This window comes from Marmota flaviventris, chromosome 4, assembly GCF_047511675.1.
Source record: "Marmota flaviventris isolate mMarFla1 chromosome 4, mMarFla1.hap1, whole genome shotgun sequence".
Taxonomy (NCBI): domain Eukaryota; kingdom Metazoa; phylum Chordata; class Mammalia; order Rodentia; family Sciuridae; genus Marmota; species Marmota flaviventris.
Genome location: NC_092501.1, coordinates 13,903,701 through 13,964,648, shown reverse-complemented (window position 1 = coordinate 13,964,648; position 60,948 = coordinate 13,903,701). Strand labels below are relative to the sequence as shown.

At 32.8% G+C, this 60,948-nt stretch overlaps 1 protein-coding gene across 1 annotated transcript; it reads left to right on the top strand.

The window, feature by feature from the left end:
- Positions 1-496: 496 nt before the first annotated feature.
- On the top strand, positions 497-49,962 carry Ccdc172 (coiled-coil domain containing 172). The gene is made up of 8 exons (XM_027929878.2): positions 497-575; positions 786-871; positions 19,937-20,053; positions 21,491-21,656; positions 33,096-33,197; positions 33,542-33,644; positions 48,351-48,438; positions 49,927-49,962. Exons 1-8 carry the CDS (start codon positions 497-499, stop codon positions 49,960-49,962), a joined length of 777 nt encoding a protein of 258 aa, XP_027785679.1.
- The last annotated feature ends 10,986 nt before the right edge of the window (positions 49,963-60,948 follow it).

The following is a 60,948-nucleotide window of genomic DNA, read 5'->3' as shown; positions in this document are numbered from 1 at the left end:
ACCCTGACTGTCTAAGGGGCCCGACCAGCCACCATAGTTTGAAGTTCTCGCGAGACCAGAACGAGAGCTCTGGACACAGCCCACCCGAAGGTTTCCCGCCCTAGCAATGTTGGCAGGTGCCATTTTGCCAAGAGTCTGAGAACTTTGAAGGTCTAGTACCAAAGAAATGAGGGCCCTGGGAGGAAAAGACTGGCCACAGGAAGGGCTGCTGCCCAGATGCGCTTGAGACTTGCTTGAGAGCGCGGGGTGGGGGACGGGAAGCTGGACATGCAAACTGCCAGCGGGGAAACGGAGGCCCGTGGGCGGCTCCCTCCTCTGGGCCTAGACTGTGGCCCGCGTGGGGCTGCGGCTTGGCGAGGGCAGGGACGCGAGTTGGAGGCAGGTCCAGCTGGAAACCGGCTAGAAGAAGCCGTCCTTATTGTCTTTCCAGGATCCTCAGACTCGGTTATAAAATATTCAGCAGCCAGAGAAGGATTCGCGGGAGCCCAGGCCCGAGATGAGCCTGGAGTCCCTGTTTCAGCACATCATCTTCAGCGAGCATCAGGCTGAGGAGAGTCGTCGGGTGATGCGAGAAGGTCGGGTGTTTTTGCCCTTTGCTCAGAGCTTTTTGTCTTCTCCAACTGGGAGCTTGGAGAACGTAAAAAGCCTATGGTAGTGACCAGGGCCCTTAGGGGAATCTGTCCTTCTCCTCGAGGGAAAGACAGCTGGAAAGGGGCCTACCAAATGCTCCTGGAATGGGGACTTAAGAAAGATTGATGAGTCTAAAGATTTCATTTCTATTGCAGTAAGGTCAGAAATAACCAGATGTCGTGAAAAAATTAAGAAAGCAACGGAGGAGATGAATGAAGAGAAAATCAAATTGGAATCTAAGGTATTGACGTGGACAGCATGCTAATTATCACTTGATAAAGCTGGATTGGGGGCAGGGATATTTCACTATCTAACAAACTTGTCCTTCAACTAGGAATCTCTCGACTTTCTGTGTCAGTTTGCTGTCATCCAGTAATATTTAAAGTTCTGAATCTGGTGATAACCTTTGGTTCTAATATGAGCTTGCCCAAAAGAAACCAGTTTAAGTAATGAAGAATTCATCTTTCACTTCATGGGATGATTAAGGTTTTAAAGGGGCACGGTATCTTTGGAAGAATAAGTAGTCAGTTTAGTATATAAATTTGGAATAATAAATAATTGAAGTGTGCTATGTCCATCTAATGGATTGAGCATAATTTTCACGAGTCTTCTTTTGTTTTTCAGTTCTTTGGGGGCATGTCTTTCATCCAAAAGTACACTGCTAGCATTTCTCTTTTTGCTGCAGCATTTGTAAAGTTCTGTTATTTTAAATTGGAGTGAGAGTCCAATGGTTCCTTGAAGGATTTTGAAGAGTGGATAAAGTTTTGGAGAGGCAGACAAAAGAAGTAGAGAAAACATCTCTTGAGTCTGCCTGAGTCCTATTGGGAGAGAAATCTAGTAAAAAGTAGAGGACTGCTATCTGGGAATAGGAGGAAACTCTTAACAAGTTCATAATCAGGGAGAGGTGATAAAAATGGTTTTGAGAGGATCTTTCTGAAGTCTGATTTGGCAGATGGGAATAGATTGTTAGGAAGCTGAAAATGTCATTTAAGTATGTTACAATGAAGCCTCTCTATGGGTCGAAGAAGATACTAATTCAAAAATATTTATTCAACACCTAATGATGAACTAAACAAACTGTGCAATGGGACATCTGAGCAAGTGTTTGCTTTACATATGTCTAGTCTAACTTATATTGTGAGGAATTTTCAGTTTTCTTTCTGGATAATATGATCCTAGAACCTTCTCCACTTGGTGAGCTTCAGCTTTTCTTTCCATATCCTGCTCAAACATCGCCTATAAAGCCCTCCCTGGACAATATGGTAAAATTCTATTAAATAACAATACATGCTTTTGTTTGTATCCCCCATTATTTTGTGAGAAATAGATTTAGAATTTTTTCCATGTTTTTTCTTATGTCCATTGCCTAGCATATAGTATACATTAGTGTGTTTAATGAATTAGTGAATACCAGTTGTGTGGTAGATAATAGGGAAAGTGCTGTGTTTTTGTTTAACTGACAACAATTATATCTATTTATAGTTACCTTGTGATGTTTCTATACAGGTATACATTTTGTAATGCTCAAATCAGGATAAGCATGTCTATTCCTCAAATATTATCATTTGTTTGTAGTAAAAAGATTAAAAAATCATCTATAGAAAAGATACTCTGTACATTATCTTTTGAAATACACTATACACAGTTATCTATAATCACCCTTCTTTGCAATAGAATGCCAGGACTTATTTCTCCTAATTGTAACTAAGTACTGTTGACCACCATTTCTCCTTCCCTCTACCCCACCCCATTATGAGAGACCACCTCTAACTTAAAAATTCAGAACTATTATTTGGTGACATCCTACCTCCTATTTTGCCTATGAATAGATAAATTAGCTGTTACTAACAGTACTAAAAGCTGATGTGATGAGCAAAGCATAAACAGTGTTATTATGCTAGTTTTCTTTTCCTTGAAAAAGAATTAAGATACAACTTCTAAGTAACCAGAAGCTAATATAAATAATAGGCAAAGTATATATAACTAGGTCATGCATAGTTAATAGTGCATGTATAGGTGGGCACTGTTCTAGATACTTCACCTGTATTAACACCTTTAATCTTAACTAGAGTCCCTTGATGAGGCACCATCATTATCCCTCTTTTAAAGGCAAGGAAGTCAAAAGGTTAAATGTCTTATTCATGGTATATAGTTTAAAAACAAACTACTGTAATAAAAGTAACAGTTCAGTAATGACAACATATTTTATTAAAACAGATTTTTTTAGTTCATCTAAAAAATTTTTTTCTTCATGTCATATAATAATACATCTGAAGCTTTGCATTGGAGACAATATTTTTAAAAGGTCACCTATGTAAGTTTTTGTATAAAATGCATTTTTCCTAGATTGGCAAAGATATTGACCTGACAGATAACATTTTTTTTTAAAATAAAAGGTTTGTTTTTGTAACATTTTCTTTGTAAAAAAAATTTACTCTTTGTAATATTTTCTTTGTTAGGTACCTGTTTCCACCAAAAATGGAAATGTAAATTGTTCATATATATATATATTTGAAGAAAATGTTGAGTCAATTGTTTGTATTAGAGAGAAGACAGAGCACATCTCTAGCATTGTTTAGAAACATTTGCCAAAATTACTAATTAATATAGGCTCATAAATGTGCATTGCTTTTTAATTAGCTCATATACATGGATAATAATACAATTGAATCTAACTAATAAAATTAACATATAAGGGTCACAGTTCATACAACACTAATTTGTAATTGAAATAATTTGATTTATAATTATTGTCATGATGGTATGTGTGTGCATATAAAGATTTTAAAAGTGGAACTACAATTATAATATAAATGACTAATGGAAGAACTAAAGAAGTAATCATAAATTGATTTCTTGTTTCTTTTATTCTCAGAGTTAATTATATGCCTGCCAATAACAATGAAAACATTTATTTGAATATTTGACTTGGCATTTATTGACCCATTTGTCAAGTGGAAGCAACATAAAGAACATAATTTGGATAAGGCAGTGCTTGAGCTATTGTACAGTTATACATTCAGAAGATATTTGGGCATTTATTTTGGAGGTTGCTTATGGTCAAAAAATGTATTTAAGATGTACAGTATTCATTTTTTTCTGTTCTGTAAAACTCAGGTAGCATGTAATTAGAACTTGAATGATAGCATTTGCCTTTCAGGGCTCGATGAGTCCTTTAAAATATATGGTTGTGAAAGTCTCAGATTATATAGTATGATTACTTTGTGAATTGGACAGCTACAGTATGCCTGGTTAGGTTTGGTAATATGAAAACAGAAAGATGAGAACATGCCTTGGATTTACATTAATGCTTACCAATATGCCCAAAGCTTCCAATAGTCAAGGAAAGGTTTTATAGAATTAATACTAGAGCAAACCAAAATTAAGGACTCAGAGAACAATTGTAGTTTTTTTTTTTTTTTTACAAGCATCGAAAAAGAGTTTCTTCTATTTTAAAAAAAAGCCATATAATTTGGGCATTTTATTTTTGTAAACAAATTATATGAAACCTCAGATAATACCATAATCCCTTAAGCAGGAGTAAATGGAGGAAAATCTGAGGCTATTTTATGAATAATTTGTTTATTCTTTCAGTTTTAACTTATTGCATAAGTATAGCAATAATAAAATGTTTTATGAATTTTAAAGAGAAATTATATTGAAATAAAGAAGAAACTTAAGGTGATTTTGTTTACTTCTTTACTTCAAAATGTGCACATTTCTTTTTTTTAATTGGTTAAAGTAGGAGCCTTCCAGAACAGCAGGCAAAGTCATATCCTTTAGTACTCTGTTACCTAATTAGGGAAAGAACAAAATCTCAAATTACCATCATTTATAATATTGAAATGGAGTCTTATAATTAAAGTGTTTTTTTCCTTTCTAAATTTGTTTTATTGAAGAACAATTTACATCCTGCCTAAATTTAATTTTATTATTGAATAAAAGTTTCTTAAAGGTCACGTGCAGTTGCTCATGCATGTAATCCCAGCTAGTTGGAAGGTTGAGGCAGGAGGATGGCAAGGTTGAGACCAGCTTGGATGACTTAGACACTTTCTCAAAAAGTGAAAAAGGATTTGGATGTAGTGGTGGTGGTAGAGCACTCCTGAGTTCAATCCTCAGTGCTGCAAAAAAATTTTTTTTTCTTAAAAATATGAATGAAAGAAGGGCATTGTTTTTCCCCTCTAATTAACAACTTTTTTAAATGACATGAGTTATTTAATCTTGACTTTTGAAAATAAAATGGAAATTCTGTTTTTCAAAATTTAATACATTCCTATATTTCCATGAATTGTGACCAATAAATTTTTTAATGTTTTTATTAGTGTGTTATAGTTATACATAATAGTGAAGTTCATTTTGATATATTCATAAATGTATGTAATATAATTTGCTCCATTTCAATCCTCAGTACTTTACCTTTTCCTCCCCTCCTCCTTTTTTTAAAAATTCATTTATTTATTTTAATTAGTTATATGCAACAGTAAAATGCATTTTGATTCATTGTACACAATTGCAGCACAGCTTTTCATTTTTTAATTATACACAATGTAGCATTGTACCATATGCGCAGTCATATATATACCTAGGGTAATAATGTCCATCTCATTCCACCATCTTTCCTGCTCCCATACCTCCTCACCACCCCACTCTCCCCTTTGCCCAATCAAAGTTTGTTCATTTTTCCCATGCCCCCCCTCCCCATTATGGAGATGTTTTTTTTGGGATTGACTTACTTTGCTTAGTATGATATTCTCTAACTTTATCCATTTACCTGCAAATGCCATAATTTTATTCTCTTTTAATGCTGAGTAATATTCCATTGTGTATATATACAACAGTTTCATTATCCATTCATCTATTGAAGAGCATCTAGGCTGATTCTACAATTTAGCTATTATAAAATTGAGCTGTTATAAACACTGATGTGGCTGTGTCCCTGTAGTATGCTGTTTTTAAGTCCTTTGGTATAGACCGAGGAGTGGGATATCTGGGTCAAAAGGTGGTTCCATTCCAAGTTTTCTAAGGAATATCCATACTGCTTTCCAGATTGGCCGCACCAATTTGCATTCCCACCAGCAGTGTGGGTGTTCCATTTTCTTCACATTCTCGCCAACACATATTGTTGTTTGTGTTCTTCTTGATAACTGCCATTCTGACAGGAGATGAAATCTTAAAGTAGTTTTAATTTGCATTTCTCTAATTATTAGAGGCGGTGAACATTTTTTCATATATTTGTTGATTGATTATATATCTTCTTCTGAGCAGTGTCTGTGCAGCTCCTTAGCCCATTTGTTGATTGGGTTGTTTGTTTTTTTGGTGTTAGCTTTTTGAGTTCTTTATATATCCTTGAGATTAGTGCTCTATCTGACATGTCTAGGGCAAAAATTTGCTCCTAAAATGTAGGCTCTCTCTTCACCTCATTGTTTGTTTCTTTGACTGAGAAGAGGCTTTTTAGTTTGAATCCATCCCATTTATCAATTCTTGATTTTATTTCCTGTGCTTTAGGAGTCTTGTTAAGGAAGTCGGGGTCTAATATGACATGATGAAGATTTGGGCCTACTTTTCCTCTATTAGGCACAGGGTTTCTGGTCTAATTCCTAGGTCCTTGATCCACTTTGAGTTGAGTTTTATGCATGATGAGAGATAGGGGTTTAGTTTCATTTTGCTGCATATGGATTTCTAGTTTTCCCAGGATCATTTGTTGATGAGGCTATCTTTTCTCCAATGTATGTTTTGGGCACCTTTGTCTAGTATGCAATAACTGTATTTATGTGGCTTTGTCTCTGTGTTTTCTATTCTGTACCATTTGTCTACATGTCTATTTGGGAGCCAGTACCATGCTGTTTTTGTTACTATAGTGTTGTAATATAGTTTAAGGTCTGGTATTGCGATGCCTCATGCTATGGTAAACCCAAGGCCAACATCATTTTAAATGGAGAAAAATTGGAAGCATTCTCTCTAAAAACTGGAACAAGACAGCGATGCCTCTTTCAATATAATCTTGAAACTCTAGCCAGAGCAATTAGACAGATGAAAGAAATTAAAGTGATACAAATAGGAAAGGAAGAACTCAAACTAATCAGTATTTGCTGAGACCTGATTCTATACTTTGAGGATCCAAAAAAAACTTTACCAGAAAACTTCTAGAATTAATAAATGAATTCAGCAAAGTAGCAGGATATAAAATCAATACCCATAAATTAATACATTTCTGTACATCAGTGGTGAATCCTCTGAAAGAGAAATTAGGAAAACCACCCTATTCACAGTAGTCTCAAAAAGAAAAATAAACAAACAAAAAAACTTGGGGATCAACAAAAGAGGTGAAAGACCTCTACAATGAAAACTTCAGAAAATAATTGAACAAGACCTTAGAAGATAGAAAGATCTCCCATGCTCTTAGATAGGCAAAATTTATATTGTCAAAATAAAATGGCCATACTACCAAAAGTGCTAAACAGATTCAGTGCAATTCCAGTTAAAATCCCAACACCTTTCCTTATAGAAATAGAAAAAGCAATCATGAAATTCATTTGGAAAACATAGAGTCCTCTCCTTCATTTCCTCCTCCCTTCCCTCAATCCCCTTTTCTATTCTACTGGTCTTCCTTCTATTTATTTATTACATTTTTATTTGGTACATTATGTTACAGGTAAAATTGGAATTCATTGTAATATACTCATACATGCACATAGCATAATTCGGTCAGTTTCATTCCCTAGTTTCTCCCTTTTGTCATCCTCCTGCCTCCCTCTCTATCAACATCGATTACTCCACTTTTTCCTTTTATTTTCATGAGATTCCTTTTTTTATTATTCCTTATTTCTCTGTAGCTTCTGCATGTGAACCTTTGACGTTCTGAGTCTGGATTAGTTTACTTAGCATCATGTTCTCCGTTTCATCCATTTACCAGAAAATGGCATAATTTCATGCTTCTTTATGGCTGAATAAAACTCCATGTGTATGTGTACCACATTTTCTCCATCCATTTGTTTATTATTGATGGACACCTAGGCTGGTTCCATAATTTGGTTGTTGTGAATTTGCACCACCATAAACATTGGTTTGCATTTGTGACTGTAGTGTGCTGATTTTAGTTTGGAGGGATAAATACCAAGGAGTGGGATAGGTGCATCATATGGTGGTTCTATTTCTAGTTTTTTGAGGATCTCCATATTACTTTCCAAAGTGGTTGTACTAATTTTCACTACTACCAACAATGCATGAGTGTACCTTTTCCCCCATATCCTTGTCTGCAATTATTGTTACTTGTGTTCTTGATGATTGCCATTCTAATTGGAGTGAGATGAACTCTCAGTATAGTTTTGGTTTTCCTTGCTCTGATTGCTAAGGATGTTAACATTTTTTCATACATTTGTTGGCCAATTGTATTTCTTCACTTGAAAATGTCTGTTTAGATCATTTGCCCATTTATTGATTTTTTTGGTGTTAAATTTTTTGAATTTTTTAACATATTCTGGATATTAATCCCCTAATGGAAGAGTTGCAGGTAGAGATATTCTCCCATTCTTTAGGCTTTCTCTTCATACTCTTAATTGTTTCCTTTGCTGTACAGAAGCCTTTTAATTTGAGGCCATCTCACTTATTGACTCTGGGTTTTATTTCTTGAGCATTAGGAGTCTTATTAAGGAAGTTGGTGTCTGCACCAGAGTGTTGACCTTATGACTTTCTTCCTAGCATTTGCACTGTTTCTGGTCTAATTCAACATGACCAAGAAAATTTGGGGAATAGTCATACTTTATTGCTTATAATCTTTAAGTCTCCTTTACTGAATTCCTTTAAGCCACTTGACTTTAAAACATTGAAAGTACGTAGGGTGGTAAAAGGAGAATGGGATCCAGAGTACAAGGTAAGAATTGGCCTTAGACAAGAGGGGGGATGTCTTTTGTGTTTTAAAAACTAAAACTAAATAACTAAATTTTTACTATGGACCAGAGCTTATCCTAAGCAGTTTAAAGATTATCTCAATTTTTATAAGAAAACCCTGTGCAGTTGGCATTAAGAAAATTTAAAACTCAGAGAAATTAAGTTACTTGTTTGAGGTCACATAAGTGGTAAGTAATAGATCCAAGGTTTGAATTTGTACTGGTTGACTACCCTGTGAACTTGCCTTAACCCATTATACTGTAGTGTAAAAGGAGGAAAGAAGGAAAGATGAAAATAGATGAAGTGGAGGCTGAGGCTGGGCTCAGCAGTAGAGCACTTGCCTGGCATGTGTGAGGCACTGGGTTTGATTCTTAGCACTGTGCATGAATGAATAAAAAATAAAGGTCTCTCAACAACTACAAAAATATTTTTAAAAAAAGAAGAAAGTAGATGAAGAGAAGTTTGAAGACTCAGTGACAGGAAACTGAAGGCATGGTTCACTCAAAGTTGTCCTTTACTTCATTGTGTCAAATTTTCTGTGTCATGTGTGTTTAAAGAAGTTATTAATAGAAATGTGCCATTTCATTGTTGCTTTGCTTTACCAGTTGAGTACCCTTATGTAAGCAAGAGAATACTATTCTTTTGGAAAGATTTCCCTGTAATATGACTACTCATCACTAAAGATCAATTAGGTTGGGATGAATATATTGTCCTTTCTGTGGGAGGACTAAAAGTCACAGAAAGCACTTCTTTGAAAGGAGGCTCTTTTCAGCTTAGGATTATCTTGGTTGCAAGTAACAAAAATTCAGTTCAAAATGGCTTAAATAATCTAGGGAAATGAATTGATTTATGTAATTGAAGATCTAACTTTTGATTTGACAGTTTTGTAAGTTGTAAATGCATCAGGTTGCTTTTGACAGAAATCTGGCATGGTGGCTTTACAAAATAAGGGTTAATTTTTTTCTCATATAATGGGGAGTCTGAAGGTGTGCAATCCAGGGCCATTAAAGCTGCTCAAAGAAATCCTAAAAGACCCTAGCATTTTTTTTTTTGACCATCCGTAGCATGTGACTTTCTTCCTTAGAGTCACAAGTACTGTTCTAGTGCTAGGCATCATATCTGAATTCCAGCTGGAAAAAGAAGAAGGACTAAAATAAAAAGCTTCTCCTCAAACAGCCTTATATTGTTTTAGGGGAAGGGAATTCCTCCCCAGGGACTTAAGGCCTGTGTCTCAAAAATTAGGATTTTGCTATATAATCTACATTGGCAGTGGATTCTGGGAATGTATTTTTTAACTGAGTATATTATCGCACTGAGCAAAACAGGAATTTTATTACTAAAGTAGAATAATGTGCCCTTGTGAAATAATTTACTGCCAACTCCTAAGGTCACATGCCTTTTTTGTTCAAAACCAGAGAGAGAATGTTGTTTCCAGAAGCTTTCTTTGAAAAGCAAGAAAGTTTCTTCCTCAGACCCTCAACAGGTAACTTGTCTTTCCCATCTCATTTTTCACAAATTATGACTTGTGACTACCCTGTGAACCAGTAACTATGGTTTTCCAAATCCACTGGACTGTTGGAATGGTGCAGGTTTCTGGATTAACTAGTTACCAAGGAAAGGAGGAATGCATGTCAGGGAGGCCACCATGGTGTCTGCAAGCAAGTTTTCATCATTAAAGTCAGAGTGGTTGTGTAGAGAGTGCCTGTGGTCGGTTGAAGTATTTCAGGTTAATTATTGATTATGTTTTATCATTTACTCTTGGTATGATTTATGACATGACAGAATATAATGCAAGATTTCCCCCTGTACATTTTCCCCTCACTGAAGGAGTTATGCTCAAGTCTTTAAAAAGCCTTTCAAATTATAAAATGCACTTTAAATTCTTTTATTTTGAACAATAACTCAATTAATGGTAGTTTCAAATGCTTGGAAAAATCACTTGATTAAATGGGTAAAAGGGGAGGCAGAGACATTTAATGGACTTATTTATTATTCCCAGGAGTATGACCTCAGGGTTCCAAGTACTAGATGTCATTGTAAAAAAGTCACTTAATGATGACTTTAAAATAATTAATAAATCTCTAAAACATAATATTATTTTAAAAAACCTATAGAAGTTGCATAAGTTTGGTATCATTTAAAAATATGCAAGCAAAAACATATCTTGTAAGGGACATATAAATATAGTAAAAGTCTAATGACATGCATGGGGATGATAAATAGCCCATCAAGATAGTGATTATCTCTCTTAGTGGTGGAAGATAACTGTAATCAGGGAAGGGTATACAGGGCACTTAAGCTACATATAATGTGTTTTTTTTTCTTAAGCTCTGGGTGGGGACACAGCTGCTAGGTCACTTTACAAAATAAAAATACATTTGAGAAGCTACAAAGCAGACTAAAAATTACTACATAATTCTAAAACATTGTCTTTATCACAAAAGAAACCCTCTATTTATTAACAGTTACTCTTCTATGTCCCTGTCCCAACATTCAAAAATTAATACATTTTTTTTATCTCTGGGCATGTCATATAAATAGAATTATAATGTATGTGATCTTTAGTAACTGACTTATTTCACTTAGCATATTTTCAAAGTTATTTATGTTGTAGCATATTATCGATATCTTATTCCTTCTTATGGTTGAAACTATTTTACTGTATATGTAAACCACATTCTGTGTATCAGTTCATCAATTGAACATTTGGGTTATTCTCACTCTTTAGCTACTATGAACAGTGTTTTTAGCTGCTGTGAACACTTATGTTTAAGTGTTTGTCTGAACATACATTGTATTGCTAGGTCAAATGGTAACCCAAGTTAATGTTGTTTAGAAAATGCCAGACTGTTTCCAAAGTTGCTCCATTATTTTTCATTCTCATCAGCAGTATATGAGGGTTCCAGAGTCTCTGCATCCTTAACAACACTTATTTTCTGTTTTTTTTTTAAAGATATCTTAGTGGGTGTGAAGTGATATCTTATTGTGGATTGTATTTCCAGGTCCCTAATGACACTGCTATTGAACATCTTTTCATGTGCTTATGGGCCATTTGGCTCATATATTCTAAACATGAATTCTTTGATTAATGGTCATATTTATGATTACCATTATTTTATGGGGAGACCTGGCCTCTGAGAAGTAGAAGCCTCCCTTCATAATAAGTGAGCTGAAAGGACTACATTTCTAAATGAAGTGAAAAATATTATATATAGCATTTATTGGATGTCTTTTTCTCAACTTTATTTTCATGCTTATAAGAAAATCCAAAGAATATTTCATGGCTCTAGCAATTTAGAGCAAATAAATACTAGATAGCATTTCTGTTTGTAAGGTATTTATAAATCACAAAAGTTGTGTACTTCCTGGCTTGAATCCACAAAGTGGAAAATCCACTGCACTGTTTATAATTGTTAAATTTACCAGTGCCTCTGTTTCTTTATTTTTTAAGAGCTGTTCTTAACAAATTGTTTAGCCTGAAATGTTAGAAATGTTTTGAGCAGAAAAAAAATGTTTTCCTTTCCAGGAACTGATGGAACGATTCTTTAATTAAAGAACAGTAAATTTGTGGCTCAGTATGCAGAAAGCATGAGATTAAATTTTAGTTTGCTAGTCTCATAAAGCTGTATAGCACAAAAGAATGCCTTTTTTAAAAGTTTCCTTTGTGATTTATGATTTCTTAGAAAATCAATTAACTGTGATTTTCACTTCTAAATATCTCCAATCACACATTGGATAATCATTCATTCTACAAACATTCATTAAACAACCTCTAAATCGCACCATGAATAATTGGCAAATAAATTATATAACACCTTTCTTACTCTAGTAAGAGAATTGACATCAAGCAACTTCAACAATATAAAACTAACTGAACTCAAGATTTTTGAGGTTTTCATTTTTAAAAGTTTTAATTTTCTCTCTAACTCTATAAAGAAAGTCTTATCACATTTGTCATAAATAATTATCCAGAACTTGGAAATTGACAAAAGAGAGTGTCCTTCAAGTATCATATTGAGCATTATCCACTAGCCACCTGTTTTGGGATAATATGATTTTCTAAGGATGTGTAACTTTGTAAGAGGTTCTTTTGTTCTTGCATGTACCAACCATTCTTTTATGGCTTTTGCACTTGCTATTTCCTGTACCTGAAATATTTATTCCCTCAACTATTATTGTGTAATTTATACCCACTTTATTTAGGTCTCTCTTGGTAGAGTGTTATGGGTTGGGTCTGAAATGTCTTCCCAAAACTCATGTGTTGAAGGCTTGACCCTCAATGTATCAGTGTTCAGAGGTGGGGCCGTGGGAGGTAGATTGGATCATAAGGATTCTAATGTCATCAGTAGATTAATCCATTGAAACATTCTTAGATAAAAAGGATTTTGGGGAACTTTAGGAGGTAGGGCCAAGTTGTAGCAAATAAGTTACTACTTCCTGGCCACCATGAGGTAAGCAGGCTGCTCCACTGTGTATTCTCTACTATGATGTTTTGCCTTGCTACAGGCCCTGAAACAATGGAGCCAAGCGACCATAAACTGAAACCTCTCAAGCCATGAGATGTTTAATAAAACTAATTATTTTCTTCCTTTTAAGCTTTTTTTTAGGTATTTTGTTATAGCAGTGGAAAGTTGACTTATACAGTAGTGACCAGCTAACATCATAGTGCTAACATCACATGGGCCCCATGAAAATTTTGGTGGTTAGTTATCCTAGGTCTCTCCTTAGTTGCCACCTTAGAGCATTGTTTGTTTGTTTAAGTGTTTTCTCTGCTTCTTTCTTTCTTTTCTTTTCTTTTATTTATTTATATGTGGTGCTGAGGATCAAACCCAGGGCCTCACATGTGCTGGGTGAAGCCACAACCCCAGCCCAGAGCATTGGTTCTTTAAAGTGTAATCTTCAGATATGTAGGAGTCTCCAAGATACTTTCAGGGATTCTGTGAGGTTATACTGTTTTTATATTAGTGCAGAGACATCATTTTCCATTTTCATTGTGCTAATATGTACCTTGGTATTATAAAAGCAGTGGTGAATAAAACTGTTAGCACTTTGGCACAAAGTAAGGTAATGGCACCAAACTATACTAGTAGTCACTGTATTTTTCATTCACTCATTGTATTATGTACTCACACTAAGAAAATGAAAATTACTAGATTCACCTGTATGTTCTGCAGTTTCAGTTTTGTTATTTAATGTTCTCTGAAAGCTTAAATTATGTTGCTCCTCCCCCATTTCTGCCTTCCTTTGTATTTCATCTTGTTATATTTTATATTTATTATGTCTTTCTTGCACTTACTCTTTGAAATATTTTTAAATTGTTGATAAACTTTTATTTTATTCATTTATTTATATGCATTGCTGAGAATCAAACCCAGTGCCTCACACATGTGAGTCAAGAGCTCTACCACTGAGCCACAACCTCTGCCCCTTGCTCTTACTTTATATTGAATGTACCTTTGTTTGCATCCTCTTGATTAGCAAAAAAAGAAAAAGAAGGACATCCCACAGTAAAATTATGGAGGTATACTAATCTCTTTCTCTGAAAGAATTAGATAATTCTTTTTCTCTTCTGTTAAAGATTTTTCATAGGGTTTATGGTATTGTCTGTAAGATCAGTTCAGAACACTAAAGAAAGAAATTGAAGAAGTCCTCACAAGATGAAAAGATCTCCCATGTTCTTGGATAGGCAGAATTAATATTGTCAAGATCACTGTCTTACCAAAAGTACTATATAGATTGAAAACAATCCCTATTAAAATTCCAACGACATTTTTCATAGAAATAGAAAAAGCAGTCATGAAATTCATTTGGAAAAATAAAACCCCAAATAGCCAAAACAATCCTTGCAAGAAAAGTGATGCAGGAGGCATCACAATACCAGACCTTAAATTATGCTACACAGCTATAATAACAAAAATGGCATGGTATTGGCACCAAGCAGACATGAATGCCAATGGAACAGAATAGAAGACACAGAGACAAACCCACATAAATACAGTTATCTTTTACTAGACAAAGGCACCATAAACATACATTGGAGAAAATATAGCCTCTTCAACAAATGGTGCTGGAAAAACGAAAATCCATATAGTAGAATGAATTTGAATTTGTATCTCATCCTGCACAAATCAAGTGGATCAAGGACATAGGCAGAAACCCTACACCTACTAGAAGAAAAAGTAGGCCCAACTCTCCACCATGTCGGATTAGGAACTGACTTCCTCAATAAGACTCCTAAAGTCGGGGCCGGAGTTGTGGCTCCGTGTTAGAGCTCTTGGCTAGCATGCATGAGGCACTGAGTTCGATTGCTGGCACCACATAAAAATTAACAATAAAATAAAGGTATTGTGTCCATCTACAACTAAAAAACTTTAAAAAAAACTCCTAAAGTGCAAGAAGTAAAATCAAGAATCAATAAATGGAATGTTATCAAAACTGAAAATCTTCACAGCAAAGGAAATAATCAAGAACAAGAACATAAAGAGAGAGCCTACAGAATGGGAGAAAATCTTTACCACCGGCACCTTAGACAAAGCATTAATTTTCAGGATATACAAAGAACTGAAAAGACTTAACTCAGTTTATTTCACAAATAATCCAATCAATAAATGGGCTAAGGAACTGAACAAGCATTTCAAAGAAGACGAAATACAAATGGTCAGAAAACATGAAAAAAATGTTCAACATCTCTAGCAATTAGAGAAATGCAAGTCAAAACTACCCTGAGATTCCATCTCTCCCTGTCAGAATGGCAATTATCAAGAATACAAGCAACAATAAATGTGGGTAAGGATGTGGGGAAAGAGGTTCACTTATATATTACTGGTGGGACTGTAAATTGGTGCAATCACTCTGGAAAGCAGTATGGAGATTCCTTAGAAAACTTGGAATGGAACCATTTGGCCCTTTATATTTCACTCCTTGGTTTGCCACTTCAATGTTTATATCAGTTTATTTCACAATAGCCAAGCTATGGAACCAACCTAGATGCCCTACAACAGATGAATGGATAAAGAAAATGTGGTATATATAAACACAGTGGAATGTTCCCTCATAAATATGAATGAAATTATGGCATTTGCCAGTAAATGGATCAAACTGGAGAATACCATGCTAAGAGAAAGAAGCCAGTCCCCCAAATCCAAAGGCAGAGTCTCTGTTCCTGTTGATATATGGATGCTAACCCACAACAAGGGAGGGGAATATTAGAAGTTCACTGGATTGTAGACAAAGGAGAATGAGGGGAAGGGAGGTGGGACAGGAATAGGAAAGACAGTAAAATGAATTGAACATATCTTTCCTATCCTCACATATGAATACACAACCAGTGTAACTTCACGTCATATACAACCACAAAAATTGGATCCTAAATGGAATAAGTAGTACTTATTCTATATATGTATATGTATATATATATAATATTTGAAAAGATATTCTAATGTCTTGTATATCTAGAAAGAACAAACAAAAAAATTTAAAATATCAGCAATTCACACACACAAAAAGAAGTCTTTGCAAAGGCTGGAGGAAGGAATGTGTGAGCTGTTTGAGGAATAACAAAAAGGCTAGTGAGACTAGAAAGGAGTGAGTGAGAAGAAGACTAGTTGGAGACATGCTGGAAAGAAATGTATGTTTCTAATATGTTTAAAATTATCTTCTGTGGTACAATTTCCTAAGTACAGATCATGGGAAGACTAATAAACTATTGTAAGGACTAACATTTCCTAATATTGAATCTTTCTTTCTTACTATATTACTCTTACTATGTCATAGTGAGTTATTATTTAAGCATTACATCTATGGTTTAGAAAAACAAAACAATAACCCAAAACACTTAACATCTTCTATTTATATGATATTCATTGATGTACCCTAATGTTTAAAATGCCTTTTATCATGGTTGTAACAACCACATTTCTTTTCCTTAGTGTTATGATTTTAAGAATGTAAAATCCACACAACCCTTTTTGTGTTTTCTTATTTAAAGTAGTTATGCTATTGGGAAAAGCATTTAATCAGCAAAATGTCAATTCCTCAAGGCTGAGATTATTTTTAACAACAGCCACAATAAACAACAAAGAGTAGCTCTGTATTTTTGCTTACTTGGACCCAAACATTCATTTAAAATCCTCAGTCATTTTCAGTTTTCAAGTTCTTCTGTTAGAAAAACACCTCAAGGCACCCAGACTGAAGGAGTAGTGAAGAGTCACGAATCATGGCTTTGTTGAAAACTGACCTCCTTGACCAGATAAGTCAGCTCACTGGGAAAACTATAAGCTTTGTTTAAAAATCAGATTCCCAAGAGGAATAAAACAGGTAAAGGAAAAATATTGCTTAGAGAAGCAGAATTGACCAGAGAGTTGGCATTGCTATAAATTAAACTTTTCTAAAACAGCAATGTTTTCTGACAAAGCTTGGCCATTTGATTCTGGAATGCAACTTTAAGACTGAATGCAAATATTTCCTCTTCATTTCTAGTCAGAGGACAGAGGGAGATGAGAGAAATTTGTATTCTTGCCATTAGGAGCTTTCCACTATTTATATAGCTTATAGCCTCTTGGGATCTTTGGGTAACTTAGGAAATAGAATTAATAGTTTCTTAAGTTTCTACTTACCATAAAAGAAATAGTTCATCTATGATAATACTTCAATTTAAACCTGATTCAGAGAAATATGTTTAGAATTATTTTCTGTGGTACAATTTCCTATCTCTTCTTTACTGATCCTCCCCATCAAGGTCATAAGGAGAGGTTTTTGAGGATATTCGGTGAAATGAGTTCATCTTGATCTCATCAGTATATTCAGGGTTATATTTTTACTTATATTTAAATTGTACACATTGGTAGGTCTAGTTTTCAAACACAGGACAGAGAAAAACAAGAAGTTAGTTGGGTTAACAGAAAGAAAAAAAAGGAATTTAACAAATAGGTGATTATGAAAAGCTATTTTATTTCCGTAGAGTTAATAACTTGTCAAAGAGGAATGGAAAAGATACAAATGTTTTTGTCCCTTTAGTTCCACTAAAATTAGACCTTGTCTAACTTTACCACCTTAATCTACTGATGTCCTCAGTGTGTGAATCAGTAAATGGGAGGCATTTGTGGTACTTTCTCCTAATGACTTCATCTTTCCAAACTCTTGTCATTTTATTTTATGCTATACTTTTTTCCATACTTGCCAAGATATTTTTGTATTAAATGTTTTGATCATGATATATTTTAAAATTGTTACTGTAACTTCTAGTTTATTGACTCTTTAGGTCTTGATTGAGAGTCAAAAATGTAGAAGTAAAAGGTAAAGACAAATATAGAAAGTCAAAATGAAGAAAGATTAATAGTAAAAATAAATCCAAAGAAGCAGACAGGGCTTCAAAATGGATAATTAACAAAATTTTAGAGAAGAGGAAAGTTATAGATATACCATTCTTATTAATCTTTTGAATAGCTGTCTACTTTTTTAGTTTTTGGTATAGAGGTTTCATGTTTCAGGTTATGGTAAAATAATACAGTTAAATGCCAATATGTCATATAACTTTATTGTTTGATATTCTTCCCTTTTAAGAAAGGACAGGAGTGCAGTGGGAATTTTTAGCTCTTAGTGTTGATTGCTGAAACAAAGCTTCTTAATTTATGAGCTTGTAACAAAGTGTTTTTGAATTTGAATCATAGGTTTGCTTAAGTTTCATTTAAAATATACTCATTTGATTTGTAGTATTTTCTTCATTTTTAGGTTTTGACAGGTCTTTTATAACATCTGTCAGCAACAGAATTAGAATTCAAGAATATTAATTTTGAAAGGCATAGTTCTTCAAATACCTCAGTAGATTAAACCAGATTTTGTCTGTAGGCCAGTATTTGGTCTCTGAAGCATTTTCATGGGCAATCATAGTTACTATATATTCATGTATATAACATACATATGTAGTAATATATATATACACACACACATATACAGTTCATTCCAACTTTAAAAATATGCCATCTCCTGAGATATCGTATATAAATTGTGTGTGTGTGTTCTTATTTGTCCTTGTTTTCAATTTCTATATAATTTGATAGATTTAGTGTTTTCTAATTTTTGTCTTAGGTAAAATACTAAAATACCTCATTCTTCTTTCCCCAATTTTTAGAGTATTACCTTAATTCCTTTGATCATGTAAAGTGTTTCTGTCTAATCTATCTGATGTCTTTCTTAAAATAGGGTTGATGAGGATGATACAAAGTACTGTAGGTGTAGGCAGATTGCTGTGATCTAATATAAATGTAAGATCATATTTTCTATTTTATTTCAGCCACTTTTTTAAAAAAATGCTGATATTTCTAGACCTTTTAGCCATAATATTTCAAAATGTCTTTTCAGCTAACTCTTTGCCTCTGGACTAGACTATTCCTAGATTCTTTACTATTCAATGTCTTCTGGGACACAGGTTTCACAACCTGCATCTCACCTTGAGAAAGTTCTTATAACTAACATAAATCTTGCTTTCTGCAATTTAAGTTGAATTTATATCCTTTTTCTTTTCTCTGTAGAGATAGGAACAGCCCATCCAAAGTGATGCTTTCTTATGAGGGCCAATATTGAACACTATAGAAAAACTATTTTTAGTCCAGCATCTTTTTTAGCTTTTACATATCAAAACTCCCTGACTTTCATCTCAATATTTGTCTCAGGAGATGCCATTTTTAAAAGTCTAAATAAAATAATAGTTATATACCTAATATTAATGTTTAATGTATCTTTTTCTGCTTAGAACCAAATGAGGTACTAAATTAAAAAATGAGTTCCTATGGGAAACAGGGAATGGGAAGGAAAAAGGAGAAGGGAAAATCTGTAGATTGAATACCGAAAGGGATGCTTTTCAGATCGTACCACCTTAGCAGCATTGCTAATCAACTGTTGTAGGCTCTGAAAATAAAAATGTTCTTGAAAACTCTGCCAATAAAAGTTAAAATGAGTTCTCAAAATCTGAGGAATTTAACAGGTTTATGTTTTATTTTATGTAATTATAGTCATAGGATTTGGGTTTTATAAAGTTTATCTGTTGTATAAATGATTTATTCATCCATTATTAATTGTAAAAATAGAAACTTATTTTTTAAAACAAGAGTCTTGAAGTCAAATTTCATTGTGTATAGTCAAAAGCTTTAGTACCTAACCTTAGAACTGTGCTAGGTACAAAGAGGAAAAAGAAAACACATTCCCTGCCCTTGAGAAGTTAATGGTCTTATTGGGAGAAATGATTATAAACTTATAATTAATATAGTACTTATAAGATAGCATATGTATAGTAAGATGTTTAATGTGAATTTTATTTTGCAAAGATTAATACAGAAAATGTTTTATACTGTGTGCATCTATTCTATTAACATAGATACCCTAAAAATCTAATTGTTTCATTCTGATTTCTGTATTTTTGAAGGTTCAGCAGTTTTCTGAAAAATCCTTCCTCTTTCAGCTTTTGAAAACTCATGAAAATGCTTTAGAAAGACAGTGCAATGAAATCACAAACCAAAGGAGTGTGCTTCTCCAAACCTTTGTAAGTCTCCAACCACTTAGAAAAATCTGTTTCAATAACCTTGTCAAGAAGTATTTCCATATACTTAGGTGTACTTTTAGAAAATTATCTATATGCATATTGGCAGATAGTACTATTCAGATAAGTAAAAAGTACTATTCAGATAAGTAAAAAGTACTATTCAGATAAGTAAAAAGTATTAAGTGCTATTTAAAACCAATTGGTAGAGTAATATAGCTTGAAAGAGATCTATTGGCAGGGATGTAACAGAAATTATTTGCAATTGTAATAAGCCTAAAGGGAAGAGTACAACTGATTTGAATTGCTCAGGCTTTGAGACCTTGGTTTTAATGCTTTTGAAAGGTAGAAGTATTCATTTTTTAGGCACATTTATAGATGTGAGTGAAAGGATGGGTATTTTTATCTTTTTATCTTAAGTCTGAGGCAACAAACTGAAAAGTAGTTTTGAATGCCAGGATGCTTGGAGATGTGACTTGTGATTAGTTGACATTTTAAAGAAAATACATTTAAAGATATTAAAAGTACAGGTCAAAAGTCAGAACCAACTGATGTGATGGTTTTGAACAAGTCCAGAGTCTGAATGTGGCCCATAATTATTTGACATCTCTTAAGAGAAAATAAAAAATAAAATCCAAAAATGTTTAGATTCTAACATTGTCACAAAGTTTAAGTTTTTGTGTTTTCTGAAGTTTTGGTAATTCCTATTTTCTTACAATGTGTAAAATGTTATTTAGAGCTGCTTTTGAAATTAATATGTAATTTTTCTTTCATCAATCTACATTTTTAAAAGTTTCCTTGGCCAGATACCATGGTGCCTGGCTATAATCTCAGTAGTTTGTAGAGTGAGGCAGGAGAATCTCCAAGTTCAAAGCCAGTCTCAGCAACTTAGTGAGGCGCTAAGCAAGTGAGACTCTGTTTCAAAATAAAAAAAATAAAAAGAACTGGGGAGTGGCTTAGTGGTTCAGCACCCTTGGGTTCAATCCCTGGTACAAAAACAAAAACAAAAAAGTTTCTTTGGATGTTCTTATCTATTTCTTTGTCTTGTCTTCTTTTTATTTTCTGTAAGCAGTAATGCCTTTGAGTATAGATTTTTAGTTTTCAAGTTTAGTAATTATTTTGCCACCCAATTTTGTATTGTAGTGATAAAATAGCATGTGTGATGATAAGTTTAATTCATAAATAAACATTGGTATAATGATGAATGGTAGAATTTCTACTTAAGGATAAGTCTTTCATCTGAAGTTAGTTTGTTGTCATTGTTTAATAGTTTCAGTTTTTTAAACAGTATTACTAATGAAGTAAAGCCATTTATAGTAATACCAGAAATTATTATTCTTATAGTTTTGTTGTTAATAATTTTAGATGATTGTATTTTAAATCATTAAAGAAAAATATTGCAACCAACATCATATTTGATCTTTTATTTCTGTATTTCAGGAGGTTACAAAGAAAAGAGTGACAGAGGAGGAAGAAAAATTTATTAAGGAAATTACAGACTTCAATAATGAGTATGAAATAACAAAGAAAAGAGAGCTTCTGATGAAAGAAAATGTCAAGATTGAAATATCTGACTTAGAAAACCAGGCAAACGTTTTGAAATGGGGTATGAGTCCATATGATTGATTTATTTTTCTGGCATTATTTAAAATAGCTTATTTTGAATGAATGAATTTTTTAGAAATTTTGGCCTTTTCATAAGAAAATCAGGTTATCGTATAGTTATTTGCTTGTATTTTTATCTTAATTGTCCTAATGAATGTATTTCTTTTTTCTTTTTGGTACTGGGGATAGAACCTAAGGGTTCTTTATCACTGAGCTATATCCATAATCCTTTTCAGAAATATTTTTTCATTTTGAGATGGGGTCTCACTAAGTTGCTGAGTGCTTCACAAATTCTGAGACTGGCCTCAAACTTGTGATTCTCCTGCTTCAGCATCCAGAGTTGCTGGGATTGCTACCACTGTACCTGGCTGTGAATATTAGTTTTTTTAATTGTGAGAAGTATTAAATTCTTTTTAAAAAGTATTTATTTTTTAGTTGTTGTTGGACACAATAGAAAAAGACTAACATTATACAGAGACGAGTGGTGGGAGGGAAAGGGAGAGAGAAGGGAAACTGTGTGGAAATGGAAGGAGACCCTCATTGTTACACATAATTACATATAAGAGATGGTGAGGGGAAAGGGGGAAAAAAAACAAGGGAGAGAATTGAACAACAGCTGATGGGGTAGAGAGGGAAGATGGGAGGGAAGGGGAGGGGGGATAGTAGGGGATAGGAAAGGTAGCAGAATACAACAGTCACTAATATGGCATTATGGAAAAATGTGGATGTGTAACCGATGTGATTCTGCAACTTGTATATGGGGTAAAAATGGGAGTTCATAACCCACTTGAATCAAATGTATGAAAGATGATATGTCATGAGTTATGTAATGTTTTGAACAACCAATAAAAAAAAAGAGTTTAGGGAACCCTCTTTATTCTTTTCCAAGTGACTATCTAGTTAGTTGTTTAAACACTATTTCATAATTCATCTGTTTCCAACCAATTTTAAATTCTGTGTTTGTCATATATTAAATTCATATTACATATGTATGTGTATATATACACCTTTCTGTACTCTGTCTTCTCTATTTTGTTCTTTTTTTAAATGGTTTTTAAAATATTGACACAATATCTTTATTTTATTTATTTTTATGTGGTTCTGAGGATTGAACCCAGTGCCTTTATATGTGTGAGGCAAGTGCTCTGCCGCTGAGTTATAACCCCAGCCCCTCTATTTTGTTCTTAAATATTCTTTTTGGGGGCTGGGGATGTGGCTGAAGCGGTAGCACGCTCACCTGGCATACGTGCGGCCCGGGTTCGATCCTCAGCACCACATACAAACAAAGATGTTGTGTCTGCCGAAAACTGGAAAATAAATATTAAAAAAAAATTTTTAAAAATATTCTTTTTGGGGAGCACCAGGGATTGAATTTGGGAGCACTCAACCACTGAGCAACATTCCCAGCCCTATTTTATATTTTATTTGGAGACAGGGTCTCATGAGTTGCTTAGCGCCTCACTTTTGTTGAGGCTGGCTTTGATCTTGCAATCTTCCTGCCTCAGCCTCTGGAGCTGCTGGGATTACAGGCATGCACCACTGTGCCCAGCTGTTCTTAATTATTCTAGTGTCATCATTTGATTGAGTATCACTCTTACTGTTTTACATTATTGATTCTCCTGTGTTTATTTTCTTAGATAAAAGTTAGTGTTATATGTCAAGTTAAAAAAGATCTTTTATTTTCATTAAAATTGCATTTAAATTTTTAATAAACAGAGAGAAAGTTGATATGTTCCTAATTCTGAATCTTCCTACTCCCAAACAAAATATGTGTTTCAATGAAGTTTTCTATTTTTCTTGTTGCTATTTCTTTAGGTATCACTAAATATTATAAGTATAATCTCTTCCTCCATTATATTTTCTTATTGGTTGTTGTTTATTTATAGGTAAATACTTTTTTCCATAATTCTAATTTTCTTTTTTAAATGTAAATTTGTCTTATTTATATATGACAGCAGAATGCATTACAATTCTTATTACATATATAGAGCACAATTTTTCATATCTCTGGTTGTATACATTGTATATTCACACCAATTTGTGTCTTCATACATGTACTTTGGATAGTAATGATCATCACATTCCACCGTCATTAATTACCCCATGCCCCCTCCTTTCCCCTCCAACCCTTCTGCCCTATCTAGAGTTCATCTATTCCTCCCATACTCCTGCTCTCTATCCCACTATGAATCTGCCTCCTTATATCAAAGAAAACATTTGGCATTTGGTTTTTTTCACTTAGCATTATCTTCTCTAACTCCATTCATTTACTTGCAAATGCCATGATTTTATTCTCTTTTATTGCTGAGTAATATTTCAATGTGTATATATGCCACATTTTTTTAATCCATTTATCTATTGAAGGGCATCTAGGAATCACAGTTTAGCTATTGTGAATCATGATGCTATAAACATTGATGTGGCCGTGTCCCTGTAGTATGTCGTTTTTAAGTCCTTTGGGTATAAACTGAGGAGAGGGACAGCTGGGTCAAATGGTGGTTCCATTCCCAGTTTTCCAAGAAATCTCCATACTGCTTTCCATATTGGCTGCACCAATTTGCAGTCCCACCAGCAGTGCATGAGTGTACCTTTTCCTCCACATCCTCACCAACACTCATTGTTGTTTGTATGGATAATAGCTGCCATTCTGACTGGAGTGAGATGAAATCTTAGAGTGGTTTTAATTTGCATTTCTCTAATTGCTTGTGATGATGAACATTTTTTCATGTAATTGTTGATGGATTATACATCATCTTCTGAGAAGTGTCTCTTCAGGTCCTTGGCCCATTTGTTGATTGGGTTATTTGTTTTTTTTGGTGCTTAGCTTTTTGAGTTCTTTATATACCCTACTGATTAGTGCTCTATCTGATGTGTGAGGGGTAAAGATTTGCCCCCAAGATGTAGACTCCCTATTCACCTCACATATTGTTTCTTTTGCTGAGAAGAAGCTTTTTAGTTTGAATCCATCCCATTTATTGATTCTTGATTTTAATTCTTGTGCCACAGGAGTTTTATTAAGGAAGTTGGGGCCTAATTTCACATGATGGAGATTAGGGCCTATTTTTTCTTCTATTAAACACAGGGTCTCTGGTTGTGTTCCTAAGTCCTTGATCCATTTTGAGTTGAATTTTGTGCATGATGAGAGATAGGGGTTCAATTTCATTTTGTTGCATATGGATTTCCAGTTTTCCCAGCACCATTTGTTGAAGAGGCTATCTTTTCTCCAATGCATGTTCTTGGCACCTTTGTCTAATATAAGATAATTGTAGTTTTGTGGGTCAGTCTCTGTGTCCTCTATTCTGTACCATTGGTCTATCAGTCTGTTTTGTTGCCAATACCATGCTGTTTTTGTTGCTGTTCCTCTGTAGTATAGTTTAAGGTCTGGTATAGTGATGCCATCTGCTTCACTCTTACTGCTAAGGATTGCTTTAGCTGTTCTGGGTTCCATATTCTAAATTTCTAACAAGCTGTGTTAGCAAATTCTTTTATTGTTTGGACTTGATTTCACTGAATTCTTTATGTGTTATTATGTAAGTTTCAGCTAATGATAGCTTTGTTTTCCAATGCCTTTTAAATTTTAAAATCTAATTTCATTGATACCTTTAGGATACTGTTAAATACTAGTAATGATATTAGATACCTTTCTTTATTCCTGACTTTTATAGAAATGTGTCCAGAGTTTTGTTATTAATTATTATGTCAGACTGAAGATCTCTCTTCTTCCTCTCATTCTCCCTCTCCTTCATTCTTCACTCCTCTTTCTTTCTCCCAACTTCACCATTATGAGTAATGAAATGCTTTTCTTACTTTATTAATATAGTGAATTTTATGAATAAATAAAATTATTTATTTATTAGTCTTCTAGGAGACCACTGAATTCTATTCAATATTGTTTTAAGATTCTTTCATCAGTGTTTTTAATAGGGATTAATCTTTCTTGGTGTACATGATATATTGACTTCACAGAAGGAATGTGAATACTAGGAGCATCATTTCCTTCAAAGTTGGAAGTAATTCACCTGTGAAACCATTTCTCATGTCTTTTCTTTTTGGTAGTAGAGGTAGCAAAAGGAATTGTTCAGCTTTGAGCAGATATTAGAGCCTTTTCTTCCCTGGTCATTTGAGTCTCCATTTGTCTTCTTTCCTGTCAGTGTTTGCTCTTCCGTTCTCCCTCCTAATTTGTGCCACCACATCTGTTATTTCCTGACACTTGAATTCTTCCTTTCTTCCTTCTTCCCTTGGCTTCCTCCTCTGACCTTTCCACTGAGCCTTTAACCCTTAACTGTGATTAGTCAGCTAGAAACACTGGATATTAAATCTCCATTTTTAACTCTTCAGAGCTGTTTAATATTTTATACTTACTTAAGATTTGTTGTTTTTTCCCCTACAGCCACACTTCTTCCTTGATTCACTGTTTTTTAACTCAAGTTGGAGTCTGTACTCATACATTAAGGTTGTCAAAATATTAACATTCATATATTTTAAAATATATTGTTAGTAGTATACTATTGTATTGAGCCTCTTAAGACACCATTTAAAAGCATCATGATAAACATAATGAATCAAATTCCTCAACATGTTTTGCCATGCCTATACATTTCTGTCTCTCTCCACCTTCCAGCCTAAACTAGCAGTCTTTGTGTACACTAACCTCTTGTTTCTCAGATCATTCTATGCTTCTTCCTGCCTCAGGACCTTTGAATATGCTCTATTTGGAAGTCTTTCCTTATCTTTTATGTAGTTAACTCAGTCATTCTTCTGATCTCATATTAAATGTTACTTCCTCAGGAAATTCTCTGCCATTCCCCATTCCAGTCCCATATGTTGTGTCAGTTCCTCTGAATATATCCTCTCATAGGTCTCTTTTTCTTCAGAGCAGTGTAATTACATATTTGTATGCTTATTATATGCATGTTTATCTCCCCCACCAAAGTGTTTGTTGCCACAGGAGTAAGAAATATGTTTGGCTTATAATTGTATTTCTGAAAATTGCTTAATACACTCATTTGTTCAGCATTTATTACATGCTTTTTATGTTTGTGGCACTGTTCTAGCATCAGTGTTCTGCAGTGACCAAAAAATAGAGAAAAAAAATCTCTGCCATCATGGAGCCTACATTAATGTAGTAGAGACAGGAAGAAAGGAAGGAAGGAAAGGAAGAAAGTAAGAATGAATGAGGGCAAGGAGAAAAATGAAGGAAGATGGATGGATAGATTAGGGGTGGTGTTGGAGTGGATGTGTAGTACAGCTGTAGATGCCCAGGGAGGGCACTAGTGGTCAGGTGAATTTTTAATAAAACCTGAAAGAGATAAAGAAAGGAGCCAAATGAATACCCAAGGAAATAGCACTTCACAGATAGGGGACAACTAATGCCAAGCCCCTAAAACTAGGTTATACCTAATCTGTTTTGGGGTAAAAGAGAAAAGCCTAAAGTCTTCAGAGTAAAGGAGGGGTCATGAGATCAGAAAGGTGACAAGAATCACTTAAAACCTTGTGGACTATTCTAATGTCTTTATCGTTTGCTAGTGTGAGGTTAGAAGCAATTGGAGGGTTTAAGCAAAGGAATGAAAGGTCTCACATTTTAACAAGTTACTCTAACAGGTATTGAGAACACATAGGAGGTAGAAGCAGATACAGGGAAACCTAGGTGAAAATGACAATAATCCAGATGAGAGATCATGTTAGCTTGGGTAAGGAGTATAGCAATAGGAGTATAGGCAACAGGTATCAGATTCTGGATATATTTTGAAGAGAAATGAGCAGGATTTCATGATGAACTACATATAGGGTGTGAGATAGAGGTGTTAAGAATGATCCAAAGTTATTGGCCTGAGCAATTAGAAAATAGAAAAATTGGTATTCAATATATACTTGTGAAATGATTAAACATTTATTCATTTTTTACATCTGGTAATTCATATATGAAAGGGTTCATCACTTTTGACTTCAAATTAATGACATGATTGTAATAACATTTTTCTCAAAATGTTCCTCTTACTTATTTCTCCTAGTTGTTAAATCAGTTTTTCTTGAATGTGAGATAAGATGTGTATTTCCCTTTTTCTTTCCTTGGTAATGTCAATTAATTGTTGTCAATGTACATATGAGAAAGACAATTCACATTAAAAAATGGGAATGAATTTTGATTTTTTTAGTTTGCTTTAACATTCATGCCTGTAGGACCTACCTATTGATTAAAACATTTAAGTTTTAAGCAGTGGAAGAAACTAAAAGTTATCACATCAATTATACCTCAATAAAGCTGTAAATAATAATAATAATAATAATAATAATAATAAAAAATAAGAATAAGGCAGTGAAAAAATGGGGGGGGGCTAGTTATCACCACAAAGTGTTTATTCTTTCAGTTCTATAAGCTTCATTAGGAAATAACACATTTGTTTTATTTTTTCTTTAAAGAATCAATCCTCAGACTATTTAGTCTAGGGAATCAGGACTTTAAAAATAATATATCCTCTGTTTCAGGAATATTTAAATTCAGAGTTTCTTCATCATTGTTGCCTGAGTTTTACAAAGATATTTTATCATAGAATGTCTGATAATCAACTAACAATGAAAAATGAAACTTCTCTAGTCTCAAGATTGTGTTAATGGTATCTTCAATCATGTCTCTTAATTATTAGCATGTGTTATATATATGTTTTTATATTTTCATTTATTGAAAGATCAAAAGAACAAATGTGAGTCTTATTTTCTTTTCATAGAACTGTCTACTTTAACATTACTTGCATTAATAGACAAAGTATGAATAATCAAAGAGATTTAAAGATAATTATCTGATTTATTTTAATTCAGTTCAATATATTTCATGACATATGTGCTCTCTATATACTATGCAGGGCATTTTGCAAGAAGTGGAATTTAAAGATAAATGAGGGATAATTCTTGTTTTCAAGAAGATTATGGTCTAATGCAGAAGAGAGATAAGTAAGAGGATAATTTAAATATCATGTAGATGGTTTCCACCTATGATCATGAAGGAGTAGTTTTATGGAATTTTCTCTTTTACCATAAACAGCTAGAAAACTAAAATAGTATGGAAAACTATTTTAGATATTAATATCTGAATATTATTAACATTCAGATATTAACAATGTAGGATTTTGATCCTTGAGAGAGAGAAAAAACAAATGAGGTACAGCCTACGATTATTCCAACTTCTACCTAGAATTGGTTTTTGTACAGTAGTACTGAGAGGAGGAATTTAAGCCATGAAAAGTGATCTTATGGGAGTTGAAGACACAAAGACTGGAGGTCAGGGAGGTCAAATCAGCTAGTTCTGTTCAAGTCAATGTACTTGAGAGGGCAGGTCTACGAAGTAAAAGCTCCAGAAATTTGTATAGAATCTATTGTATAGGGTCCCCTTGAGTCTTTGGCTGTACATTAATTTGTGCATACATTGGGGAAATCCCACTAGGCTTAGTCAAGGAAAACTACCATAGAGTGATAAAGTGAATAATTCTAAAAGCTCACTTCATGAAATGATAAAATATTTATGTTCCATCTTATATAATAGAAATAGCTCATTAAACAGAAGAGCCCTGTCTTAATAATAGTATTAAATTTACCTAGATTAAATGCTCTTATAGACCCACCCTATAAAAGTGTTGTTTATAAACAAGTGTGAACCTCATTCATAAACAACTTAACTGCTCTAACAAACATAAAAATGCTCTAGAGAAAGACAGAAAAACTCAAAAATTCAATAAAATTGTAAACACGATGTGTGGCATACAGTCAAAAATTTCTAGATATGTGAAGAAGCAACAAATCAGAACTTAGAGGAAGGAGGAAATCGAGTCAATAGAAATTTACTCAGATATGACAGCAGTTAGAAGACAAAGAGTTTAAAACTGCTCGAGCAAATATTGTATTTTCAAGGACATGATTATAATTAGGAATTAAATAGAAGATATTATAAATAGCCAGACAAAGAAAAAGCATGTGATATATCCAGTATATCCAATATCCTTTAATGATGAAAACACTCAACTGGATAGAAGGGATTTTCTTCAACCTAATAAAGAACATCTATGAAGAAACATAGCAAATGTCATTTATATATATATATATATATATATATATATATATATATATATATATATATACACACACACATATATATATGTATGTATGTATGTAGTTGTAGTTGGACACATTACCTTTATTTTATTTATTTTTATGTGGTGTTGAGGGTGGAACCCAGTATGTGCTTGGTGAGCGTTCTACCGGGAGCCACAACCCCAGCCTCACAAATATCATTCTTAATGGTGAAAGAATGGAAGTTTCCCATCTAAAATTAGGAATAAGAAAAGGATACCCAGTCTTAACTACTTCTAATCAATACTGTATTTTTAGGGTAATTCAGCAAGAAAAGAAACAAAAGGCATCCAGATTTGAAAAGAAGAATTAAAAATATCTATTTAAAGACACACAATCTTGTACATATAAAATCCTAAGGAATTGAAGAAAAACTAATAGAGCTTATAAGTTCAGAAAAGTTGCATGATTTAAGGTCAACATATAAAATAATCATTTCTATATGTTAGCAAATAATTTATAAGTGGATTTAAGAAAATTTTATTCATAAGAGCATCAAAAAATAGGAATGAGTTTTACAAAAACACAAGAAACTATAAAAACATTGTTAAGAAAATTAAAGAACCAAGCAAACAGATAAAATGAAATCCTGTGCTTGTGGATTGTCACACAATATTGTTTGATGGCAATACTCCCAAAAGTGGTATAGAGATGTAGTGTTACTCTCATCAAAATCCCAGCTAGATGTTAGCTAAAAATTGACCAAATGACGCTAAAATTCATTTGGAAATGCAAGTCAATTTGTTCTGACAAGGATAACAAGGTAATTCAAATAGTCTTTTAAAATAATAGTAATGGAATAACTTAACTGTTCACATTCTAAAATGCATATGAATATCTACCTCATGACATACACACAAATTAACTCAAAATGGATCAAAAAGACCTAAATTATGTCAGAGCTAGAAATATAAAACTTTTTTCAGTGCTAAGGACTGAAAAAAAAAAATACAAAAATACCCTTGTAGATCTTCATTCATTAGGAAATGAATTTTAGAGGATGGATTGGAGTTAGTTGTAGGAATAAAAGGAGGTAGGAGATTTTAGGTAGAAGAAACAATATTAGTAATAATGAGAAAACTTGTTGTGTGTTGAGTACTATGAAAAGTCATTTGAAATAAAGTTTAGTGGGAATTTTTGTTTTTAGATATGAACAAGCAATAAAAGTAGATAAATTTGATTTCATCAAAATTAAAAATGCTTGTGCTTTGAAGAATATTATCAAGGAAGTATTTGATAAGGGACTCAGAATATAAAAACTCTTACAACTCAACAATAAAGACAACCCAATTTAAAAATTAACAAAGGACTTAGAAGTCATTATCCAAAAGAGAGAAAAGGTCACATTAAAAAATGTTCGACATCATAGCCATTGGGGAAATGCAAATCAGGACACAATGAAATACCTCTAGGGTGGCTTTAATACATTTGGATAATAATAGTGTTTGTGAGGACACAAAGAAATTGGAAACTTCAAGTTTTTCTGGTAGGAATGCCAAATTATGCAGCTGCTTTTGAAAAAGGTTTAGCTGTTTCTCAAAACATTAAACCTAGAGTTACCATGTGACTTAGTAAATCTACTCCTACACCATTTAAGAGGATTTAAAACAAAAGTCCACGTGTGAATGTGGCATTATTCATAATAGTGTAAACAACCTAAAAGTCTATCTATTGATCAGTACAAAAATAAAATATGGTATATCTATACAATGGAGTTTTATTGAAGCATAAAAAAAATGAGAACGTTGATACATGCTACAATATTGATGGTCCTTGAAATCATTGTAATAGTGCTAGGTGAAAGAGGCCAAACACAAAAGGCCATGTATTGTATGATTCCATTTTTGTGAAATGTTCAGAATTTGCAAATCCATATTTGTAGAAAGTAAATTATAGTTACCTAGAGCTGAGGAAGCTGGTGAAATTGGCAGTGATAGCTAACAGGAACGGAATGATAAAAAATTCCAAACTGAAGTTATAGATGCAGAAATATGTGACTATATTAAATCCTGCTAAATTATACCCTTTAAAGGGTTAATTATATGGTGTGTAAATTATCTCAATAAAAAATTGTTTTGCAAAAATAATCAAAGGAGCTATAGGGGTTAGAAAATACAATAGCTGATAGTAACAGTTGCTTAGAAGGGATTAACAGAAGATCAGAGGATGCAGAAACACACTGAGAAATAAGACTTCAAAAACCTAAAAAGCTCCCCAGACACCTGTGGGATAAAATTAAGCAGCCTAATGTATGTGTAACTGGAGTCCCAGAAGTCATGGCAGAAAAGTTAAAATGTTTGAAAGATTAGATGAGTTTTAAAGGACGAATTGGAGTTTGTAGTGAGAATAAAGGGAGGCAGGGGATTTTAGGTAAAAGAAATAATATTAATAACATTGAAAAGGTTTATAGTAAGGAAGGTTGGGGATGGAAGAATAGAAGTTCATTGGATTAGTCAAAGGGAAATGAAGAGAAGGGAGGAAGGATGAGAATAAGAAAGGCAGTAGAATGTATCAAACGTAACTTCCCTACACTCATATATGAATACACAACCAATGTAACTCCACATCATGTACAACCACAAGAATGGGATCTTAAGTAGAATAAGTTATACTCCATGGATGTATAATATGTCAAAATACATTCTACTGTCATGTATATCTAAAAAGAACAAAAGAGAAAAGCTGGTAGTCATGTAGTATTATTAAATATTATTTTAAACATAATGTAGTTATGAAAGATAGTTTTCTTATCATCTTATGAGGAAGTTTATTTATACTTAGTGATATTAATGTTTCATATTCTTTTTTGATAGCCTAACCACCATCTAATTTATCCTTTTGTGTCCAGTTGGTGATAAATTAGTGCTGGTTAGTTTATTAAAGACAGTTCATAGGTAGTAAGGGATAGCCAAATGGGCTTAAAATTGATTAAATTGTACTTAAATTATTCATATATGAGAAAAAGTCAATAATGCTTACATTTAAAAGGCTAAGCCTAAATACTTCAAATATGGGTTATGTTTGCCGATTTGTTTGTAGACATTTAGTGATGTGGGGTTTATATTTCTGTGAAGAATACCATTGGGATTTTGATGGGGGTTGCATCGAATCTGTATGTTGCTTTGGGTATTGTGAACATTTTAAGAGTATTAATCCTGATTAATGAACATGGTATATCTGTTTAGTTATGTCTTCTTCAATTTCTGTCCTTCTTCAGTTTCTTTCATAAATGTTTTATAGCTTTCAGTGCACAAATCTTTTACCTGCTTGATTAAATTTATTTCTGTGTATTTTGGGATATTATTGTATTTGTTTCTAGAAATGAAGTCAATGGAACAAGATAGTGGCCAGTTGAATGAACTTCAAAAACAAAAGAGTGAACTGATACAAGAATTGCTTATTCTCCAGAGAAAACATAAAGGTATTACTTTCATGAGTTAGTCTGTTTTGCTGACAGAATAGTTATATGCACATAATTGGATTATATTATTTTTTCAAAATGCAATGGTATATAATGCTAGTATTGGTATAAAAAATAAATAGAAACAACATTGAATCAATCAGGATTAGAACTGGTGTTATTTAATATCATGAATTTTGTAAAGGTCTTTTTTTGTGCCTTTAATTGCTATATTAAAGTAGAAATAAAAACATTAGTATGTACATTTTTTTATGTAGCACAGTTAGACTATTTCATAAAAGTGAATAAAGATAACCTTTATGTTTAATTTTTAAAAGATTGTAAAAAATTTCTTAATTGTTTAGTTCTTGAAGATGAAGAGAATGAAGCCATTTGTACTACCAAAAACCTAGAGGCAGAAAAGCTAAAAATCAAAGAAAAGCCTCAAAATGATGCTGAATGCTTAAGGTGAGAATTGTCTATTATATTTTGGTATAAAATCTGGTAATTTAAATAGTTAAATAGAGTTTAGCAAAAAGTTTAGTGATTTTTTTACAAAGTTAAAAGATAAAGACATTATTTCCTTATTTGTGTGTTTTAAAACTTGCTGGAAAGCACACACTTCACTGTTTGGAAAGTCCATATGCATTGGGTAACAGTGACATCAGTTTTTTGCTTACTTCCATCTTGTAGACTGTTATTCATATCCCCAAAGATAAGACAACTCTCCTTTTTGTTATTCCTATTTCTAGGGGAAACACTGAAATTATATTTAATCTTTCTAGGTTCCAGAGGGTAGAGAATCAGAGAATCTCCTCTTTTACCTGAAATTTGTTACTCTAATTTGGTTCCCAAAGAATGAAAACTGTTTTTTGTGTATAATATATAAGTGCTTTTAATGTATTTGAATAATTGAATAATAGCTGATAGTCTGAATTACATAGTCATAAACATAAGGGGAAAAGATCTCCAGTTTCTTATTTGAGTATTTTTTTATTGATAATTCAGGGTTATATTTGCTGACTTCTAAGTTTTAAAATTCCTGTACTTTCTAGCCTTAAATAAGAAATGAAACCTCATTACTGAATCTATGAAGAAGCAAATGAAGCCTTTTTTCACATAAATCATAGAGGAAATATGTCCACTAGAGCTGAACAAATGCTTCATATTAGCAATGTTTTGCCTTCGGCCATAATTTTAGTAGATTGTGAGAAAATATTTGCAATTTAATTTTATGTTAAGTTTTATAAGCATAAAATATCAACCTCTTGGGTGATATATATGATACAGAATGAATTTCTGTAATGACAGTCTGCTCATTGATTTCTTTATACTTTTAAAAATGGTAGTACCCATTGGTATCATCATACTTAGTAGTGTGAGAGCTTCCAATATGCACTCCAGTTTTGTGGTTTTATCACTCAGTCATGAAGTTTTCCCTGAGTTAAAATTAAACACGCAAGTCTGTTAGAGAATGCTTTTTCCTTTAAAAAAAAATGGTGACAGAGGAAACAGAAATAGAAGGGAACATCAGTGCATATACCTAGTTCATTCATTGTATTTTAGCAGTTATTAATGAGTTGCCAATATTTATCAGTTCCCATTTTAAATTCCTTGATCTCTGTACTTAGTTTTCCTATGTTTTGTAAAAATTTTCTCAAGTGTGATAATTCAGGGTTATATTTGAGTTATATATGAAGAGTAAAAGCAAGCACTGAATATAATATTTTAGAGAAAGGACCATCAATCTGATAATTAGTGCAATAACACTTGTCTTGAAGGTTAAAAAATATCCCTAATTGAGAAACAATTTTATTTAAGGTTATTATAATTAAACTTCTACTTTTATTGAACTTTAACCAGTAAGAAAGCAATAACAAAAGAACACTTTAATATCGGTTCATCTCTTGAGCTTATTATTTCCTCAGTTTACTCCTCATCCATAATTTTTCTTTCCTCAGTTTCTGAAGTTATGATGGTAAACTGGTATAAAAACACTTTTGTCTTGATTCTTTCAAGAAGAAGAGACTACATTCACATAATTTTTATTAGAACACATTGTTATAATTATTTTATTTCATTATTTGTTATTATTGTTAATCTCATACTGTAACTAGCTTATAAATTAAACTTTATCAGGTTTATGTATAGTTATGTATGTGTAGAAAAGACATAGTTTCCCCACAGATGGGGGGGGGCTACTGCACTATGTTATTCCCTATATATACATACTTACCTATAAAAGTTTAATTATAATTTAGGCATAGTTTATAAAGATAAACTGGGTGATGTAGAGCCCAGTCTTTTCCTTTTCCTATCATTTTGGAGGTGGGCCTGCCTCAGACAATTGTCTTCCACTGCTTGTCTACCCACTCACTAGGTTTTAGAGTGGTTTTACAGTGAAGGCTTGTGGAGTCCAGTTCTGCCTATAATGTTGTGAGTCATTAGTCTAATTCTGAGTTCAATAACCTGGTCTGCAGATGTAAACTGCATTCTCCAGGCTCTGCTTTATCAGTAGTAAATAAGATATTTTAGTGTCTCATCTTTCTTCCTTATTTTTTAATTGGGCAGATGTGAGGCATGAAAGAAAAATGTTATATACTGGGCCCCATCAAATTCCTGGAACTATTATTTTTGATTATTGCTCAATACCAGGGTTACCAAAATACAGTTCTTGACTGTGATTTTTTAATATACTCCAAATAGTAATATAGCAAATAATTTATACATTTCCAGCATTTTCTTTACCCATAAAACTTCTTTCTAGAGTGATTTTATATTTTGTGTATCCAACATTTGTGGTTGTTTAATACAACAGGAAATGTTTCAGAAATAAATCTGCAAAGTCAACAGCATGAGATTTTCATTCTTGAACACTTAAAAGATGCTGTGGTTTTGTGAAGAGCATATTTGAAATGGAAACTGCACAAAAATTAATCTACATCTGCTACTGAGAGACTCCAAAAGCATTTATGGATAGTACTAAAGCAATGCTGTTGACTTTTCAGTGAAAAAGTCATTCAGTTAAGTTGTCATAGAGGTCACATTGATGGTTCTTAGGTTTATGAGAAGGCTTAAATATATTGTGGTATTAAAACACTGTAAACCTCTCTATATGATACACTGATAAACATGCATATTTATATATGAATTTATTTATTTTTTTATTTTATGTATGTGTGTATACACCACATACGTTTAAATTGTGAGAGCAGGCTATTTTATTGAATAAAAAATTCAAACAGTACCAAGATGTAAAAATCAGTCTCCTTTCTCCCTTACTGTAATGCATGAAGTCTATTATTGTTGAACATTTGCTGTGTATGTGCCAGAGCTTGTGTGCTTCTATGTATATGCATAGGCACATGCATGCATGTGTGTTCAGGAAAAATGGGATCATAGGATCATACTGACTGGACTCTGTTTGATTTATTGCTTAGCAAAATGTTATAGACATTTTTCACATTAGTTTGTAGTAATTAACTTCATTTTTAAATGTCATTGTCTGGAGATGCCATATTTAACCATTCTCCCATGAATGGATATACAAGACAGTTTCTAAATATTTATAATTAGACATGTTTCTATAAATGTATCCTTAAATGCTTACAGGAGAGTTTCTGTAACATTACTTTGAATAAACATCATTTGGTAGAGTAATAGGAATTGTTACCCAGGCTACATTTAGAAAATTGTCCACATTTATTTTGTTCTGTTTTCATTAAGAATTAACTCAAAGTGGACAAGTTTAATAAGATCTCAGCTCTAAAATTTATCAAAAATACTAGTCAAGTAATTATATATCTGTACCCAACCCATATTATCTGTCTTTTTAAAACATTTATAAAATATGAAAATCCTCATTTAATTCTAGGATCATTCTTAGCTATATATTTTGTTGAATATTTCTGTTGACTCTGCATTTTTTTCTGGTAGAACTTCATAATTTATTCACTAACAGATATGTCTCTACAACATTGATTAGGTAGCTTTCAAGCTAATAGAGATCCCCTGTTTTGTGAGTTCTTGGCATATATTCTAGTTACTAAGGCTTCTAAGTAAATACAGGGGAAATTTGATGGTAGTCTCAATTGATTTTTTTAAAAGTTATATTCTGATATAAATGCCTGTTCATTCCCTATGTTTTGAAATAATTTTGAATATTACACAAGCAATATACAGCATTACCATGATAATTTTCTACATTAATTATTATCTTTCATATTATCATATAGGTTTGATTTGGTTTTTCATTTTCATGCTTCTTTTTATAAACACATTCCTTTTGGTGTGCACGTGGGAAGATGACAAAAATTGTGTGGTAAAAACAATTGCCTAATCCAGGCAACCCAGAGTCTGGAGTAAAAGAAATGCTGGCAAGACCCCTCTTCTACTCCTTCTCAGCAGATTCCTCTGCCTGTGAAGTTTCTTGCCTGTGTGGTGGTTGCCTATACTAAGGGAAAGCATAATTAGAAAATCAATAATTCTGTTTTCACACAATCAACTTTCAGACTCATTTTCAGAAGTAAATTATATATGGAAGAAAGCCACTCTATTGCTTTTGAAAAAGTAATTTTGTGTTCAAATGGCACCAACATAATTTTCATATGAATTAATATAGAGAAATCATATTTAAAAAAATCAAACCATGGAAAACCTAGTGGAAAGTAGAGAAGAGTACTTATTAAACCTCTAGTATGACTAAAGAAACTGAAAAGGAAAAAAGTAACATAAGATTTAAAATCCTATGTGTTGAAAATGTCATCAACATGAAATGGTAAACTGGAAAAAAATTATAGTATCATGACAGCAGATTATTAAATAACCAGCTGATTTAAAGTCCATAAGAAAACACTAAAATCAATGGTTTTCATTCATACATTTATCCAAGAAGCAGGTATTAAAATATCTGCTTTATATCATATAATGTGCTAATTACTGAGGATACTCAGCTGAATTAGGCTAATTCAGGTATACTGCTTATCAATGAAAGACAAATTAAAACCACTCAATATTTTTTCTGTCAAATTTTGAAATTATTTAATAATACATAATTTTCATATGAATTTTAATAATTTTCATAATAATTTTAATAATTTAAAAATTATTAAATGGCAGTATTCAAAAATTGGCAAAGGTGTATTATAGAGATGACACATTGCTACTATCAACATACATTATAAATATTTGGAATGCAATTTAATGTATGTATATTAATTATCTTTAAAATGATTATGCCATTTTACTCAATAATTCTGCTTGTGAGCTCTATCCTGAGTACAGAAGAAGCTTTATGCACAGAGAATGTTCAGTGTAGCTTCATTTGTGGTAGAAAAAAATAGGAACAACTGAAATTCCCTACCATAAGTGAATAATTAAGTAAACTCTGGTGTAGCCACTTGGACTACCTACATATTTATCTTAAATGGTATTAATTGGCATACACAGTTTAGTAGTGGAAATATATAATAACATTAAGCAAAAGAAAAAAATCAAAAGGCAAAATTGTATAATCACTATTATATGGAAACTAAAGACTACAATGAAATATACTTAAATTTTAACAGCATTTGAATTTGGGTACAAGGACTTTGGATGAAATTTGTCCTTTCTAGTTAAATTGTAGTTGTATACAAGCCCAATAGCTAAAAGGAGTGTGCTGTTAGTTAAGGCTTTTTTTTATGTCATTGAGAGGTAACTGAAAGTAATTTGTGGTGGTTCAGGAAATCATTAAAACACATGGAACATAAATTTTGCTAAACTAACTAGCAATGCTAACTCATCCTGTTCATTATTTGATGATTCAGAGAAAGGTGACAGTAACCAATGAAAACTGTTCTTAGTTATTATGCAGGGGGATGAGGGAACTCCTTCCTTCATTACATCGTCAATCAGTTTATGCACTGAAGCATGATTTCTGTTATCATTATTTTGCTTTGACTAGCTGCAAATGTATTAATATTCATACTATTATCATCTAGCCTCTTTTAAACCTAGCAATAGTCCTGTAAGTACAGATCTAAATTCTACAGCTTGATTATATGCCAAATAGAAAAATACTTACTATAATTTTTTCTGAATGCCCTCCTTAATTTCAAGTCTCTCTTTCTGTTATTAAGTAACTGAATTCAAGAGTGGTCACCACCCAATTCTGATGGACATGAATATGTAGTTACAGAATATTTAGTCCATCTGAATTGAAGAAGGTGAAGGGAAAGTATTGATGGGATAGAGGAAAGAAAATCTCTACCATTTAATTTGAAAAAAATATATATTTAAATTAGACCTTAGGTACATTTGTAATAATAGCATCTAGTACATTGTACCAGCCCTGTACTGGGAATTAAACCCAGGGCCAAGAGCATGCTAGACAAGTGCTCTACTGCTGAGCTACCTCCCCAGCTCATACTGCATTAAACCTTACACTTATTCTTTAAACATATTTAATATAAGAGTTTTTATGCTTGTCTACAATCTAATGTCATAATTAACAACTTATTGTTTTTCTTAACTAAGCATTCCTTTAGGATTCTATTTAGTGTTAAATTCTAAAAAATTCATAACACAATGAACTTAACATATATAGGGTATTATTTCCACATCCATCCTTATAAATATTATGTCTTTCTTCCCTAGTCATTCTTAAAATAATATATGTAAACTCTATGTATTTTATAAATATAATAATCTACTGAATACCTGTGAACCAACTAAAATATTACCAGTAATTTACATTAGATATGGCTCCTCCTTTATCTTGTATGTTCTTTCTTACCCCATATATAATTAATGTTTCATATTAACATTTCATCTTCTTGTGAATGTGTTCATTTTCTTCCTTTATTATATAATTTATTTATATTTACATTATATGTTTATATATAATCCATCTGCCATAGATATATGTGCATGCCCACATATATATTTTGTTTGTTTTTGAGTTGTATAAAAATGGTATTATATGGCCTAGAACTTATTCTTGGTTCAACATTGTTTCTAAGATTTAGCCATGTTTGTGAGTATAAATAGATGAGTGAATATGTCACAGTTTTTTTCTCTTTTTAATGGAAAGTTGAGGTGTTTCCAGTTTTTTACTCTCACAAGTACTGTACATGCATGTTGGATCACACATGCAAGACTTTCTCTAGGACATATGCCTCCTGGAATTACTGAATATAGGGCATGGGAATACTGGACTTCAAGATAATGACAGGCTATTTTCCAAAGTGATTAAACCAAATTATACTTACATTAGCACATTATAAAATTTCCCTTTCATCTCCATTCTCCTTAATAATACTTTATTCTCAAACTTTAAGTTTTGCCTATCTTGTAAGTGTAAGATGATATTTTGTAGTTTTAATATGCATTGCTCAGATATTTCTGGAACCAAGTGATAGCATTTTTTCATCTGTTTATGGCCCATGCATTTCCTTTTCTATAAAATGTCTCTAAATGATTTTTCCATGATGTTTGAGTGTGCACACGTGTGTGTAGTCAAGGATCTATTTTGAGTGTGCACCCCTGTGTATAGTCAAGTCAATTATCTTCTCCAACTGCATCCATTTACCTGCAAATGCCATTATTTTATTTGTATTCCATTGATCAGTGATTTTATTTCTGTTCAGAACTGTGTTTCAATTACTTAATTACTATTAGGTACATACTACTCAGTTATAACTATTTAATTACTGTTACTTTATAATGAGTCTTGACATAAGGTAGGGCATGCCCATAAGTTATTTTGTTGTTGTTTTCACCAAGAGTGACTTGGTTATTCTTAGCCCTTTGCTTTTTAATATAAATTTCTGAATCCACTTATCATATCCATGAAAATCAGTTTATTTTCACCTTCTTTGGTAGAGTATGATGTTCCAGGCTCACCCTATAGTTTCCTATTTCAATCAGATATTTCTGGAACGAAGTATTTTTTCAAGGAACCCTGGTGTATTTGAGGTGGGAATGGTATTTAGAAACTAATCAGAGTGCTAGATATGCTTCATTGGTACCTGAAGTCATTGCTTCTAAGCATCTGAAGTGGGCAGAACTAACAATATCAGATTTTTTTTTAAAGAGAGAGAGAGAGAGAGAGAATTTTTTTTTAATATTTATTTTTTAGTTATTGGCGGACACAACATCTTTGTTTGTATGTGGTGCTGAGGATCGAACCTGGGCCGCACGCATGCCAGGCGAGCGCGCTAACGCTTGAGCCACATCCCCAGCCCAAACAATATCAGATTTTTAAAAAATATATTTTTATAGTAGATGGACACAATACCTTTATTTTATTTTTATGTGGTGCTGAGGATTGAACTCAGTGCTTCACACGTGCTAGGCAAGCACTCTACCATTCTACCTCAGCCCACAATATGAGATTTTAAAAATCATGAATATATACTGATCCCCTCCAATTCAAATCCAAAATGAGAGTGCCTGCCTTCTTGTTCCTCTATTGTATATCTATCTTCAGTAGTCATTAATTATTTCCTAAATTCTTCAATGAAAAGTTATTTTTAAATTAGTAGGTATGTACTCCCACTACTAAATAAAATTTCAGACAACTCTAATTCTTATTGCCTTACAACCACTGAAGGTGGTTGTACCATTTTCGATTCTTTCTAGTGGTGTTTGAGCATATTTATTTCCCCATAGGCTCACCAGAAGAATTTTTTTGTCAAGTGTTTGAAGTTTTTTTTGTTTTGTTTTGTTTTTTTTAAGGAGAGAGAGAGAGAATGAATCTTTTTTGTAGATGGACACAACACAATGCCTTTATGTTTATGTGGTGCTGAGAATTGAACCCGGGTCCCGCCCGTCCTAAGAGAGTGCTCTACGGCTGAGCCACAATCCCAGCCCAAGTGTTTGAAGTTTTGACAATATGATAGACAAGAAATGGTATCCCTGTATAGTATATTTACAAGTCTTTATTACCAATGAAATTGATAACTTTTTCATACTTTTAAGGAGCATTTGTATACTATTTTCTTTTTAATTTTTTAAATACATGACAGCGGAATGCGTTAAATTCTTATTACACATATAGAACACAATTTTTCATATATTTGTAAATAAAGTATGTTCACGCCAATTCATGTCTTTATACATGTACTTTGTTTTTTGGGGGTTTTTTGCATTACAATTCTTATTACACATATATACCACAATTTTTCATATCTCTGTTTGAATATAAAGTAGGTTGACACCCAATTCATGTCTTCATACATGTACTTTGGATAATGATGTCCATCAAATTCCACCATTCTTGCTAATCCCCTGCCTCCTTCCTTTCCCTATCTAGAATTCATCTATTCCTCCCATGTTCCCCCTCCCTATCCCACTATGAATCAGTCTCAAATATCAGAGAAAATATTTGGCATTTGTTTTTTGGGGGATTGGCTAACTTCACTTAGCATTATCTTCTCCAACTGTATCCATTTACCTGCACATGCCATGATTTTATTCTCTTTTATTGCTGAGTAAAATTCCATTGTGTATATATACCATATTTTTTTATCCATTCATCCACTGAAGAACATCAAATTCCCCTTCCTTCAGCCTTTTTCTTTCCTTCTTCCTCCCTTCCTCCCCATCCCCACTTCCTTTATTGCTTTCTTCCTTCCTTCCTGTTGGTTCTAACCCAGACCTCCCCCCATATGAACTTCTAGTTTATGACTTCCTCATTTTCCTATCAGGGTATCAGGGTTTTGGTCACATTCCCCCCTTGGATAGAGAATCTTTACATATTAGAGATTTGTCCTTTTATTGTGATATATGTGGCAAATATTTTTTCCAGAATATTATTTATCTTTGACTTTACTTATGGCCATTTTTTCCATGCAAGTTTTTTGTTTGTTTGATTTGAGTCAGGGTCTTGTTATGTTGCTGAGTTTGGCCTTCGTCCTAATCTTCCTGCCTCTGCCTCTCTCAAATACCTGGGGTTGCAGGCATGTGCCTCTATGCCTGGTTACTATGAAATTTTCTAACCCAGTTGAGTTTAAAAATATTTTCTTTTATTTCATTTATATTTTTGAACCATAATTTTAAACTTTATCCACATCCAGCATATAAAGCAGTTTACTTGTGCTTTGGTTTTTGTCCTTATGTTGTTTCATTATTTTATATTTAATTATTTGATCCATTTAGAGTATATATGCTATAAGGTATATATGCAGTTTTAGCCTTGTCTGTACATTTACACTTACATTCATCTGCAAATGACTGACTATTCAGTTGTCCTAACACAACTTATTAGGAGTTCATCTTTTTTCCTTCATTGATTTGAGGTGCCACCTTCATCATACACTAAATGTCTTTTGTACTTTAACCTATTTTTCTTTTATATCCCACTGCTTGATTAATATACCAGTATGGCACTGTATTAATTATCAAAGGTTAATAATATGCTTAATATCTGTTAGGTCTAGTCACCCCTCTTTGTTTTTCTTTTGCATTGCTTTCCCTAAAAGAAAACAATTCAAGAGCTTTCCTCAAAAAAAAATTTTGTGTGTGTGTGTGTGAGTGTGTGTGTGTGTTTCTTTCACATGAATTTAAGGATCAATTTGCCTAGCATTAGGGAACATAATAATATTTATATTTTTTTAAAAAAATTATTTTTTTAGTTGTAGTTGGACACAATATCTTTGTTTTATTTTTATGTGGTGCTGAGTATTGAAACCTGCGCCTCACACGTGCTAGGCGAGCGCTCTACCGCTGAGCCACAATCCCAGCCATAATAATATTTTTATTAAAATCACTTTCATTTGATTGAGCTTGGGATGATTAACATTTTATGATGTCTGTCCAAGGAAAAGTCATGTTAGTAATTAATGATAATAAAGCCTGTTAATTTTTTATGCTAATTTAATATCTTTCCTTCTTACTAAATTATTGTTTGAGTTAGCTTTCTCATTGATTCTTCTGGTATATTGTCATATTTTCTGAACGCTAAAGTAGCTTTATTTCTTCTCTCAAATTTTTGTACCTCAAGTTATTTTTCTCTAGACTAATTATGATGGCAAGTTACTCCAACAAAATATTAAAGAGTAGTAGAGGCAATGAGCATCCTTGTTGTGACCTTAAGATTGCCTCTAGTGTTTCCCCAGCAATATGCTTACTGTAAGAATGACATATAAATAAATATATATATATACACACAGGTGTGTGTGTGTATGTGTGTGTGTGTGTGTGTATGTGTGTGTGTGTATATATATATATATATATATATATATATATATATATATAGTAAAAAGAATACCCACCAATTGTGATTTTTACTGAGAATTTTTATCAGGGATGAATTTTTAATAATTGAGAGGTGGTTTCAGCACTTCTAGGAATAAATATAATATTTTTCTCCTTAGAAATTAGTATGGTCAGTTATGTTAATGAATTTGTGATATTGAACTGCACATTCAATTCTGAAATAAATCCTCATTGATCATAGCTTATTATTTCCTTAATGTGGTATTGGATGCTTTTTAATATCTGTTAGGTCTAGTCACCCCTCTTTGTTTTTACCAGCTTTTTAGCTGGTATTTCATTTATAATTTTTGCATCAATATTTATTGGTGTGTGTGTGTATGCGTGTATGCATTATGTTTATCAGGTTTAGGTATCATGTTATGCTTGCTTCAGGGAAGGAAGTTAACTTTTTTCCTTATTTTTATAGTATATACAAGTTTATGTCATTTGGGGATTATCTGGCATCTAAATATGTTTTTGCTTTTTGTTCATAATATAGTTCTTTAAGAATCCTCTCTACAGAAAAGTAAAGCAAAATCTTTCCCATTCAGCTATGGTACCTTTGTGAGAGATAGACAACTTGAAAGGGCTGTAACCTTAAAAGACATATGAGAAGCAAAAAATGGAAATTAAGGGCCCTAGAGAGACAAAAGAAAGTCATTAAATTAAAAAAACATATAAAGTCCTTTTCCATCCAAATGATAAGAGAAGTATTGATTAAAATAACCTTCTTCAGTTCAGCAGAAGTCTCTACTCTCTAACCTGTGAGGTCTCAGACCTGTTCTTAGTGTTCTTCCACGTGGGGTGGACCTTTCACTTCAGACTGTTTATTCACCCCTGAGACCCTTTTCGTTTCTCCTCCCTTCCATTTAACTACTGCTTAATTCCCTCCCACTGGTATAGGCTTCACAGCTGGATGTAGATGTTTATTTCTCTAATTAAATGTAACTTCAAGTTTGTAATATCTTCTATTTCCCCGTTAGCTCCTATGGATGGTTTATGGGTGATTTCATTTTTTTTTTTTTTTTTTAGTGAGAGCTTTTATTTATGTATTTATTAATTTAGGTGATAGTTGCCATCTTATGGGAACCTAAACTCCTACCAGTGCCTTTCTTTTTTTTAAAAAAGACAGGTTTATTGAAGTATAATTTATATAAAGTAAAATTCACCCTTTTTAGTATACAGATTTATGAGTTGAAAAACACATTCAGTCATGTAACCACCACCACAATAAAGATACTTTTATTACCCCCAAATTTTTCCTCTTGCCCATTGATAATCAGTGTAGTCAATGCCTAGTCCTTGATCTATTTTCTTTTCCTGGTTTTTCTTTTTTCCAATATGTAGTATAAGTGGAGTGAAATGCTATGTAATTTCTAAGGTCTGGCTCTTAAATTTGGTATAATGCATTTGAGATTCATCCATACTGTTCCATATGCCAGAGATAAGGGCAGAGAGTTTTACAAAAATAATGAAATACTTCAAGGCATTGATGCATGGAGCTCAGAGAGGACCAAGCAGCATTTAAAAAAAAAAGGGGGAAACTTATATATGCACCATATTCAAACCCATGAAAAACAAATATAAAGAGAAAATCATGAAGAAAAACACAAAGACACCTTACATACAAAGGAATAATGATAAGAATCAGAGTGGACGAGTCATTAGAAGTTATACAAACCAGAAGACAAAAAATGACATCTTAAAGTAAGAGCTGTCACAATTCAGAATTCTCATAAAAATATTGTTCAGAAATGAAAGCAAATTAAGAGTTTTTTAGACAAACATGAATTTATTGAATTCCTTGCCAACAGATTACACTACAAAGATTAGCAAGATTTTTACGAAGAAGGAATTTGATACCAAATGGAAATTTGGAGCTACACAAAGAAATTAAAGAGTTTCAGAAATGGATGAAGATAAATATAAAACACACTTTTTCATTTTAATTGATCAAAAAAATAAATGACTAGAGTAAAAGTAGTAGCAATATATTTTAGATCTATAATATATGTAAAAAGAGACTTATAAAATGATAAAAGGACAAAAACATGTGAGGGAGAAATTAGAAACATACTGATATAATGTTTTTATCCTGTAAGTTCAGCAGCAGTATTATATTTGCGAGCACACAGTATTAAAATGAAGATGCATATTATACACTCAGATGCAATTGTTGTTGAAATTTTAAAATAGATAGGAATAGAGGAGATAAAATGCAATCATAAAAATAATCTCAAACTAGACAGAAAGGGGAAAAAACAAAGAATGATAGAATAACTGAAAAACAACTAGAAAAATACTGTATTTTAAATCCATACAGGCAACTACATTAACTATAAATGGTTTAAATATGCCAACTAAAAGACAGATTGTCATTTGAGATAAAAGAATAAGACACACTATTTGGTTTCTTGGAAAATATCCACTTTAAATGTAAAGACACATATATTAAAAGAATGGAATGCAATATCCTATGCTAGCATTCTGAAAGTTCTAGTTTCTCCACGTCCCTAGCAGGATTTGATACTAACCATTGTTTATGGATAAGTAGTAGGATTTCATTGTGCTTTCCTTATATGTCTCTGATCACTAATAAAGTTGAAAACCATTGCATATTTTTATTAGCCATGGGATATTTTTTGAAAAACTATTAAAAGTTGTTTTTTTGGTTTGTTTTGTGTCCATTTTCCAATTTCTGCCCAATTCCATCTTTTTTTCTTCTACATTCATGTTGTTTGTATATTATGAATATAACCTATAATCTCTTCTTATTTCTGCTGACTTTTACTTATACTGAACTTTCTAGTTGTGTGCTTGGTGATGTTTGATTGCAACCTCAATTTTTTGTAATCTGGGGAAAGCCTATAGGTCAAAGTAAGTTAAGGGTTCCTTCAGAGAGGATTTTCTTTTGCTGTTGCTGGAATTCTGGGAGATACTGCTGGCCTACAACCCTTTTGCCTTCACCTTGAGGCTCAGGACTCAACAAAGGTTCAAGTTGATTGTACTTTTCACCCAGCTCTGTCATTTTCAGTCTATGACCTCAGGGCAGCTTCACACTCCCAGTTTTAGGTCTTTACCTCTGCAGTCACAGCTCCTGGCTTTTGATTATGTTTTTGTTTTTGAAAGAAATTTTAGTCATAATGAAAGATGGTTTCTTCACTATTTTCCATATTAAACACAAGCATAAAGTATTTTTTTTTAATTAAAATTATTTTAAAGATTAAAGATTTAATCGGGGAAAGAATTAATGTAGTATTCTTACTCTCAAAACATTTTAATTATATGTGTATTTTAAAATATTGTTAATTTTAGAACAACAAAAAATGTTAGAGGTTTTTTTTGTTGTTGTTTATTGACTTGTTTGTTTTTAAAGTTCTGGTGAAGGCTGGGGTTAAGGCTCAGTGTCAGAGTGTTTTCCCCACACATGAGAGGCACTGGGTTCGATAATCAGCACCACGTAAAAATAAATAAACAAAATAAAGATATTGTGTCCATGTTTTACTAATATATGTGTGTGTGTGTGTGTGTATAAAATTTCAGGTGAGGTTCAAAAATGCTAAATGATTTAACCAAGCTTTGTCAGTTTGTTAGTGGCCAGGACTAAAACAGAGGTTTTCTGGAATACTACTATATTTTTTCCACTGAAACATTATTTTAATTACCATAAAATTACTAATAATTAATTATTATTAATTTAGCAATTAATAATAGTGCTTATTATTTATTGTATAATTAATTTACTTCATGGGAGATATTTTTCTCAAAATTTTATATAGTCCTTAAAGAATTATAGAGAATTAAAATTTCTAAATTCTTTAGTTTTAATTTGAAATTCTGATTTTTGAAACTACAAACCTCCCACTGTCTGTGTAGTAAAAAATATTATGCAATAGTTTATTGTTCAACTATAGAGGAAATTTTTCTTTTAAACAGACTTAAAAAAGAATTAGAACTTTATAAGGAAGAGGACCTAGAGAGTGTTTATGAAGCCCTCCAAACAGAAATCGAATTTCTGGAGTTGGTAAGTCACTAATTGTTCATCTTCTGTTTTACTTTATTTTACCTTCAGGTAGGAATGGTTTTACTGATTTATGTATCCTTGAATTAGTGTTTTGATCTTCTACAAAAACCAAAAAGCAACAATGAATAAAACTAAAGTCAGAATTTTAATCTGTAACATGTTTTGAGTTCTCCTGGGGAGTTAGATGCTACCTAAAGTAAGTTATAGTCAAAGAAAATATGTACAATTTCAAACTAAGTTTTTAAAAAATTCAAATCTGACCTCACTGTTGTTCCTTGACTGAAACTGTTCTCTTATTATAGGATTAATGCACTGACACAGTTTAACTTTCATAACGCATAAAAGCTTTTTGTTTTTGATAGGTATAAATTATACTTTCATTATATTTGATCCTGAAACTTTCTTGTTACAAATTTTTATGATATCAAAAACTTTGGATTCAGTTATTGGAAACTTATTTTCAGATTGTGTGGGAACACTTTAAATTACTTTAACCACTTACTTAGGTTGTTTATAAAATCAACACAATATTTGCCATATTCTATTTAATACAAAGATGCAAAAGACATGTTAAAATATATTTTTAATTGTATATATTATATTTTGTTTCATGATTATTTATTTAATTTTTTAAATTTTGGGTTTTTTTAAGTTGTTGATAGACCTTTATTTTATTTATTTATATGCAGTGCTAAGAATCGAACCCAATGCCTCACACATGCCAGGCAAGTTCACTGCCGCTGAGCCCCAGCCCCAGCCCTCATGTTTATTTTTTATAAACATTTTCTTGTTCAAAAATGTTCCAATTATGTTTTGACTTATGATTTCTATAAAAACTTTCAAACACATGATCCAGAAAGGCGCAAAGTTATTGTTATATTAAATTCAGGTAAATTTTATGTGAATCTTTTTTTTTTAAACATCAGAAATTTATTAGTTGCTCAAAACATTACATTGATCTTGACATATCATATATCATACATTTGATTCAGAATCTTTTATTAAGAATTTAAGTTGAGGGCTGGGATAGTGGCTCAGGGGTGGAGTGTTTGCTTAGCATGCGTGAGGCACTAGGTTGTATATTGGCACCACATAAAAACAAATAAAATAAAGGCAATGTGTAAAAAAAAAATCTACATAAGATTTGACAAGTATATTTTAAAAAAAAGAATTTAAGTTGAGGCTAGGTGTGGTAGTGTACACATGTAATCCCAGCTTTTACTTGGGAGTCTGAGCCAAGAGGATCACAAATTGAGGCCAGCCTGGTTAACTTAGTGAGGGACCCTGTCTCAAAACAACAAACAAAAAATGAAAAGGGCTGGGGATATAGTTTAGTGGGAGAGTGCTTGCCTAGCATGTGCAAGGTACTGCATTCAATCCACACAACACACACAGGCACACACGCATGCATGCATACACACACACACACACACACACACACAGAATTTAGATTTCATTAGGAGTATTTATCAATTCTTTGCTTTTCAGACATTGGCACAGAAAGAACTTCAGGAAAAAAAATAACTTTTCAAGAGGGGATGACCCATATGAGACTTGATCAAAGCATCTTAGAATCAAATTGTTGTGATGAATGCATCAGTGGTACCCATTTCAAACGATTCTTGTGCAAAAAGGACCAAAATATTGGGATTCGGTCTGACTTCAGTCTTATTGATATTCAGTTGTTGATATCTAAGAGGATGGGTTTGTTGGCACATCAAAATAATTATGTTCTTGTCTTGTCATTCTCTCAAACTTTAAGGGTTCTTGTGTGGTATACTTTTGTTTTAAAAGGAAGAGAAAGAAGTAGATATTGTATTCACAGGCTTTGTTATAGTCCTCTGGGCTTAAATTTATCTGTCCTTTCTGATCTGTACTTTTCATTCTTTATTGTTGCTTACCTCAGGTTCAGTCAAACCATGTAGGAAAAAGTGCTCAGATTATTGACTCAATTTTGTTGGTGCCATTTCCACCAAGAGGTGCTTACTTTCATTTTAATCCTTCTCCAGTCATAAGATGTCCATTGACAGAGGTCCTCTGAGGCTTTTCATCTGTAAAAGCCAGGTTTTTTTTTTTTTTTTTTTTTCCATTTTCTCTGTGTGTCTACAGAGTTAATGTCTAGGGCACCTGCAACCATTTTCCAGCAATTTGTGCCTGCCAGTTTTCTTCCTAATGCCAGTGTTGGTTAGAAAGAAAATAAGTTATCCACTTGGGGAGGTACATAACCTCCTTATGGCCATCAGGATTCATTTTCACTGGTGACTTGTAACAGTGCAACTGAAAACTGTACTTATGGTTGAATTGAACTTAGTATTGCCATCAGATTTCCAACATCACTTATTTTTCCATTTTTACTACTCCTGACCATGTATAAAGATATATTTCACTATTCTGTAAAAGTGTGTTGAAACTGTTTAACAAGATTCTAGATTGGGTAGGTGGGGGAAGGGAACAAAATATTTAAAATGTACTTTCAAGTACCAGGAGCTAATGTTAGATCCATGTTTTCTTTTGTCATTATAATTAAATCAGTATAACATCAAATAAAAAATGTTCATAAATGACTTAGATCTACTGATATTAAAATAGAGGACTTAGGTCTAGAGTCAAAGCAAGTCTTATTTTGATATAGCTTTTATGTGTTATTTTATACCCTTACTTCTAAAAAATTCGCACTTAAAATCCTCTCCTTTGGGATATGCAGAAGTTGCCATCTGTTGAAATAATTTGCATTTTCAGAAGTGATTTCTATTTTTATATTTTAATATTTAAATTAATAATAAATTATTTTTGATTAAGAAAAAAACTAATTCTGCCAGGGAATTGCAACTTATCTTATGTGTAAATACAGAGTGGAAAATGGTTATTGGGATTAGGTCTGACTTCAGTCTTATTTTATTTCATTTATCTACCCACATTCTAAGTCTTGTGACTATTTAGTATTACATGTATATCATACTAATATGCAGAAAGAGTGTACAAATAAAGCCTCTTCACTTGCCAGTATTTTTATTCAATTTTGGTTTTGTATATAAAATATTAATGTGGCCTAGAGATCTGCCACTGATTTTCACAATTCACACAATGATATATATGCAGAATAAACTATTACTGGTACTATGTGATTTCACATATATGCCTTACAGATTATATAGATTAAATATTCACTAATAGAATCAGGATTTATATGAACTGAATTTGAGAAAAAACTAAAGGTTTAGTATTTTTATTATTTCACAAAATGCTTTAGTATTTTAAGATTTAAATTAATTTTCATATATAATCAAACAAATGATTAATTCTGTACTGCATGGTAGAGTAGTACAAAGCACTACCCATGTGATACCAATCAAAGTAATTAGGACTATTAGAATCAATTTGTTTAAAGAAACAAATTCTCTGATGCAAAGGAAATATAACAATCAATAGTAATCACAGTGTACAAAGGTACCAATATAAAATATCAGTAGTGATTAGGTCCATTTCTAATTTTGTTTTTTTTAAAGAATTTATAAGTTGTAAAACTCTTTAGTAGGAAAGGAAATTATTTATTTATTTATTTTGCATTACAATTCCTAATATACCATTATACATTAATTTATCATATTTTAGTAGGAAAATTAACTGAAATTATCTGGATAAAAATATGTCTGAGACTGAATTTAATCACTTTGGAAATAGGACTTTGGCTGTGGAGAAAGGCAATTTTAAAATGAATTTTTAAATTCATTCATTAAGTAAATTCATTAAATTTGCCATATTCTTAGTTATAACCAAAGTACAAACTAACCTGAAGTAATACTGATACTGCTCTGAGGTTCCTGGCATGCCATCAGAGTTCTTTAATGTAAGAAAAGTTCTTTCAGAAGCAACTTTACAATTTTCAGCTCTCTGTTGGGGATAATATCCAGATGTATAGATCATTTGCTGCATATTTTTTCCCGCTGATTAATGGAGCTGTTTGGCTAGGGTGAAAAGCAGCAAGAAAATTATAGGATGTGTAGCATGGACCACCAGACTAGAAATTCCCTTCTTCCTTCCTTGGTCTAATTATTGAAATGGAATGAAAAAGCAAAGGTAAAGCTTTAAGGTATGTGTAATCAGGAGAATTTCTATACTATCATTGTTTTGTCAATAGTAGTGTTTTCTTGTGTAAAAGAAAAAAAAAAATGAAAAAAAATACTTTGATTCCCTGCTTTCCTGTTTTTCCTTGGAACTTAAAAATCCATGGTGAGATTCAAAACATCTAAGATGAGATTGAGGTCATTGTATTAGGATGAATAGAATCTAGAAAACATAGATTATTTATTGTAGAGTAGGAATTACGTTGTGAAAAATCTATTGAGTTTCTTACCAGATGGGGAAGCAGTCACTGAGTTTGCTGGCTGCAGATGGACAGACAGCATGCACTGGACAGGCCCTGTTCTAAGCTTTTGCTGAGGACAAAGTCCCTTTCTGTTTCATACCAATCAATCATACATAACTCTGGCACACTATGATGAATAAATCATTTATTTGCAGTTCCTAAAACAGTAGTTCAGTCATATGATTAAGAGTAAACATGAGACCATTTTAATCCTGGGTGTACCAGGGTAAGGTGTCTGTCATTCAAATATTTATTTATAGTTTAATATTTGGGATTTAAAATTGTTCAACATGCTAAAAAGTCTTTTAACATTTGAAGTTTATCTATTTTAGGCGAACTTTTGTTTCCTTTTTGACCCCTCTTCTTTCTTTTGATATCCTGAAAACCTTAAGTGAAACAAATATATTTGCCTCTCAGAGTCTAGTTCAGAACATTTTCTGTCAAGGGAATTTTTTTCAGAATGTGAAATAAAAGTGAAAAAGCCTGAAGCAGAAATTAAGTCTCAGAGTTTTGCAGCCCTTTTATCTTAAGACAACTCTGTGTGTGTGTGTGTGTATGTGTGTGTTAATGTAAGAATGGGACTGATGAAGTTACCTTTGACATGTTTGAGATAGGAATGTTGTATTTGTGCTTTCTGAACATTATATTTTCAAATTAAGTATGTTCTTTTTCATGGTCAAATGGCCAAATCATTATACCAGTGAATAAACTTTATTTTCTTATTTAATTTACTGATATGTAACAAAATAATATTGGATATCATTGACTAAGAACATGAAGAAAATGATGTAAGAACTTTCCCCTCATCTGTAAGGAAGAATGAAGATATTAAGATTTTGTTCGTTGTTCATTTGTGGAGGGTCACATTTATTAAACATGGGGAAAAGTTGTGCAGGGAAATATGTGTTTTAAGAACATACTTATTTTGATTGGAGGAAAAAAAATGAAAGCATAACAAAGAAAGCCATGACTGATGGTAAAGTGCTCTTCCAGCTGTTGCTATGAAAGTATCAACAGCAAAACTGTCAGAATTGAATGCTTATTTAAACAACTGCTTTTGATACATAGCAAATTTATCTTTGAACAGGGCCTTTATGAAATCAACAGCACCAGAATTCAGATGTCTGTGAAAATAAAGAGTAAGTAAAAATGGGAAATTAATAGCAATGACTCGCGTAAGTAGCAGTTCCAAACAAGGCCCATAGAATGGGAGAAAATGATTTCATTTTTTCCTTACAACCAGAAGATCGACTCAACTCTAATAATTCTAAGTTAATTATTTTCATACTTATAATAAATTGTCATTCCAATTAGTTGGTAAATAAAATCTTGTTAAAATGAAACCCTCTTAATCTACATTTAATAGATGCAAATACAGTTGCTAATGAATATTTCTGGATATGGCTTTGTGATTACTGAAAGAGAGTACTTGCAAATTCAAGCCACCATCAGTGTGTTGTCGAAACAGGTTTTGTGGACATTAGACAAAAAAAGCAGCTCCTGACTGAGTATGGGTGAAATGAAGATAGTCATAGGGTCACTGTAATATCAGCCCTAAAATCTAGTATCAATTAAGATGTGGAAGGGGAAAAATAATACAAGGGGGACAAACGAATGTCAGTAGAGGGGGCAGAGAGAGAAGAGGGGAGGGGAGGGGTGATAGTAGAGGATAGGAAAGGCAGCAGAATACAACAGACACTAGTATGGCAATATGTAAATCAATGGATGTGTAACTGATGTGATTCTGCAATCTGTATATGGGGTAAAAATGGGAGCTCATAACCCACTTGAATCAAATTGTGAAATATGATATATCAAGAACTATGTAATGTTTTGAACAGCCAACAATAAAAAATTAAAAAAAAAAAAAAAGATGTGTAAAATACCAAGGTTATATTATGAAAACATTTTTATCCAATAAGATCAAGGCTTTTTATTGTGATTCTAGTTGAAGACCTGCATATATCACAATTCTTGCAGGAGGAACTGAGATTTTGATTGATGATCTTGACTTGTATGAGGACACAGAGAACAATGGGCCTCTTATAGTTTAATTGCTTGGGTTTCAGTTACCATAAACTGTTAAAATATATTGCTTTTGAAAATTTCCTTATAATAAAATCTCATATAACCAGTAAATGTTAGAAGATTTGAGAATTATTAAAGTCATCTTTTTGGTACCAGAAAACATTGACCAGAATCAGCAGATATGAATCTTAAATTAGCTAAGAATATCTTTCCATAGTCCTTGAGAAGAAAGTGGTAAATCAATATAAAACAGACTCAAATCAAGTATAATTGAAAAATTCACTTTCTGGTTTGGTATTATGATTTAGATGTGAAGTGTCCCTCAAAAGTTCATGTGTGATGCAATGCAAGAAGGTTTAGAAGTGAAATGATTGGGTTATGAGAACCTGAATCCAATCCCCTGACAAGGAATGACTGACTAGTAACTGTAGGCCAGTAGGGTGTGGCTAGAGGAGGTGGGTAATTGGGGTGTGCCTTTGGGGTTTGTATTTTGTATCTGATGAGTAGGACTTTCTTTGTTTCTTGATCATCCTGTGAGCTGCTTACCTCTGGTACATTCTTCCACCATGATGTTCTGCCTCACCTCAAGCCCCAAGGAATGGAGCCAGCTGACTATGAACTGAGACCTCTGAAACTGTGAGCCCCCCAAAACTCTTCTTCCTCTATAATTGTTCTTGTCAGGTCTTTTAGTCACATCAGTGAAAAAGCTGTCTAAAATAGTATCTCTTGAAAGTAATTCCTATTCATCTTACTTTATTATACTTTCTAAAGATATATTTATCTTCAGTACTATCCTGTGTTCATTGATATTTAAGGTGATAACTGAGGGATGGTGATGTCTTCAAATATCAAGTAATAAAAGTTATATTAATTCTTCAGTACCTGCTAAGACAGGAATGTGGAATAAGAGAAAAATTCTATAAAGATCAACATGTGAAAGGATCTCTGGATCCTGGATATAGCACTCTTGCTTAGTTCTCTCCTTTCCTGTTCTGTCCCTTCTTTTATCTACCCATCAATCTTGACTCCTATCTACCTCTGGAAATCAAGTCCTGTCCTTCTACTTTCTCCAGCCACATGGGCTTTCCTTTGGTTCCTCAGATTGACTGGTTTGTTCTGGCCTCAGGAACCTTTCATGAGCTGTGCTCCCTCTGCCTGAAAGTGTTCCTCCTCTTGCTCTCTGCATGGCTGTCTGCTTCTGTCAGTCAAGTGTCTGCTGAACCATCACCTTCTCAGAGAAGCCTTCCTTTAAACAATCTGTTGGAAGTAGTCACACAGTCACATTACTCAAACCTTAGTTTAATTGTACTTCTTATAATTTTTGATATCTTTCTTGTTTGTTTTTCTTTCCATCTATCACCACTAAATGCAGGTTTTATGAGAGCAGGAATATGGTCTTGCATACTTATTTTCCCTTAGAGTCTATAATAGTGTCTTCGTGACATCTAGGAATATGGTCTGAAAAATTTGTTCAAGTAGCCCATGTTTATTAATTAGGTATTTGAGCATAAACTATCAATTCTCTAGTTAAAGAAACTGGATTCATTTATTGTTTATTATCATTCTTGGTTAAATTACCCTATCTTCTCATTTCTGTTTTTGAGCCTCTATTTACTTAGCTGTAAAAACAGTAGGGACAATCTTTGCTAATTCCAGAAGCTATCTATGTAGAACAACTAATAAAAGTACTGGAAATAAACTAGAAGAAGATAATGATCCCACATCCCATTATGGGAGAAGTTTGTGGGTCTCTCAATAGTCACTTACAGCACACTATTATCAAGCTGTTGATTGGCAGATAATGGTTATGAATGCTTACTTTCCACCAGCTGCTAGAATAGAAAGTGAAAATTGCAAGTTGCTTGCAAGCTATGAATGTGCATTAGAGTACCTTAAAAGCATTATTTCTCCATGGTAATAGGAAGTTTTGAAATGTGTTTGCTTCTATGGTTTATTCAGTTTTTCTGATTTGAAACACAAAGTTTAAATAATCCTGTTTTTTATTTGATGCCATATTTAGAAAAATATGAGTGCCATCTGCTGGATTTCTCTAGTACTACATTCAACAAGGTGATTTAACAATATTGTAGGGATTATTCTTGATTTTCAAGTTTGTGAGTGATACATTCTTATAGAAGAGAGTGACTTGCCCTCCTTTCCCCCACCTTTCTTCTCTTCCTTTCTTTTTTCCCGCCTTTCTTCCTCACCTCCTTCATTTATACAAATATAAAATTAAATCTCTGATGTAATCTTTAATTGTTTATGTATATGTTTATATAGCTATATATACACATATGTAATTTTCAAATACGTATTTAGTACTAATTTTTAAATTATTATCACATATACCTTCAAGAAAATGTACTTGAAGGGACCTATTGTGAAATGTTGGCAATATTATGGTACTATTTCCACTTTTGCTAATTGATTTAATTAATATATATTTTTAAAAAATTTTGAACAACAATGAAAAAAATCTCTAAGTCTTTTTTTCAGTGTTTGTCTTTAGTCTTCAAAGATTCAATCATGAATGTTGATTCATCAAATAAGGTGAAGTCACTCTACTTAGGATCTTTGATAATGGCCTGCCAATCAGCTTCACCACCAGATATTTGTTTCCTTTAAAACTGTATTTTAAAAAACAAAGAGTTCAAATTCAGAATTCTATTCTTTATCTTTCATGCTAGTTGATTTATATAAATCATCTCTGATCTTTAGCATTAGCCTAAAATCTGGAAAATATTAATGATTGTACTATATTCAAGGAAGCAGAGGCTGGCAGGCTGAGGAAACTGCCAATATACACTGTTAATTTCAAAGTAGACTTGAACCCAGGACTGCCTGGAGTCAGTAGTCTCTAATAAATGCTGTATTTCAGAATTCAGGAAATTCTAGGTACTGATTGCCTGGGTTTAAAAATTCAATAAAAGAGCCATTTCTTTCACAAATATACTTAGCATTTTGCTCAGTGCCTGGACTGTTTTAGCTTCCTCTTCCTGTGGGAGGCAAAGGCCAGGACTTATTCCTTCCCATAATATGTAGAGGTATTTAGAAATGGGAACATTCATTTCTTTCCTATTTTACACACGTTTGTTTCTCTGCTGTGTAACTCCTAATACCATCAGGCAAATTGAGTATGCCTTATTTGCCCCACAAAACTGTTTCTGAACATGTATTATAGTATTATCCAGTAGTGGGATAATTATTAGTTTCCTCTGGATTGCAAACTCTATGAAGGCAAAGACTTTCATTGATTTATCTTTGTGTTTCCAGTCCACACTTAAGTGTCTTAAGTTGTGAACAACTTCATGCATATGATTAATTATACTTCATAAGCTTAATAAATTGAATAGGTTTTCTGGATTGGCATAATTATTTTTAATCTCCTTTGTGAGAGGAAGTACATTTTGAGATTTGAATAACCTAATTAATGTTAAGTTTTAAATATTAGGGGCCTGCCTCTTTTCATTCACAAATACTTTTTCTGGTTATTTTTCTCCTAAAACTTAAATTTGTACTCAGTTCAACCAATTGCCAGTTGTCATTCACAGTAGCACCTTGATAATAAAAGGAAAATAATCACCAGTATTGTAATATCTCAGAAGGGATGGAAGAAGCATCTAAAAAGAGTAGCTGATGACAGAGTGCAGGAATTAAAGCATTAATTTATATATACAGATCCACGGAAGAAATTCTTAAGAAAGCATGCTTTATGTAAAACTCCACTCTGCAAGTATAGGGGAAAAAAGCAGACTTAGCTAAAATAATGTATTATACACTCATGATGCTATGCTATATAAATTATTTTCATGTTTAATTTAGTTTTAATTTCTTCCATAAAACCTCATTAATTAGGTTTAACTGGTAATGTACTTATTTGAAATAGGGGAAATCTGAGTCAGTTTGTGTTCTAAGAAAAAAATGATTGTTTTGTTTGTTTGTTCTTGAATACTTGGTTGAATGAAGGCCTATTTCTTTGCTTTAAAGATTAACATAAGCCAGCACACACCTGTTATCCCAGCTGCTCTGGAGGCTGAGGCAGGAAGATGGCAAGCTTGAGTCCAACCTGGGTGATTTAGTGAGATGCTGTCTTAAAATAAAATTAAAAGGGTTTAAGATGTAGCTCAGTGGTAAAGCAGTTGGTTAGCAATGACTTCAATCCCCAGTACAATGGAAAAAAAAAGAGTTACATAAGACAAGCAGTACTATATAGTGCCAAAGTCGACTTTGTTAAATTCCTACTACTGTTGGCAAATTAACACACACTCAGTGGCTTGAAATAGTTATTTATTACTGTAGGCCAACAGTCCAGTGTGGGTCTCACTGGACTAAGAACAGGGTGTCATCAGGGAAGCATTCCTTTGGGGTCCCTCAGGGAGAATCTGTGCTCACACTTAAGCTTCTGGAGGTTGCCTGCGTTCCTTGAAAAAGGCTCCATCCTTCCTCTTCAAAGCCAGCCTGTTGTACTGAGTTCTCTTGTTGCAGCTCTCTGATTATTTCTTCTGCCTCCCTCTTCCATTTGTAAAGACTTTTGTGATTGTCCAGCCAACCTCCATAACCCAGGATAATCTCCCCATTTCCAGGTCAGATGATTAGCAACAATAATTCCATCTGCAAGTTAATTTCTTCTTGCCGGGCAACATAACATATTCATAAGTTTTGGAGGTTGGAATGAGGGCATCTTTAAAGAAAAGAATTATTCTGTTTCCCACAGTGTGAAATATTTGTGTTCTTTAAAATGGGTTAACCATCTTCCTAAACTCTGTAGTACATTTGGTCTTATTTTTGTACTAAATCCTTTTAAATTGAAATTTTCAGTATTAATGATATTTTACTTCCATGGTTTTTGCCTGCAATAAATTAAAAACATAGTGTAGTGGAGTGATTTCTATACCACCAAGGAACAGAGTCCTGCAGTACTATAACAAAGACATTTCATGGGGACTTTTAAAAAAAAATATTTCGTTTTTTTAGTTGTAGTTGGACACAATACCTTTATTTTATTTTTATATGGTGTTCAGGATCAAACCCAGTGCCCTGCACATTGCTAGGCAAGCGTTCTATCACTGAGCCACAACCCTAGCCCCTCATGGGGACTTTTAAGTTACCATTTTTCTTTTATATCTACATCTCCTTCTTCTGATTGTTCAAACCTCTTCTTCTCCTTTCTGAACTTCTTTCAAACACACTTCACATACTTTTTCATCTCCACTCTTCTTAAATAAACCACACTTACCGTATTTATTTATTTTACTGGATTACTTCCAGTCTTGAGTGGTAAGTCAAACTATGTTCCCTTTGTTGTTTTAGATTTTAAAACATAATGATTTATGTTTTAGGTCATTGTGAATCTTAACAACTGAATCATAACTGAATCTTCCATTTCTGGTGAAAAATCTTCATTTGGAAGTTTCCCTAAAGAATGTAAAGGCTCAGAGTGACTCCCATAAAATAAGCAAGGATATTTGTCCTCAAAGTATCTTGTTGGTTCAAATGCTAAGGGTTCTTTTTATTTTAAAAGAGGATACTGCAAAGTGAAGCTATGTAATAAGATTTATGTGTCTTTGAATGGTTTTCTGTGGTGTCAATTCCTTTGGCAGAAATCCATCTTGTGACTCACTATACGTATCTTATGATAATCTCAAATGAACTTGTTCTTGTGCAAGTTCACTAAGCTATTAAATATATTAAATAGTTTTAATTTAATGAGTATTTCTTAAAGTATTTGAGTATTTCTTAAAGTTTTGTTCTGGTAGGTGCTGTGTGAGTCAATAATAACAATAAAAATGACGGCAACAAAAATAATAATTGGTCCAAATCCATAAAATGCTTAAATTTAAGTAGGTTATGTTGCATTACAGAATGCACTTGGGTTTTGCATTCAAAGTATTTATTTGCCTTTACCTCATCTTATTCAAACTGTCATGTAGTAGTATTAGTCTTTTCTGGCTCTGCTCTTTCTTTTTGGCACTGGGCTAGCTACTTAGCTTTTCTGAGTTCATTTTCTAATTGTTAATAAAAGAATTAAATAGTTTCCATCTTGTTATATTGTACAGATCATATGAGATAGTGTATATAAAGGCTGTGGCATAATTCTGATCCTCAGTATATGCCAA

Bases quoted from the DNA above. Each gene is read 5' to 3' on its own strand.
- Ccdc172 (XM_027929878.2), top strand. From the start codon at position 497: ATGAGCCTGGAGTCCCTGTTTCAGCACATCATCTTCAGCGAGCATCAG. The intron at 872-19,936 runs GTATTGACGTGG...GTATTTTTGAAG, and splicing joins AAATCAAATTGGAATCTAAG to GTTCAGCAGTTTTCTGAAAA. The intron at 48,439-49,926 runs GTAAGTCACTAA...TTTGCTTTTCAG, and splicing joins AAATCGAATTTCTGGAGTTG to ACATTGGCACAGAAAGAACT.